We start from the raw sequence: 60948 nt of genomic DNA, 5'->3' as shown, positions 1-60948 counted from the left end.
TTTCAGAAGGTGCAGTGTAGCCATTAATATTCTTTGAAGGTGGGAGTGATGAAGATAATTTAAATTTTGTTCCCACCCTCTCAATTATTTTACTTGGCACGTTACAGACACTATATATTGGCTCACTCTTTCACCTAAGCATCCCCTCACTCTTTCAAGGGAATTGAGGTAAACAACACACCTTCACTCCCTTTGTACATAACGTCGTTCAACAGTTGGGTAATTTATTTCCTTCAACCTTTTGAATTGTTAAGATTAAGCATGAATGTCATAACTGTAACTTTGATGTGATGTCATACTAGTTTTCTATTTCTGATTATTCTATTATGAATTGATATTATCTTATCTATGAGATTTAATTTCTTATTCTCACCCCGTTTTTCTTAAGTTCATCTCCATTGTTTTAAAAAAATTAACAATAATACCCTTGATGATGTAAATTCATTTTGAAGAAATGTTTCAATCCCATCTAAATCGAACTCCATTGGTGAAACCCATGCTGGATGTGCATGCATGGCCATGGTGTCACGGGATGATGGTACGGGATGAGTGAAGTGTGTTTCGCCAATGGTGATGGCAAAACACACATGGTACGTGAATGTTTTGACTGACATGCACAGTGCTATATAGCTGATGGGAATGACAACATAAGGTGTTTCGCCAACAGGAATGGTGAAACCCTTACAGAACCCTAAATAACAGACCCTTTAAAGAAAATGTTTCAAAAAGGACCCCTTTTGAGAATAAGTTTGCAAAACAAACCCATGACATCATTTTGCCATCCTTTTTTCAAGAGGAAACCTTTTGGTTCGAAAAGTCCAAGGAGAAATAAGTAAGGTTGGGAAGCAGAAATGCCACTTGCTTTCATGCCTAGACGGTTATTTGAAAGAAAAGGAACAAGATTCATGGATTGTTCCTTCCATTAGAGGCATGTTAATTTGTAATATAAGCTTTACTTATTGGATAAATGCTTATTGCATAAGCTATTTCTACAATCAAAGGGTATATGTTTATTTATTTTTTGTTTGATGTTTCAAACTGTTAAAGTCTTATTAATTAATTTTATTAATGTTTGGTATTTTTTTAAATATGAATTTAAAAGACGATTTGTGGTAGGGAATTTATTGAAGAGATTGTTATTTATTGCGAATGACCTTTGCACGAATAACACCAAAAATAACAATGAATGACTGACCTTTTTTTCAAAAATAAAAAAATGGAATTCGACACAATACAGTATACACGGTTCGTGTGCTTATGACGAAAGCCATTCCATTACTTTAAATATTTTCTTTTGTTGAAATCATTAAATTCACAATATGGTAAAGTAGTTTTGTGGTGGGGAACTACTCCTTTGATGAGCGTTACAATGACTTTATTTCTGATATTTTTATCTATTATTTTTAAGATGTATTATCTAATTTTAAGGTTTGTTGATTTTTTAAATATGAAATTTTTTATATTAATATCTGATTTATTTTATATTACTATATAATCTAATTTACATTAATATCCATTTTAAATTACAATTAATGTAAAAAATATATACTCTTGCTTGAAAATTTACTTGTCTAAACTATCTTAAAAAATTGCTTACATTCTTTTTCTTTTTCTTAGTTATTACGTTTTTATAGAACACAATTGCTTAGCTTAGTGGAATTCGACACAATACAGTATACACGGTTCGTGTGCTTATGACGAAAGCCATTCCATTACTTTAAACATTTTCTTTTGTTGAAATCATTAAATTCACAATATGGTAAAGTAGTTTTGTGGTGGGGAACTACTCCTTTGATGAGCGTTACAATGACTTTATTTATGATATTTTTATCTATTATTTTTAAGATTTATTATCTAATTTTAAGGTTTGTTGATTTTTTAAATATGAAATTTTTCATATTAATATCTGATTTATTTTATATTACTATATAATCTAATTTACATTAATATCCATTTTAAATTACAATTAATGTAAAAAAATATATACTCTTGCTTGAAAATTTACTTGTCTAAACTGTCTTAAAAAATTGCTTACATTCTTTTTCTTTTTCTTAGTTATTACGTTTTTATAGAACACAATTGCTTAGCTTAGTTGTCCATTGTGAAACTTTTTGACCACTCCATTAAGTTCTTGGAAATAGTGCAACTAGTTATCACACGTCATAATGAGCGTTTGGATCCATGCACTCTAATAAATACACGCGTAATGGATGCGGAAAAGTGACATAACTTTCTTTAGCTATTGCATATGTTGTGTAGTCAAGACGCGTTGAGAGGAACTCTTGATCTAGGTTTTACTTTTTCCCCAAACAAATTGTTGAACTATTTTGTTTGTGATTGACTTTGATGTTGTTTCGTTTGTGATAAGAACAGGTTATGGTTTTGAGATTGAGTTATATGGTTTGTGATTTGGTCTACTCATAACAATATCAAGGACTAGAGGTAAATCATGACTCTCATCACTATAAGATATGCTAATTGATTTTTTTCCAACCTAATCTTAATCATTTGATGATATTAAAATGTTTTTCTTACAATGAGATGATCTTAAAGTAATAAATTAGGTTGAGAATTGTGGAGTTCTTGCTCTAAACTCAATATTGTAAAAAAAAAAACTTTTGATTTGTTAGGTTTGGCACATCTTATGTTAATTTTGTTCAAAGCTTTGTTGCAATCTTGTGTGATTAGATGTGATGTGTGGTATGGGTTTCCATGACTTTTGTGATTGAGATTTGGGTATGATTTTTTTTTTTTATATTCTTCTTAACTTTCCCAATTTACCCCTTTGGCTTCTTCATCCCCATTGCCAAGAATTACCTTTGGTGATGACATTTCATTTTTTTCACCTTTCCTCTTGCATTCTTCTTGTCTCTGAGAACCACACCCTAAACTTTTGGCAACCCCTCTCTCCTCCCTTATTCTTTTGTTATTTTTCCTTCTTTTTTTTTTCTCGCTATCCTACAACCATAAATGGCCACCATGGCGGCAACACCACCATGACCCACCAACCCATCACAGATCTCAACATAGAAAACATGGCCAAATTACAAATTTGGTAGATCAGTGGTACAAGCACACCACATAAGTGAGTTTGACACCACATTTTAACCTAAACCCTTAAGGCTTTAGTTTATGAGTGTCTTATTTTCACTTATATGGTGTTCAACTTTTTCATTCCACTACGATGTGGGACATCATCTTACACTTGTACTCTAACATCTTCCATGCTTTTTCTCTGGTTGAGATCTTGTGGTAAAACACCACAAGCTAAACAGGGAAAGACCTTCTTGAGTTCTTTCTTGTTTACTCCGCATAGGATGTTATCATCTTTCTTTGTATTGCTCTGCACAACCGTTGTCGCTAATACAAAGAGAGGAAGAACGGGAAAGAAGAGAGAAAGAGGGAACTAAAGGGGAAAAGAGTAGTACGAGAAAAAGGAGGAGAAGAAAAGAAAAAATGAAATAAAAGAAGAAAAAATTACAACCATTGATTATCAAATGAGGTAATCTAATGATTATAAAATACTTTCTCATGGTGAGAGACCTATTACACTCTCTCACGGTAGGGTGAGTCTACAATAAAATAATTCATTAAAAAATATAAACATTTTACACCTAATATAACCTGATTTAAAAAATGTTAAAAAGTTTGTTATTAATCTTTCTCGTTATAACAAGTAACAAACTCTCATAGTAGTTAATTACTAGTAGTATTTTTTTCTTACATTAATAATTAACAGTACTAAACAATGTACAAAAATTAACACTTTACTGTTTCAAGATTTATTAGACAACAATCTTAGTCCTAAAAAATGTTGCAATAGTAAAAAGAATGTCAATTTTTGGTGTCTCTTTAGTCTTTACATTCCAGCTTGAACATGGCAGTACCTTAGATGAAACTTTTTCATCGTGTTTTGCGAAAGTGGAAGCTAGTGGGGCCGAGTGTGGTTTCAAGGTGAGAGAAAAATGATATGACGCCATGGCCAACGGCCATAATACTTCTTCTTCTTCTTCTTCTTCTATTTTCATGTGCCTGCACTGTTATCCCTCTGCAGCATACTATTTTCATTCTCAATGTTTTTTTTTTCTTTTTTTCTTTTAATAACTCTAAACACACAGGGTTTTTCCGTTTCGTTAATTAATGTTGATAAATCATTGTTTACCATACCAGCAGCTATCTGAACAAACTCGTAGTGTACTACATACATTTTATTTATTTTTGTCACATTTTGCGGTATAATTGTATTTAATTTATTTATTTTGCAGTTTTTTTTTTTTGGTTTACTAAGAGGTAGCTGAACATACTCGTAGTATATACCAAAAGTTGCTTGTGATTACTGTAATGATTGTTGTTTAAAGACATGGTAGGGTTTTTGGTTTCGGTGATTGTTCTGTTTAGTTTAGTTATCGTGCTCGTGTGTAAGAAAACTTGTTCGGTAAACTATTGTGAACTTCCAACTTTTTTCTTCTTCATGATCTTACCAAAATTAAGAATATGTTTTCCTATAAGGTCTCGTGGTGGTGATTGTTCTAAGTATTTTGTTAGGGGGAAGAATCGAATTCACCACCGTTTCCTCCCGCCGTTCTCTTTTTACCATTTAACCAACCTTATAACTCCTGATGTGTGAAGAAATGAAGTTAGAAGAACGTGGTTTGAGTTTTGGATTATTATTTTTCTGAAAGTTATACTTATAATATATACCCTTTACAGTAGACTTTACCGTTTCTTCTCCTTTAAAGTTTCAGGTAGTCTGGGATCAAGCATCTTCATATCGTGATAGATACTGTTGTCTGTGACATGAATGCCGAGACTCTTGCTAGGTATGCCCATTCTCGGTGCATTGAGGGATTGACTAAAGAATGTAAAGACAACGCACAAGAAAATTCTCATTCTCATGTGAAAGATAAAAAAGGTGGAGAGGAAGTTGTGTGTTCCAATTGCGTGCGAGGTGGAGTACTTTTGTGAGTTTCTGGATTTCATCTCTGTCTGTAGGATTAGGCCTTTTTCACCGTCTTATATCTTTATTTATGGTCCTCTCCTCTCTTCTGCATTCATAAATGTTTTGCTACGTAGAACCTCATTTTCATGCTTTTTCCTCTGTAACTTCTGCTTCACTTTAATTCTTGCAAGCAACTTATGGTTATAATGGCCCAAATTGGTCAACTCCAGAGACTTCAGGTAAACATGCGAGTGCACAAATTTTATCAATGTCATGTTGTACTAAATTGTTCCTTCTCACAAGTTGCTTTTGTCTTAATTTAATTACACTATCGAATTTTATTGATTATTTATTAGATAAAGTCATTTTGTATTCTCTGTTTCCTTTCTTTACATGCTGCCAATGTGGTTCTGCATGCTCTGAACTGCATGTGGATATTTATAATTGTGCAATGTGCTTATATTAATGATTTTATTTGATATTTATAGTATATTTGTCATAATATGAAATGCTATCTTATATACTCATGGTGATAATATTGAATCTCTGCCTTTTGATATTTCTGTTATATTTTGGTCTTGACTATGTATTAGACACTTTTGGTCAAAATTAAGCACTTGCTAAAATCAACTAACGACCTTCATCTACTATACTTGGATATAATATTATTTGATAGTAGGAAGAGGAGGGCTGTTATTCAAGAAATTAATCATAGAACAATTTAAGTGAAGGACAGTTAAACAAATCCAGTATGACCAAAAATGCAACTCTATGTTGATTTTTTCCCATACCTGCCCCACTTTTCTATGGGGATAAGTTACTTCCAGTTTATAGTAACTGGAAGCTTTTGTGAGGTTTATTTCAACTTCAAATTTATGACATTTTGGCACTGGATATTTTTTTACGAAGGAGTAGTTTCTTATGAATTATAATACAGTTTGAAGGTTTTGGAAAAAAGTACGATGTTAAAGTTTGTGTCCTCGGATGGTTTTGTGGTTTTAAGGTGAATTTGATTGGAGAGAAATGCTCATAGTTTCAAGGATGTCTTTTCTCACTTACATTTGTTATGAGATATGGCTGTAGTTTTTGGCTTCTCTTTGGTTTTCTGGTCATTGTGATTTAAGAGGAGTTCTGTTACTATTATGCAAAGAGACTGGACAAAGCTGATGCAAATTTGAGCCTCTAATTCTGTTTTTTTTTTCTTTTTCTTTTTTTATGTTTAGGAGGATACCTTATTGTCTCACCAAACCCAGATGAATCTTACCCTGTCTCTCAATTACTATTTTCTTCTTTCATATTTCTAAATAAATAGTATAAGGTTAAACCAGAGCGACTTTGAACTTTATGGGGACAAAAATCAAAATTTGAAAATTTTCTAAAGATAACACATGCAACACCTGCCACATGGTAGCCATGTAGTTGTCATGTGTCATCCATGTGATACATTGCCACATTGTTGACTTGTGGATGCCACATGGCCATGTGTTAGGCACCTAATTACTTTGAGGGATTAATTTTTGTGTATTTAAAAAATTGAGGACTAAACCTATAGGTTTAAAATATAGGGATGAATTGACCAATTTTTCTGAGAATATATTAAACCTAAAAAGATATCAGCACCATAGCAAGCATTTCCAAAATTAATTCCTTTTTCTTTATAGCAAGTAATGGAAAATGTTTTTGTGTTTCTTTATTTGTTTAAAATGGACTCAGGCATTAGTAATTGAGACATTTTTTTGTTGTTGTTTGTTGCTTTTGTTTATTAATGTGAAACTATATTTTAGATCTTGCTCTGGAAAAGGATGTCAAAGGAGGTACCATCCCTCTTGTGTGGATCCTCCTCTCAATTACATTCCTTTGGGGTTTTGGCATTGTATCTGGTGCACTAAGAAAAAGATGGAGCTTGGTGTGCATTCCGTTTCTAAAGGAGTGAAATCCATTTTGGATTCTAGAGAAGTGGTTTCAAAAAATAAAGGTATGGTCTATAAAATCTCCCCCCCCCCCCCCCCCCCCCGCCCCCCCAATTTTGCTAATGAGTAAACCTCCCATCTTAGTCTATGAGATTGCAAGTGGTGGTCAATTTAGTCATTAACTTAAAAGAATCCTCACTCTAGCCCTTTGCTTTACAAGAAGTAATATATTTTAGTGCATGTTTGGATTAAAGTTTGTAAACTGAGTTTGCAAAATTATATCAAGTCTTGCTTCTCCAAAACTGAGTTTTAGGCAAAATTTTACTCTCAAACATACTATTGGGGGTAACCGTACATGACCCCAAATTGATTTGACTCCCAAACATACTTTTGAAACACTCCCACCGGGAATCCAAACATACGCTTAATCCTTTTCCATTTTCAATTTCAATATAAAAGACTAAACTTAATGATGTTTTGCAAAGTCAAGGACTAATGTAACTGACGCTTACAATTTCAAGGACTAAAATGGGAGTTTACTCCTATATGTTTCATCTACATTTCTTGTTCATGGAATGTATATTAGATAATAGATGAGGTAGTTTTTGATAATAAATAGCTGTTACTAGTGATGCAAAGGGAGTACTTTGTCACGTATCATGGTCTTGCTCATGCTCACAACCGCTGGATTCCAGAATCAAAATTGCTTCTCGAGGCTCCTAAGCTCTTGGCCAAGTTTAAGAGGAAACTGCAGGTTTAGTTACCCTTCATAGGCTTAGGACACGTAATGTTTTTTTGGTTTGTTAGTCTGTACTTTCTTAGGAAGTATCCATGAAAATAATTTCTTCTTTTGATGCCAAATTACCAGGTTACCACCAGGTGGAAAAGAGATTGGAGTATACCCCACCGTTTGCTGCTAAAAAGGGAAATTGTATTTTCAAAACAAAATGATCAACATTTTGATGGGCATGGTGACAATGGTTCAAATTGCCGTTATGAGTGGCTTGTCAAATGGAGGGGTCTTGGTTATGATAATGCTACTTGGGAGTTAGATGATGCTTCATTTTTGACGTCACCTGAAGGCAGGAAAGTCATAGATGATTACGAAAGTCGTCGCAAGAGAGCAGAGAGACTGTCAAAAAATCATTTTGAAGCTAATGAGGTGCTTCTTTTTGTTTAACTATATATAAAAATTTACTTTTATTGTATGATACAATGCCATTTATTACGAGTTTTAATTTTTAAGTTTTTAATATGAAGTTTCCTTATAGACCATTCTGGGGTGCTATCTATGATGTAACTAATGAACTAACTGTGATTTTCATACACTCCAAAAAAGGCAAAGAAAACAAATGATGGTGTGGAAAGCATAATGTCTTTTACTTCCTCACTTAATTTTAAGCTGAACTGGTTTTTCTGTATGCATTCAACTGAATGCTTTTTAATTCTCCATAAATGCACTTGTAGGTAGAATGGATCACATAGTTTTGTGACCTGTGAAGTGTGGAAACAGCATCAGTTTGGAGTAATTTTTACAATGTGCAAATTTCTTTTGCTTTGTTTAACTGAGGTTACTAGGGTAAATATTAAAAAAATTGATTGGTTACCATGGGATCAAAAGAAATATGAGGGTTCTTTTGCATGACAACCATGCTCATGGTCGAATGGTAGGGATGACAATGTGTTATATTGTAAAAAAGAGTTAAACTCATGAATGAGATGATACTTCTGATACTCAAAAGCAAAATCTCAATTGTTGTTGGGCTAAAAATGGCTCTTCACAGCCTTTATGAAACACGTCCTGGATATATACCTAAAGTATGTTTCTCTAATGAGCAGTTAATTTGCAGGAGAGAAAAGCTTCCTTTTCTGAATTATCAGTGTTGCCAACTGGAGATTCGCCAGGATTTTATAACCAGCATTTGACTTATGTGAACAAGCTTCGCATGTGTTGGCACAAAGGTCAGAGTGCTCTTATTGTAGATGATCAAATTGACCAGGTCATTTTTTTCTCCATATACTCTATCTTTGTTGTTATATAATTACTTCATTTCTTGGCTATTCAGTATTCATCCTTGTTTTCTGTATAAAATATGTAATTTCTCTCTTCTTTAGATATTCTGCTATTAAATAAAATTTGTGGTGTTTAAAGTACTTCATTTAAATAACATGAATCCAAAAAAGCTACCTGAGTCAATCTCTAGGGTCTGTTTGATTTGACAGTATGTTCTATTTTTTCACAAAATAATTGCATAAATGCTACTTGTTTTCTCTTTGTTCCTATTTTCGAAGATTTGTATAGGAAATGGTGAAAACTTTTTTGTGTATGACCATGATAATGGAAACATGATAAACAAACCTCTGCTGAAGAATCTTATAAGGACATGTGGTCTGTAGTTTGCATAAAATGTTGTATGCTTTCTTGGGTTTGAAGATACTCCCTACGTCCCTAATATAATTTATAATATATAGTTGACTAATTTATGCTTATTAAGAAAGTTGGTTAATTTAGTTATTAGCATTAAATTTCTATAATTATTATATTTTCCAAATTTATCCTTAACTTTATTGGGAACTTATTCTTCTTCTCCAATCTCCATAGGACAGAGAAAGAGGCAATTCAGAGTATTTTAGTAAAAAAATAATTAATGCACTAGACAATTGAAATGAAGTCTTGTAAAAAGGGATAATTTTTTTTCAAAACTATGTCTGATAAATAGAGACAGATGGAGTATTCTTTATGATCTGTGCACACAAATGTCATTGACATGCACAACGCGAGGGGCGGGGGTGAGGAAGAGAGATTCATGTTCACTAATCAACCAAATATTGTAGCTATTATTTGTTTTCGTGCATATTTATAGTAAAAGAAGTATCAGCAAATTGCAATATCAATGTGAAGACATGCTATAAGGAAAATATTGCTTTCATTTTCAAAATGTGAAATGCCTAAGAAGTATGGAGGTTGCAATAAATGTCAATTATTCTGCTTATGCATATCAGAATGCCTGAGCTATTGTTAAACTACCTTTGCAGGAGCGGGTTATGAAGGTGATTTTGTTTATATTATCTTTGAATTGTAATGTGAGGAGGCCTTTTCTCATCATCTCAACTTCTGCTGCCCTCTCTGTATGGGAAACAGAGTTCTTACGTTTGGCACCATCTGCCAATCTTGTAGTTTACAAGGGAGACAGAGATGCACGGAGTAGCATCAGGGCATTAGAGTTTTTTAATGAACATGGTGGAATATTATTTCAAATACTGTTATCATCTTCTCATATTATTGTTAAGGTATATTCTTATATCTAACAGCTTCATATGATAAGTGACTTCAGAAACAATTTCAGCTTTAATATATTCTACAATAAGTTTCAAAGTAGAATTATTAATTTTCTTTTTTCTGCTCATTATGTTTTAATATGATATGCAGGACTTGCATGAACTAAGATGCATTACATGGGAAGCAATAATAATTGATGAATGCCAGCAATCCAGACTTTCAGGACACTTGGACGATATCAAGATTCTAAAAGCTGAAATGAGACTCCTTCTTGTTAGTGGACAAATCAAGGTAAACTACTTGTGTTCAATATTGGTATTTTGATATTTTCCATTGTATTGACTTTTATATGATGATTTTCAGGAAGATCAAGCTGATTATATCAAACTGCTTTCATTACTCAAGTCCGGACAGCATGGATCAAGTATTGCTCAAGTGGAAACTTATTTCTCTGCTTCTTCTACCATTTCCAATTTGAAGAGTCAATTGGAAAAATATGTTGTATTCAAATGCAAATCTGGCTCCACTAGGTTTGTAGAGTATTGGGTTCCAGCCTGCCTTTCCCATTTGCAGCTTGAGCAGTATTGTTCAATGCTGCTTTCAAACTTAATGTTGTTATGCTCAGGCCAAAAGTCCGACTCAGTTGATGCCCTCCATGACCTTATTATCTCAATAAGGAAGGTAAACATGATAAGAAACAGAGTTTCAAATAAGCTGAAATCTCATTTATCATGCATTTTGGTAGTCAATTTTTAGTTCAACATTTCTTTCATCATACTACTTCAATTTTTATTAAATCTATAGTAGTACTACTAAGTGCAATGTCAATAAGACAGCATGATGATATGTGGTTGATTTTTACAGTGCTGTGACCACCCTTATCTCCTGAACCCGGAACTGCAAAGTTTTGTTACTAAAGGTCTACCTGATGAAGAGCGTTTAAATATTGGTATACAAGCAAGTGGAAAACTGCAACTCCTTGAAAAAATCCTTTTGGAAGCAAGAAGTCGTGGGTTAAGGGTGTTAATATTATTTCAGGTAGTCATCTATTGAAATCCCTTGTTTTTTTTTTTTAATTTGTTGTATTTCTTGTATTTTTGCGAGTTTATTCACTTGTTATATTGAGAGAGCTGTTAAGTGCTGATTAAGATATTGTACCATGTTTCCTCATTAATGTAATTCTGTACCTACCTGATAATATTTTGTTTATAGTGCAAAATTGTGGAGTGATTTGATAATATAGATATTGCTTGCTATTGCATTGTGTAAAAATTACATGTTTTTTGTTGTTTTAATTTAGTTAACTTGTCAAGTTATTATTATCATATACTTATTCTATAGATTTTAACATATAAAGTACCTATTTTTTATTTTTTTATTTTATATATGAACGTTTTTTATTGTTGTTGTTGTGGCTTGATGCTGGAAGTGCAATAGATCAGTTAGCAACCTGTCTTTTCACCAAAAGTAGGGAATAAGGTCAAATTTCTCTCCCTTACATAGCATCTAGAGTGAAAGAGAAGTATTTTTGGTCTTTGGCTGGAATATGTACAGTTCCACTTGTATTGCTGTGAGATTAATACCTTGGGTATTGTTGCGACTAGGATGCCCTTCTAACAATTGCCTTTTCTAGGGTATGAACTTTAGTCCTCTCCCTGGGTGAGTGACTTGCTTACAACTGCATCTAAACCTTGTTGGGGATAAAACTAGGGTTGATTGGAAGAGGAATTATCTTGCATGATAAATATCCCATAAAATTATTGTGTAATTTAATTGAGTGAGAATTGCCCTGCTAGCAATTTTCTTTATTCATTTTCCTTTTGTGTCATCATTGCCATAGGGTATGAATTAAATTTGATACACTAAAGAGCTTATTATGTGACTAAATTTCGGAATTTTGATTTTGGTGACTCCGGTAGTTTTGCTATTCCAAAAAATAAAATAAAAAATGGAATTGTCAATTCTTTTTCACAATTTTAATTGTCTTTCTTTCTGGGTGAATTATTATTATGTTAACATGAAAGAAAATTCAAAGCTCCAAGTTCTCTATTCTTTCATGCACATTCCTATAGCAGATACACTTATGACAGATCATCATGATTCTTTTTAATTGTTTTAGACACAGACATCACATTATGTATTATAGAGTTGCCACTCTCAATTATTAGGGTTAGTATTTGCTGATGTTATATAACTTATCCACAGATACAGACATTCACCCTTTTTACAAAATAAATATAAGGATAAGATAGGGAGAAAATAAGGAAGAATAAAATCAAATTAGACCTGAATAATCTGGTCTTCATCTTAACTACCTAAATCTTCTAGAATATTTATTTAAAATTTAAATTAAAAATAAAAGCAAATACAACTATAGACACCCCCCTCAAGCATAGATGTTGAACATGCCCAACTTGCTTATAGAGGATTCAATATTAGGTCTAATTAGTCCTTGGAATCAACACTGGAAGCTATGTAGAAAAGGTACCATCTGCTATTCTGATCTTATGATTTACACAAAGACTTTATGTGAAGAACAATTTTGAACAGTTTGTCATGCTTTAGAATCAATTATCCATGGAGCTTTAGAATTTTGTTTGGTATAATGAAGACTAGCAGAAAAAGAAATACCTTTTTGGGCTAGAGAAAAAGATGGATTAACTGACATTTTAGTTGAAGAGAACCTATACAAGTGCTCCAATTGTTCCTTAGTGAAAGAGAGTGACCCAGAGTTTCCCTTCTGCTCCATGTTTTCTCCATTTGAGGCTTGAACTGCTCGACCTTCTCCATATGTTTGCCTTTTCCAGTTGGTTAGCTTGTCAAGGAGTTTCCAATAGGGGAATCAAGTCAAATCAGATATGAATAATCTGATCTTGATCTTGATCTTTACTACCTAAATCTTCTACAACCCTAGTTTGAAATTTAAATTTAAAATAAATGCACACTCAATTGTCAACAATTTGATATATAATATGTAGTTCAGTTGGTCACTGTCGCTTCTTTTAGTTGTAGACTGTGATTGGAGTCTACTGTCTACCATTTGATGCTTGTTGGCGCAGCCCGACTTGTCAGGAATGATATTGGGAGTTTTGATAGAATCAGACCCCGCTAGCATTCTTTTAAGTTTGCCAAGAAAATAGGAATGCCTGGGCTGGCATATAAAATTTCTCATCCAGTTTTTATCTCTTGTTACTAAAATTTCAGAAAGTTCCTATAAAGTAGATTGTCAGATACTTTGTGATTATTGCTTTATCTTTGAAATGATATCTTGATAAGATTTCCATGAAATACACCAACTTGAAGCAGTGTCTCATACTTTGGCAATACAAGTACTTTGTTAGTAATGTTTCCATGTTGACTTATTACTGAATATGAAAATAATGTCTCTTCGTATATACGAATTTCGTGGCTATTTTTAGCTATTATTTTTGTTGCCTGTTAAGGATTTAGAAATATGAGAATTTTTTGCTGTTCTCATAAAAACTGTCATATTTTGGTTGTTAATTGGTTGTAACATGATTTATTTTAAGATTTCTTGAGGATTCAGCTAGTTCTCTTTCACTTAAAAAACTGCAGTCAACTTGTGGCTCTGGATCAATTGGAGATATTTTGGATGATGTTCTCTGTCAGAGATTTGGTAAGGATTGCTATGTACGATATGATAGAGGTTATACCCCAAAATCAAAGCAAGCTGCTTTAGACACATTTAATGATGGAGAAAGTGGAAAATTTGTCTTCTTGATGGAAAACCGTGCCTGTCTCTCTAGTGTTAAGCTTTCTTCAGTGGACACTGTTATATTGTTTGACAGTGATTTGGAACCACAAAATGACCTAAGAGGCTTACAAAGGATGTCTATCAGCTCACAGTTTAAACAGATTACTGTTTTCAGATTGTACTCATTTTTCACTGTTGAAGAAAAAATTTTAATGCTTGCAAAAGAGGGTATAGCTCTTGACAGCAATGTGCGATTGCTTAGCCAGAGTATTTGTCCCACCCTGCTAAAATGGGGGGCCTCCTATTTGTTCAATAAGCTTGATGATTTGCATGCCAGTGTTGTTTCTACTCCAGACACTGTAGATATGTCACTTCTATGTGATACAACCTCTGAATTATCATCCCAATTGGTTTGTGGTGCTGATGATACTGATTGTCATGGATGGTCATTCATATCAAGAATACAGCAGAATGGAGGGGAATATGCGAGGGATGTTTTATTGCCAGGAGAAAGAATAATGAAATCTGGCGGTGAGCCATGTGGTTTTTCCTGGAGTGATCTTGAAGGAAGGCATCCTAAATGGAAATTTTTGCCTGTTTCATCTCAGAGGATCAGGAACACAGTCAAACATTTTGATTACGGACTAAGAGAATCTGAATGTGAAAAATACACCTTTATAGAAAAGAGGACAGCGTCGAAGGATAATGTTGATCCCAAGAGGAGAAAAGTGTCCAAGGATAATGCTGATCCTGAGTGGAGCAAATGGACCATGAATAAAGTTGATCCCAAGAGGAGAAAGGTGTCCAATGATGTTGTTGATTCTAAAGGAAGGGAAGTGTCCAGGAATATTGTTGATTCCAAATATTGGAAAACAAGGTTGAAGAGCAAGAAGAATACAAGTGTTGTCAATAGAGCAAATAAATCAAATGGTACTGCTGATTGTTATCTTGCCACTTTTATAGTCTTCTATTTATTTCTTCAACTAACTATTTACTTGGAAAGCATTAGTTTTATTCATGGCATAAGAATTTTTTTTGGGGGTGGGGTGGGGTGTAGTGGAAATGATTTGAAAAGATACATGCTGCTGCTAATTCATTTTCATTCCCTTAGGTAATTCAAATGGTTTGTCTAATGTACTTGATTCTACAGGGCATCCCTTGACCAATGAAACTACGGGAAAAATTGCAACGAACATGCAATTTTCAGAGAAAAAGAACCCGCCTGACATACGAAATTTGCCAAAGCCAGATATATCAGGTCTTTGCGACATTCTACGTTTTTCGGTAGGGTCTCAATACATGCTTCAGTAACTTTTGCTTAAACATGTGTGTTTTTTTGTTAAAACTTTCATTGAAGCACCTTTAAGGGGAAGTCACGACTCCCCAAGTTGGTGCAAGTGCATTTCCTTGTAACTACTGGTTCAAACTTTCAACAATGATAATGCATTCAATCACCCCAAACCAGTCTTGTCTTATTCTCCTTTAAAATGTATTTATGAACTGGGCAAAATTCCCAAAACCTAGCCATTTTCCTAAGCAATGTGGGACATCCTAACACCCACCTTCATCCCTAGGACTGAATATTTGGAGCATAAAGTTTGTAGGATTGGATATTTGTGACGGCTCAAAATCAAGGCTTGATCAACTCTAATACTATATTAGAAATGAATTAGGTCTAACTTAACTCTAAAGTAACCCAAGTCTTATAAGGAGTAATTTAACCTTTTTCCTAGCTGTTGTGGGATATCTTAATAAATGCCATCTAAAAGATGAACCGCTACCTATGGGTATCTTGTTTTCAATACTTTTTGGTACACAGTACAGGTTTGTCTTTTTTCTTGAATTGGAACAAAATGGGAGCCAACTAATTTGTAAATGAATTACGAATTGGTTCTCATGAACCAATTTACAGTTCTTTGGGTAAACCTACAAATTATGTTTCATTGCTCTGCTATCACAACCATCTTATAACTCCAGTATCATCTTCATTGAAGTGAAATATAGTCACAATGAAATGTCAACTAAAACTCAACTTGGGCTCCATTTTACAACTTCCATACTTTTATTTTTCTCGAAACTGAAAATCTATTCCAAAATTCACCAATTCTCAAAAACAATTATTTGTACTGAAGTCCATACTTTAGGGTGGCTAGATTTGCTTTCTTTGTTGTTGGAGTAATTTTCTAGTGAGGGTCGATCAGATGTTGTAGATAGGCTGAATATGAAATTCTAATCATGTCGCTAAAGAAACAAACACAACAAGTATAGATAAGAACTTAAAGGAAACAAATGCAACAACTAATGTTGCAAACAAATTCATTAGATCATCATTGCCGAGCAAGGAAAACAAGAATAGTGATAGAGTGAAAAAAAAGAGACACTGGGAGGAGAATTATTTGGTGGTGAACAAGGACACAAAAGATAGGATAAATAAAGGACACAAAACAGGAGGGTCCCAGGTTTGGGGATCTATACAGTGGAGATACGGTACAAGTCATGTCATATGGTATTGTTCTGATACTATGTTGAAAAATATTGAGGGAGAGAAAGAAATGAAAAACATAGAGATGGAAGGAGAAGAAGATGATATTATTAATAATTCTCTAAAATAGTCCAATTCTAAACACAGACGTTATTCCTCATACAACAGCATTTACATCAATAATCTTGGTGAAGTACTAGTGTAGTACAGCTTGTATATGACCAGCCCAACAACACTGTGTACCAACATTTATAATTTGACATTACTACAATTGGATTTGTCTTGAGAAGTTTTCACACTTATGGAGCATGCATGCATATTTGTTTCGTTTGTGTAGTTTTATTAATAAAAGAAAGGATTTTATTTAAAGCAAAGAATTCAAAAGTAGAATTTATTATTATTATTATTATTATTATTCTGTACCATTAGTTGCTTGGAAACTGTTACCGTTAGTATCACTCTAGCATTGGATTATATTTTATTAAATTATCTTTGTATTGGCAACATGTTTTCATGCTTGAATTATAATAATATTATATAAGACTGCGATGACTATTTTTGGAACAAACAGATTGATTTGCATGATTGTTTGATTTCACGTGCAGAAAAAAGTCAAGGCTGTCGCCATGAGGATTCTTGAGCACATATTCAAACATTACAATGTTAATTGCCAAGAAGTTTCTACTGTACAGGCTTTTGAAATATCTGTGGTTAGTTTTTGCTCTAATTTTTTAAATCGAAAACATAAGTAGCTGGCCACATGTTTGTTTAGATTATGGATGAATCATTGTGCATCTTTTGAGAAAGAAAGGAGCTACTAGGATATATATATATATACATATACATAATTCTTCTGTCAATAATTTGAATTCTAGCTAGCTTGTCTGTATTGATTGGTTTAAGCTCCCCAGTTGGTTATAATGTTTGTCTGCCTCAAACAAGGTATGGCTAGCAACAGTCAGTTCTTGAGAAATTTTTGTCTAGTTTCCACATTTTATAGCCATACTTCTTTCCTGTTAAGGATTTGGAAAAGTGTTCGGAAAATTTGTGTGAATTATGAAAGTGTTGATTGCTAAATTAAGATAATTGATTGAGTGATCCAATGTTGTTCGTTGTTGGTGTTCTATTGACGGCTGGTTGATTGACAAAACATACTGATAATATCCCTCCTACACATAATCTGGTATAAATGGTGGTGTAAGTCGGGATCAATTGACATAATGCTTCATCCAAAACCCTTTTACTTTGTATCTAATTTGGTGTCCTCCTCACACACTTCCAAGCCCTTATTTTCTCTCTAATTTTTTTCACTATGGTATCCAAGAGGTACCATCCACCTTGAAACCTGGGGCATAGCTTCCTTAGAAGAAAAAATAAATTCCAGCAATCTCAAAATAAGCTGAGATTTTCTGTTGCATTTTCTCTTTTTCTGGCCTATCGTAGTGTATGGTTGGTCAAAAATCACATTGGAGTTTGAATTACCTTCCATACCATATATGTTGCAAAACGTGTTATGGGTTGTTCATTTTTTGCACACTCTTGTTTATGTGAGTTGCTCATTTTTTGGATAATAGTTGTTTTATACTTTTATGTAACAAATATTACTAGTCTTTAAGCATTATATCATAGTTGTGTGATGAAATCTGTATCTTCAGTGTTGGCTAGCAGCTTGTTTGTTGGAACATGAGATTGATATGAAAGATTCACTTGCTCTAGCAAAACTGTACTTGAACTTCGATTGCAAGGAAGAGGAAGCCACCGATGTTTACTCAGAACTGTGGAAGCATGTGAAGGATTTTTCTAATTGTGTACAAAATGGACTTTGCGTCGAGAAATGCAATAGAAGTGGTGCTTCAGACTCCAACATGCCTGAGCTGAATGATTTGGCAGAGGAGGAGAAGCAGAAGGATTTTCTGGGTACTTGTGTTTCAAAACTTGTGAAATCTGTCACAAATGAACTCAATCTTCAAATGAAATCTCCCACAACAGTGGTTTCACAAGACCTGAGTTGTACTCATGAAATTTGTTTATCTCCAAATACACCTGGTAGTTTTCCTGTGGAAGGAGATGCTATCTCCATGGAATCTGGCTCAGAAGATGACAGAGTGAACGCTATAACATTAATAACTGCAGAAGATTCATCCGTTGATCACGGGAGTAATGATGTCAACCCTGTTACTGGTTCTTTGGAAAGACAGAGCCCTATTAGAAGTACAGATATTACACAATCTGATGGCAATGTTTTTGAAGATCCTCAAATTTTAGTGAATAAAGTGGTTGCTATTGACAATGGTATGAATATGTCTACTCATTCTGCGCAGCTTGACAGTGTTGAGGCAGATGCTGGAACTTCTGCTAGTACTGCTGTTCCTGAGGTCAGACGGTGGTACAGTGTAATGAGTCCTGTATGTGATGAGTCAACTGCTCTGAAGTTTCCTGAGACTACCTTACCATATATGCAACCATCGGATTCAAATTTGTGGCCATTGCCTCAGGTTAGTAGCTTTTGTAAAAGAAGCCTTATGGTGCTTTTTTTAGTGTTTATTGATAATCTATGCATTGTTGCACGAAGCAGCAACCTCCGGTCGACTTCTGGTTGCTTTGTGAGCATGCCAACAAATTTGTAAGTCATTATGTACATCACTTGGGAGGTCAAGTTTTTAGATTCGATACTAGTTTCTAGCCAAACATTTTTAAGTACAATCCAGGCTATCCATTTTTTCTTTCATTTATACTTGTATTCCTATTGGATGATTATGGTGAGTTTGTGGTTTAGTTTAATTACATGTTTAACCTAATGGTCTTTACTTGAGTAAATGTGATAGATTTTTTAGTTATTATTTAGTAATGCAAAAGCGACTACTATCAGGTTCTTCCACATGTTAAAGGAAAGAGAATGTATCCCTAACTTAAATTGTTTAGAGAGATCCTTTTCTTCTAACAGCGACCACTTAGCAGCTCTGCATTAACATAGTTGTACACTTCCTTTAAACTATAATCCAATGTTGTCAAGACTCTAGATCAACTACAAGATCCTACTTGGGGATGGGAGGGGGTCACAAGATCGCAAAATGTAGGATTGTAATAAGGATCATATGGTCCTACCAAAAATGTAAAAATATATTTTAATACAAAAGTATGATATTGTAAGAGGAGATTGGGGGATGTAAAATCTATGGAAATATGAGAGAAAGATGAGAGAGATTTGATGAACTGAAATCTATATTATGATTGGACTGAGTACAAACAACTATATTTATACTGTTACTGAGCAGCTTGGTAAGCAAAGATTATAGTTAGAGTACAGCTAAGTCTAACTAAGAGTTAGTTACAACAAAGATTCTAACAGAAAGCTACCAGAAGACACTCACCTATACAGTAACAGGGGAAGACAACTGGAGAAGCATATTCACAACTGTAATGTTGAGGAAAATAAGATAGGGGAGGAGCTGGAATGAGTGTGTGTTCCCGGGGGGTGGTGGTGGTGTTATAATAGTGCTTTAGACTTTAGAGTGTGGAGGTGGCTTTGGCTAGGGGAGGAGTGTGCACTTCCCTATAGGGATCATTCCTATTTTGATCTTTAGTTTTCCTTAGTCTATTGTTTCTCAGATTTGACTGTATTTTCTAGTTTAGTAGATATTTTCTTTTTTATTCTAATATAAATATAATATAACTTTTTTTTTATAATTTTATTAGAATAAATAAAATAATATGATCATGGGATGTTTATTTGGAGTGCTTTGAAACTATTCTCATCATATGGGTTCACACCTGTTCCTTGTATTTTCCAGATGGCAATGTCTGCTATTCCATCTTTTCCGGAGAACAATGCGGCTAGTACAGTCATGCCTCTAGATGATATTTTTCGTCATAGTGGTGAGGATCATCGCTATATTCATGAGGCTGAAGTAATATTGGAAGCACCAAAGGACCTTAACTCTTCCTTTGTTTCACCTGTGATACCGCAACCCTTCACTAGTGTGCCCATGAATGAAAATGCGACAAATTCACCTCACGGCATTACTATTCCTGGATTTATGAACAGTGATTACTCTGAAGCTCACTCTGTGACATCTGAAGTGTCCCACCTTGCCTACACAGACCCACTACTGGGTGAAATGTCGATAATAGAAAACATGAATGAAGAAGCTTTCATAGATCTACTACCAATAGAAATGGAGAGAATTGAAAAGGAGAAAGAAGAAGCCTTCAAGATACATGAGCAAAAGGTACGAGCAGCAATCCGTTTCTTTCTTTCCCCACCCTTTTCTTACTATCATATTTGGATTCTGATCCCTTCTACTTTCAGCTTACTTTTTGTTTCTTTGTGAAACAGATATTGCAGCTCCAATCTGACTATGAAAAGGAGGTTGAAAAGTTAAGTGTAAAGTACAAGATGTTGCTTCAGAATGTTAATACTGAAGTAGCTCTAAAAAGAACGGAACTTGAGACACAATGTGAATTAGTGTTAAGGAACAAGGTATTAGCTCAAGTTTGGACCCATAATCTTGATAGTTGTGAAGGAGATGTTGTACAGTGCACAGAACAAGGTACGGATCACGAGTAAGGTTCATATGTTTGTTGAGCATGTTAATTATCCATTTATTGTACACTTATATGCTTATTCTATTTTAATGTCAGATTCTTATTATTTTGCACCCAACTTATGCTAAATTCTTCATTTATCACTGGTCTTTCTACCTTGATGATATATGTATATAAAAATTATATATTATAATTGATCAAGAGGTTGCAATCGGATGAAGACATTCTGGGTGATTGTTTCTAAACATTACATGTTGATTAGCAATGTCAATGTTTCATTGTTTACTTTTTTTCTATCTCTTTCTTCATTTTCATTTAATTATTCATGTTTACCTTGCTTTAGATTTCAAAGTCACAACTGTCCTCACTTCTCAGAAGTCAGAATTATGATCTTTATGTGTCAACATATTACAATGAGATTTAGGCACATGTTTAGGTTAATTACAACATATTTATTACAGCATATGTTTATCACTTGTTAAACATTGGTCTTTTAGCTTAAAGGGCATTATTATTAATGTGATGAATGTGCCTTTTGAATGCCTTCTATTATTTCTGTTTCATGCATATGCAACTCCTAAATCTTAATAGCTCTTCCAACTTAGTTGCTTTCTTCCCCTCTGCAGAGGCAATGCCTAGTTCTCATAAGACTGCTCAAGACTAAATTCACCGAACGTCCTCTCCTACGGTGATGATTAATCCTTGGACCACCATTCCAGAAATCAACCCCGTTAGAGCATGCTTTGATCCACATGATTCAGTTGTGCAACAATCATGATGGCTATGATTTACTAGCCCTGTCTCCACCGAGAGACTCTGCTGCTGCTTCATCTTATTCAGTACCTCTCATTCCAAATCAATGGAGTGGGATATCAGACCAGCATTTGCCACCCGGTTAAACTTTTTTTTTAAAGGCACTTGACTGATGTACTTATATACCAAATTCTGAACCATGGTGGTGAAATGAATGTAAATAGTTACCTTAAAGACAGTGAAAGAGAAAAACAAAATGAAAGATAGTGTAGTCTATAAGTGAACAAGATTGAAAAAAAAGTTTCTATTGTGTGCTCAAGTACATGATAAGAAATAAAAAGTAGATAGTTATTATTAGAAAATGATTTTATTATATTAAAAATATAAAAATATTTGAATGGATGCTTTATTTAAGTATTTTAAATTATTTAATATTTTCGCACTTTAAGCACACTAGAGGCAATATCAATCCGAGGCTTCGCACATTTAATTCCCCAATATTCATGTAGTGAGAACCCATACCATCATGCATATGCAGTAATTGTCAATGACAACTTCTTCATTCATATTTTTACCTCAAGATACTTGTTTTTTTTTTTTGTCAGCTCTCAAGTCTCAAGATACTTGTATGCAGCCTTGTGGTAAAACATAATTCAAAATAAAATGTTAGTAGTATATACAGACAGTAAAGATTCCCTATGTTAATGTTATATATGATTAATTTATTGAACTTTATAATAATTAAACTTATCATAAATTTTAATAGATTGGAAATGTAAAAACTTTTAGGGCCTGTTTTGAAAATGACATTACGCTCATTGCAACATTTATGATAAACGTGACTAAAAATAATTAATCTAAGATCTATTATGCTTACGAGGCAATCCCTCTCTCTTATTTTCTTGAAATTTTGTTTTTTTTTTTCAGTATCGCTCTTTTTTTTTAATAGTACACCAATTCTTTTTAGTTATTTAAAAATCATTACACTAACAACCCTTGATTAATTGAAAACATTTCACGGTGTGTTGAGGTTGCTCTTAATGTTAAAAAATAGGGAGTTATATGCAATCTCAAGAAACTTCAAGAGTGTCAATATAGTTTACTTTATTTTATCTTTTTAGTGTTTTAGATTGTTTTGAAATATGTTATTTTAGAAATATTAATTTTTTTCAGTAATTCTCATTTATTTTGTTTGAAGGGAATACTCACATTTATTAGTATCCAACCTAAATACTTAATTAAATTCACAATTATATTTTAACTTTCTGATAAAAATAATTTAGTTAAAGAAAGTCATTTTATTATAGTGATTTATTTAAATAATTTTCTTAAAATGACATATGAGAAAACATATATGCAAATATAGCAAAAAAAAGAATGTATACAAACATATAACACAATATAATTTAAATTAATAATTATTGTAACAATAAAAATAAGAATTACTTTCATAAAAAAATAAGAATTACCAACGATTTGATTGTCAATAAAGGCTGCTAAAATTGTTTTTCACTATGACGGATGTTTGGACTTTCTATAAATTCTATAAAAATATGTTTACCCATTCATCGATTATTGCAAATTGTTTTTTAAGAGAAAATAAGACCATATCATTTTATTCATAATTGAGAAAGAATACAAGCGAAAATATAATCAAAACATAAGAGCTAACATAAAATCTTGAACCCTAATTAACTTGAGAGTCACATAACTTACTTACCTCTTTATGGAACTCACCACCCTTGAGTTTGAAACAAGTAGAGAGTTTGCAAGGTCTACATCTATTTAATATGACATGGTAATCTGAGCAGCCAGCAGCCAGTTGAGGAAGTAACAAAGGTATCAACAACAGTGTTACAGTCAAGATTGTTAGTCATTACTGATGACCAAATCATCAGTAAATATAATATGGGAATCACACGATTACTACCTACTCTAGTTTTTCTATCAAAAAATATAATATGGGAATCACACGATTACGACCAAATCATCAGTAAACTATTCTCTCGTGTCATCTTGTGCATCCCATGACTTATACTTTCACCGCATGTAACTACCATGTGTATCACACGATTACTACCTACTCTAGTTTTTCTATCAAAAAACAAAAGTTTTTTTTTTTTACGGTAGACCGGGTAATTCAAGATTGTAGTGATTCCACTAATGCAAGCCAATGTATCATATATTTTGCCTTAGAATATGATATGTGGATAACTATTTACCATATCAAGGTATGCATATTTTGGTGATAGCTCATTGGGAGAATAACATCTAACAAACTTTGAAATTAAATTGATTGTGTTTGAGGTTTATTAGTAGTCGAAAACTACAATCTGGAATGACATGCGGGTAACTTTATTTACCATATCAAGATATGCATATTTTAGTGATTGCTCTTTGGCAGAGAATAATATCAAACAAACTTTGAAATTAAATTGATTGTGTTAGAGGTTAGTGGTCCAAAACTAAAATCTGGGTATTAGAATAATTGATTGTACCATCACCTACTTTTTTTTATCATCAGCAAAGATAGATAAATTCACTAAACAAAAGGATACCTCCTCTGAAGTCTGAACACTCATTCATTTCTCGGTTTCCATAGACACCTTGTCACCAAACACCAGACTAGCTTCCATGTCACCAAATCTAAAAAATAAATTAAAGGACTAAAAATATAATTTAAGCATCACAATAACATCAAGGATCCCAACGAAGTTGGCACCCACGACACTAGCCATCATTTGCAGCACATCTTAGTTCATTAGAAAAGAAGATAAAAAGAGAGAAAGCAACACCATAGGGAACGTCAACCAAAACCCACATGAGAGAAATTAGAGAACTTATTTTCCAGAAAACATCATTTACATAAAAAGCATGAATAATGGACAGATGGGAGATATATAAGAAAGAAAGTAATAAATGTGATGGCTAAAACAGGAGAGACAGAGAGAAAGATGGAAGTTGGATAAAAACTGAGTGTGAAAAAATGAGACTTAGTATATAATAGAACCAAAGCTTCTGCAAACAACTGAAATTTCATTAAAATATTAAAATTACAAGGTCCTATTTGACATTGAAGGAACATTTGTTAAATGATAGACAAACCAAATGATTATGGTTTTTCTTGCATAGGTACAAATAAAATATTTGTTAAGAGTTACAATAAATTTAAGAGATTGGAAGAGGAGCTCCATTCCACTCCCCAAGGCACTCCATAAGAGGATCAATAATTTTCCCTTGGCACATTGCTGTGAATAATTTGTCAAACTCTTCACCCGGTGACCTCACCTTTTCTCCAGTTAGCAACCCAGTCCCTAATTCCTCTCTCACAAACTTGTACAGTGGGTAAGATCTGCATTCTTGGATCTTGTTTGGAATTGCAGCTTTGCCACTCTCATAAGCAGCCCTTGCACCTTCAACCTCTTTTGGCAAGAGATTCTTCAACTCTTCCTCAAAGATTGCTATCTTTTGAAAGATGGACGAGTTCACATCCTTCTCACTCTCTGCATTTACCAATGCATGATCTACAAGCACTTGCCTAAGTTTTTGCATCAATGGGTATGTAGCACTGCAGGGGTCATCAATGTAGGAAAATATATACTCCCTATCAACCACTTTTAGCAGATCCTTCTCACAAAATCTTGAAGGATGGAGTTCTCCATTGACACCTGTGGTAAGAATCCTTTTGGAAACTTGGCTCACGGTGTTCTTGACCGAGTTTTTCAAATTCTCCTCTAAATGCCTCAAGTCAATTGCTTGGCAAAGTGCAATCAAGAATGTGGAAGACATGAGCTTAAGGATCTCGATGGCTTCATTTGTCTTTCTAGATGAGATCAAGCCCAAAGAGTTGACATCCTGGTTGTGTTGCTCAGCACTTTGGACATGGGTAGTTACTGGATTTGCAAGATATTGGAGTTCAGAGCAGTAAGAAGCCATGGCAATTTCAGCTCCCTTGAAACCATAGTCCAAGCTTGGATTTCTGCTAGCAGTGAGATTTGAAGGCAATCCATTGTTGTAAAAGTCATTGACAAGCTCAGAGAATTGAGCAAACATGAGTTTGCCAATAGATGCAAGTGCCAAACGTGTGTTGTCCATAGAGACTCCAATAGGGGTTCCTTGGAAATTGCCACCATGCAATGCCTTGTTCCTTGAAACATCAATCAAAGGGTTGTCATTCACAGAGTTGATCTCTCTCTCAATTGACTTGGTTGAGAAACGAATCACTTCAATAAGAGGACCAAGCCACTGTGGTGAAGTTCTAAGGGCATATCTATCTTGTTTTGGCTTTTGCAAGGGATCAATCTCATGCAACTTCTTAGCAGCTTTCATGTAGGAACTTCCATCCAAGATATGCTCCATAATAGCAGCAGCCTCAATTTGACCAGGATGGTGCTTTAGCTTGTGTGTCAAATGGTCAGTGAATTCAGGTTTCCCCTGCATCACTTCAGCAAAAATAGCTGATAGAACTTCAGACAACACAGCTAGTATATTAGCCTCAAAGAGTACCATAGAAGCTAATCCAGAACCAACAGCAGTGCCATTAACAAGGGCAAGACCTTCCTTGGGTTGCAATTCAAAGAACTCAGAGTTGATGCTAGCCAATTCAAAAGCTTCTTTTGCGTTAAGTACTTCTCCAGAAGGTCCAACAGCTTTGGAGTTGGGTCTGCCAGTTAGCAAGCCAGCAATGTAAGAAAGTGGAACAAGATCTCCAGAAGCTGTGATTGTACCACGAAGTGGCAAACATGGGGTAACGTTGTTGTTCAGGAGCTTGGTGATGGCTTCTAAGATTTCAAATCTAATGCCTGAGTACCCCTGAAGAAGAGTGTTGATTCTCACTAACATGGCTGCTCTGGTTGCAGTGTGTGGCAGGGTATGGCTTGATTCAGTTCCATTTCCAAATATTCCAGCGTTTAAGAATCTGAAAAGGAAGAATAAAAATCATGATTAGGAATTTTTGTTTAAATTTAATGGTAAACTTTGTCCATCTTGAACGAAGCATGTCGCATGAGTTTGTAATAATTATTGTAAAAAACATTCATACTGAACTGAAATACATGTAAATTCAGAACTAGAAAAGTGAGAATGTAAGAACTTATACTTTTAAATAATTTTTGTGGTATAGAAAATATATAATTTTAATAATATGCTTTTAGTATAAAGATTTTTTGGTTTATCACTTAATAATGTAGCAATAGCAAAAAAGTTTACACTAATAAAGTTGATATAAAAGTTATATATCTTTTTAGTTTTCCGAATAAACATCAATATTGTGTGATAACCACTTTCCAAACTCAGTTTAGTTAGGTGGAATTTCGTGAGAGCCGTCCAATTTAAAATAAAATAAAACATGGCATCTGTAGGAAGAACTTAAGTCAAACATGGTGAGTAGTTGGTGGGATGATATGCAGATGCATGCATGCAATCACATCAACCCTTCTTCTAGTTTAAATTATTATTATTATCGTCACAATTATCCTAACTCCTAAACCCGTAAGATGCTGATAAAATATGAATGTTTGTATGTCCGTTTGAAACCTTTCAAACGTCCGTTTAGTTACTGTTTTGACATCAAACTCGCATTTTGCGAAAAATATGATTGTTTTCCGGGAGTGTTAACTCAGTTCCCTCGACCGTTTCATATATTTAATTTTTATAAACTAATAATGTAAAAAATGATGCTAATATAATAAATCATAAAAAACAAATTTTTTAAAAAAAATGTTTATTGATATAATACTAGTTATTTATTGGCCACGTATAAAGAAAAAAAAATCATGAGTTAACTTTAGTGTTTCATTATTATACCAAGAAGTACGTTTGGATTTGTTTAGTTATTTAATAAAAAAACAATTGGTTATAAGTTATTTTAAATACAGAATAAGACAATTCAACGAAAAAATAAAATTCAATTATTGACAAATATTATTTTGTCGTTTATCAAGGTATCTTTAGCCAATAATTAGGAATAAAATCAATTCCATTTGAAATATTAATTAACAATGAAAAATTTATCCATCTCTCCTAATTTTCATACACACAACAAAAATAAGTTAATGATGAAAAATATTTTTTTTCTTTCTCACAAATATCAAAGTGACAAAAAATTTAATAACAATTTTTTATAATAAAAATACATATAATGTTCTTCACTAATATATATATATTTCTTGTAATTAATGACACGTCTAAAGAATTTGTTCAAGGTAAGAGCTTGTGGAAAAGCATGATTAGGTGGTAGGAGTAGTAATTTATGATGTGGTTAAATTTAGGTAACCCGTACAATAACCAGCAAGATAGCAACTAAGCAGCATCCGACACATGAATATGGAAATTAAAGAACGAAAGCCGTACGTGTTACGTGTACGTAGCAAATACTACATACGAATACGCAGTGTGTAAAGTGTAGTAGAGTAGAGTTAGTTAGTTAGTTACCTGATGAGTTCCTTCTGCAGAGCACCACCCTGTTTGGTTCGGCGGTGTGACGTGGCACCGAAGCCGGTGGTGACGCCGTAACTGTCAGTGCCGTTGTTCATGCTGTTCATCACCCACTCACTGCTCGCCTTTACTCCTTCTCTCGCTGACTCTGAGAGCTCCACCGCCACGCCGTGGTCGTGTCCGGCCACGGCGGCCACCTGAGCGATGGTGAGAGTCTCTCCGCCGAGCCGGACCACCGGCTTGCGGTACTCGGCCACCATGCGCTTCACCTCGTCCAGGTGACTCCCCTTCATCGCCTCCGCCGCCGCTCCCCAGTTCAAGGGATCACTACTTCCCTTGGCAGTGGACAAGCAAAATGAACCGTTTTGGTGGCCATTAGTTGCTTCCATCTTAATACAGAGAGAAATTAAAAAGGGAACAAATTTAGTAGCCTGAGGAGAAAACAAGTTTGGTTGGGCATTTATATAGAGATCGGGTTTGTGTGTTGTTGTCAATTGTCATGCAGTGGTGTTTGGTAGGCTCATGAGTCATTTTTATAAATATAGATATCTTTTAAAATTATTTATTGATATGAATCTGATTTCATGATTTCGGTCAAAATTACTTATTTAATCAATAGATTTAAGGGCGTATCATATTTTTCTTAAAATCTATCAAGTTAAATAGGTAATTTTGATCTATTAATAGTCAAAATAAATTTATGTTGATAAATTGTTTTAAAATATATTCATATTGATATTTTATTTATAAAAATGAGTCAGAATGATGAATTAGTCAATTAAGAGGAAAATGAGGTTGTTGAAATTAAATTAACTTGGGCCGTCGGATTGGCACTCGGAATTGGGGTGGTGAGATTTTGCCACGTGGAAGACAACATTGGAGTTTCTTGGTAGCTGGGTGGACCAAACAAAAAAATGAAGTGGGTTGGTGAGGACTGAGGAAGTAGACGTGGAAACGCTTGACATACATACTCATGGTTTACTTCAAAATGCATGGTCTGGTCACTAATCATTTTTAAATTTATTTGATCCTCATGTCACTTGCTAAGATCTCATGTCCAGGCCTTTTCTATCCCATTACTACTTCTCTTTTCCCTCCTATTTCCCACACCAAATCTTCTTTTACATACATTTATATTTTACCTACTAAATATAAATATCATTTCTAACAAAAATTTGAAAATATAATTTATATTACCATTAATTTGATTATTATTATTCAAAAAGTAACTTATATCCAAAATTAGTTACAATTTTTTTTTGTAAAAATTTAACACAACAAAAATGTGCTTCCATCTAACAAAATGAAGACATATTTCAGTTTGTGTTATGGTGCAAATCCAATACATAAAGGAAATGTGACTTTATTGATCAATGCACAATAAAATTATTATTTTTTATATATTTTGTCATACCCCTCTTACACATAATGAAAACATAATTTTATCGTATGTTTTTATCAACACAATCACATTTCTATCAAAGGTATTTATGGAAATCACAAAAACCAGACTAAGAATGGGGGCGTGAAGAGCAGAAAGCACGATGAGACTACTAAAGTCCAAATTTTGTTTACTTTTCGTTTGTAAACATATATGATTTTTTTAAATATATATGATTTTTTGGTTTATAAAATTTAACAACAGATAATTTTTTATTGGTAGACTTAAAATTTAAGTTTTAATTATTTTATTCTAAGTGAACTTGAAGAAAATATATATAATTATATAATGAGTAACAATTTTTTCAGTTCAAGTAATTTTACATTATAGTTTATTTAAATATATAAAATTTATTTTTTATGATAGTGCACCATCCTTTAAAATACATTCACAAAAAATTCCTTTAAATAATAATAATAATAATATCTTCATGTAAAAATCATATAGCCTGTCATGTTTGAAAATAGTTAACACATATCCTAGTTCAGGAGTACACTTAGAATTAATCCTATTAATTATGGGTGATGAATCATGAAGAAATGAGAAAATATATAGAAGCCCAAACACAATGCTTGTTTTGTATAAAGAATTGTGTACTTAAAATTAAAAGCTAGGAAAATTTTTGAGTTAATATCATGAGACAAGTATGGATCACATGGTGGAGCGAGCAGTACAACTTTGGTCTGATATGTGTGGCGACCAAGAGGACTCTAATGATCTGTCTTTTTATTTAGTGGCGGTTTGCACAAACTTTATATGTTTTTGACAGGAAATAACTGTAAGAAGTATTGTGTAAAAAATTTAAACCACTTTAAGGACTGACTATTATAGATTTTTTTTTCTCTTCGTAGCAATAAAAACTACAGATTATTTATAATAATTTATACATCTTATTAATTAATTGAGTTAGACCCATCAATAAATAATAACATTTTAATTAAGTAAAGTTTTTATATATATATATATATATAATAACGACCATGAGATTCAAAGTTTTATTGTTGTTATTTTAAAGAATTAAAACAGAGAGAAAAATGATGTCGTTATATAAAGTGATAAATTTAGAATTTCAACAATAAAGATAAAGAAAAAGAGGATAAGGAAGTATGAAAAGTAATGAATTATGTGGAAAAAAATTATATAAATTGTGTATAAATTATTATATGAATAATACAACTATTTTTGAGGTACATTAACAAGGAACATTTTAACACATATTTATTTGCATTGGAGTTTAAATTGAGGGATTAAAATTCTTCACTTATCATTTCACACATATAGCCCAAATGAAATTGAAATCAATCTATTATTTAAATTTTGTGAAACTCACTATTAAAAGGAGTAAATTATACTGATATTTTTAAATTTTTGGCAATTTTTCTCTGGATATTTTTTTTATCTTTTTACTAATTCTTTTAATTGTTCGAAAAACATTATTATTAATTTATGTATTACAATAATATCTTTAAAACAACATCACATCATATATTTTTATATTTTTATAAGAAGTGCTGTAAGCGTTAAAAAAAAACAATAGATTATGTATAATCTAAAGAAAAACTTCAGAAAAATATCATTATAATTTACTCTTATATTTTTAGGACTTTATAATTTACTCTATTAAAAAAATCATCATATGGATCTCTTTTTCTCTTGTTTTCCGTTGACGTCAAATAAAGGGACTTTAAGATAAGTACCTATCAGTATAAAAAAAAAAGAGCAACCACGTTTGAACGCTGACTACTGATCCAATGAGAGAGTAGAATAGAACAAGAAAATGTCCAATTTTATATTTGGTGAAGCACGTGCGCTGCTGGTAAGTTTCCATGTTATCCACTTAGCGTGCAACACAAATACACAAGCTAAGTAGGATTTGAATAGAGTAATATAAAAATTCGTCTTTACAATCACGTCTAACAAAATATTCAGACCTATTGTTATAACTGCATGAATATCAATTTGGTTTAATTACTTTTTTTTCCTTTTACTTATTATTTAAAGGCTTAATTAGGTTTTATGTTTTTAAATGTTTTAATTAGGTTTTTTATTTTTAAAATGTTCAATTATGTCTTTTATTTTTAAAATTAAATTTAATTTGGTTTCATTTTTCTTTTATCTGCTCCAAAAAAATTACAAAAACAGGCCTAAAATTAATTTTAAATGTGACCAAATTAAATTTATTTTAAGAAATAAGATATATAATTGATCTATTTTTAGAAAATACATGACCTAATTGAACATTTAAATAATAAAAAGATCAAATTAAATATAAAAAATAAATGAAAGAATTAACTAAACCTATCAATTATACACTCATCATGTCAACACCGGTTGTCACTACACTTTACTTAAATGTAAAATAAATAAATTAATAAAAAGATTTCTAACCTTTTAATTCTGTTTTTTCTCAAAAAAATATTTAAAGTCTATAATTTTTTTTATTGACCAACGTTGTTTAACTTTTTTGTCTTTACTTTTTATGCTTACCATTTATATTATATATAGGAACTGAAAGTAAAGACGGAAAAAAAAATTAAGAACTACAATTAGTCAAAATAAGTTCAAAGAAAAAAAACCAAAATTCTAAAAAGTTTAAAAACTAAAGAAATGATAAACCCTAATAAAAACATTCATTACAAATTTATTATAATTGAATTGAAAACTCATTCTTAAATCATCTAAACATAAATCAAACACTAATTAGTAATATAATGATTCTTAAATTTGGTCAAAAAATATATATAATATTTAAAAACTTAACTATGATTAAATGATTATAATGTGTAAGTGTGGATATAAAATAGGGTGGGTACTATAATTTTGCACATTGATCTCCAATTTTAGACTCATCCCATTGAGAGGATATTTACCTATCCTTGCAATACTCTTTATATGCTCCTACAGTTATAATCAAGGTTTCAAGAAAAAAAAAACACCAAAATTAAATTGTCTCTTTATTCATGAGAAGGTTCAAGCCAATTAGCATAAAAAAAAAACAAGGTCCTAAATCTGATATTTGTTCCTTCCTATCCAGTATCAACAACAATTAGCAAATGTTTTCATTTAAGGCATTGAGAAGGACCATTTTATATTATACCAATACAATTAATTAATTAGTTAATCAATAAAAAATGTTATTAAATCATTCGCAAGAGCTTATGTTATAAAAAATAATATCTTAAAATACAATACTAACATATAATTATCTATAAAAAAAAATAATGAAGAAAATGACTAAAGATATATTTTTATGATTTTTAATGAATAAAAATTTGTAAATTAAATTTTTATTTGTTCTTTCAATGATTTAAAATCATTAAAAATAAAAAATAAACAAATTTATAGAATATTTGCACTTTAGACTTTCTAAATCGGTTAAAATAACATTTTTCATCTGTTAAAAATATGTTACAGATTTAGGGGATATAGAATGTGAACACTTTTTAAATTGAATATTGAATCAATGTTAATAAAAGGTTTTTTAGATTGATTTTGTTAGTAATTAATCTAAACATACTTTTTCAATTGGTTATCAATTCAATTGTCATCCGACCCTACTTCTGTTTGGAAAAAAAAAGGAAGAATAAAAAGATACAAGATAAAGAAAAAGAAAAGTACAGAAAAAAGGGGAAAAAAAAAAAGAAAGAACAGAAAGAAAAAAAATAAAAAAGGGGAAGAAAGAAAACGTAAACAAGAAAAAAAAAAGAAAAGAAAGAATAAAAATAATAATAAAAAGGAAAAGAATGAGGAAAACAGAAGGAGAAAAAACATTATAAAAGGAAGAGGTTTAAACATTAAATTACACACACGATTAGAGACAAAAAACCTAAAAAGAACACAGAGAAAATAAGAAGCGGCAAGAATCCTGACGAGACGAAAGAAGTCAAAAGTTGGATCTGTAAGTATCCCTTATTTCTTCTATCTCATCTCTTCATTTCCCCTTTCTTCTCTCCTCCATTCTTCCTTCCCTCTCTTATCCTCTTTCCTTTTTTTTTTGCGTTTTTTCTTTCGGTCTGCTATTTGATTTGTTTCATCTTGTCAGTAAGTTTCTTGGCTGTCGAAGAGATCCTTAGAATTATTTTTGTCAATGTTTGTTGCACTTTTCTTTTTTAAAAAAGAAAAGAAGTTGAAACGAGCCTAGTTTCTTAAGCCTAAAACAATAAAAAATACTATTTACACCACCATCTTTACATATATGCCTTTTTCCATTTTTGGCTGGCTTGTTTGTTTTTCTCTCTCAAAATAATTGTACATAAAATAAATATCACTACTCACATCTTCATTTACATGCACACCCCCACTCCTTTTAGAAATAGCCTAAATAAAGTAAAACTGTTATTTACACCATCTTTTTCTCGATTTGGCTCTATTTTTCATTTTTGATTTATCATTGTTTGGTTAGTTTGTAATGTATTGTAAATATTTCATCACTTATTTATTTCCCCCCGTGTTTTGACCTCACACCCTTAATTACTAAATGTATTTCTTGTTTCTATTTTATCCCTTTCTATTCTCATTCAATTTATTTATCTGTGTTTCATTTATTTAATTGATTACTTAACACTACGTTAATCATTTCACAATTCATTAGTGCGCTCTTAGTACTCTTTAGTGCGTGCTTACATTTTGTGCATTCCATACTGGATCTCCGACTTGTTTGGTGGTGTTTTAATAGCATGTGGATAAATTTTGTGAATTGCATATTGGGTCTCGAACTTGCTTGACTTCACAAAGTTTACTGCAAACTTGAAATATTTTTCACACTCCATGCACTCCATACTAGGTCTTTGACTTGTGGTGTTTCAATAATGTGTGAGTAAAATTTTGTAAATTTCATGTTGGGTCTCTGACTTGCTTGACTTCACAAAGTTTACCAGAAAACTAAAATATTTTCTAAAAAGGTAAAAAATACTCAAACAAATCATCACTCAATTCTCTTTTTTTTCCACAAAAATTACACATTACTCGAGATGGTTTGAAAGTCCAATGCCTTAAGCAATTCTATATGCTATTTTCTTAAAATTTAATGTCGTTTTATGGTCCAATGCCTTAACGACTTTTTTTTCTCACAATTAAGACAAACCTTTAAAAAAAAGATAAAATAAATTCAACACACAAGTTGTATTCTACCCAAAGAACTATGTAAGTCTGATTTCTTCATTGCACCTGAGGATGTGAAGGAGCGATGACAAATCCCTTGTCGACCTAAAACACTAAAAAAACATAAAATTCTTTTTTTTCCTAAAAATAAAAATTTGCTTTCTTTTTCTAAATAAAAAAATATAATAAACATAACTCATGTTCTTAAGGGAAGATAAATAATTAAAAAAATCACTTTAAATTTAGCACATTCGATTAAAGGTTGTTGTCATCTTCCTGACATGTACGTTGAGTGATAACACCTTCTTCGTGCATAAACAACTTCTGAATCCTTTTCCTCAATCTGCATGACAATTATTTTTAACATTTATATTAAAATAATGAGAAAATTTTAATTAATAGATGATAAGCCGCACATTTGTATTATTAAAGAAAATGTAAACATAACCTTCCATCAGTGGATCCAGAAACCTTATGACGAGGAGGGATTGAATTTTTCTTTTCTTTATAATTGTTTGAGTGTCTAACTTTTAATAAATAATTTTTTTAAACTTTTTTATTAGTTTTACACATAAAATTGAAACTATTTTTTTTGTATTAAATGATAATGAAAACAATTATGTAGGATTAGACATTAAAAATAACAGTAAGGGTATCAAGAAAAATGAAAGAAAAGAACAAGATGGAGGCAAAACTTAATTTCTTACTAAGAAATCTTTTGATTTTATATTTAAATTGGAATAATTTCGTAGGTAAAATAATATTTAACAATGTCAAAGTATATTGTCTCTTTATTAGATTGATAATTTTAAGAGAAATTACTATAGTCTTTATTCAAAGAGGAGAACTAGGTGTAGATATTATGATGATTCAAAATCAGAAGAATTTAATTAATTCTTCTAGTAATTCTTCTAGGCTTAAGGAAAAAGAAAAATAACAAACTTAAAAAAAATATTTATTATAACAACAAACACATAATTAGTTTTATACAATTTTACACTAGTTATCACTTTAAACATTTTAAAAAATCAACAAATGTAATTAATTTTACACTAATTAATCTAAATCATTATTATAACAATAACATATAAAATTAATTTTATACATTAATTTAAAAATATATATATGTATATACATTAAAAAGTTATTAGAAAAGAGAACTCTGAGTCCATACTATCTCTTTCTAGATCCGTCTTGTCTCTACCTTTCATTCAAGTCATTGTCTCTTGATGAATGATATTAAAAAGATAATGATATAGTGTGAACTAAGGAGAGAATTGATCTTAAAATGACTTTAGTTATGTTAATGAAATTTTACTTTAATTTAATTAAAACTCATAATTAATTTGTTTATGAAATATATTTGCATTTTCAAAACTAGTTGTCAACAACAAAAATTTGCAACTTAATGTGTGTATGTGAATAACATGCATAACTAACATAAACAACATGAAACATAAGCATTATGCCTCATGACACTTCACTCGTATGACACTACACTGGTATATAGAACATGTGAATATGAAATTCCATTAAAATATTAAAATTACAAGGTCCTATTTGACATTGAAGGAACATTGAAATTAGGCTTTTCAAACTGATTTGTTAAATGATAGACAAACCAAATGATTATGGTTTCACTTGCATGGGTACAGAGAAAATATTTGTAAGAGTTACAATAAAATTAAGAGATTGGAAGAGGAGCTCCATTCCACTCCCCAAGGCACTCCATAAGAGGATCAATAATTTTCCCTTGGCACATTGCTGTGAATAATTTGTCAAACTCTTCACCTGGTGACCTCACCTTTTCTCCAGTTAGCAACCCAGTCCCTAATTCCTCTCTCACAAACTTGTACAGTGGGTAAGATCTGCATTCTTGGATCTTGTTTGGAATTGCAGCTTTGCCACTCTCATAAGCAGCCCTTGCACCTTCAACCTCTTTTGGCAAGAGATTCTTCAACTCTTCCTCAAAGATTGCTATCTTTTGAAAGATGGACGAGTTCACATCCTTCTCACTCTCTGCATTTACCAATGCATGATCTACAAGCACTTGCCTAAGTTTTTGCATCAATGGGTATGTAGCACTGCAGGGGTCATCAATGTAGGAAAATATATACTCCCTATCAACCACTTTTAGCAGATCCTTCTCACAAAATCTTGAAGGATGGAGTTCTCCATTGACACCTGTGGTAAGAATCCTTTTGGAAACTTGGCTCACGGTGTTCTTGACCGAGTTTTTCAAATTCTCCTCTAAATGCCTCAAGTCAATTGCTTGGCAAAGTGCAATCAAGAATGTGGAAGACATGAGCTTAAGGATCTCGATGGCTTCATTTGTCTTTCTAGATGAGATCAAGCCCAAAGAGTTGACATCCTGGTTGTGTTGCTCAGCACTTTGGACATGGGTAGTTACTGGATTTGCAAGATATTGGAGTTCAGAGCAGTAAGAAGCCATGGCAATTTCAGCTCCCTTGAAACCATAGTCCAAGCTTGGATTTCTGCTAGCAGTGAGATTTGAAGGCAATCCATTGTTGTAAAAGTCATTGACAAGCTCAGAGAATTGAGCAAACATGAGTTTGCCAATAGATGCAAGTGCCAAACGTGTGTTGTCCATAGAGACTCCAATAGGGGTTCCTTGGAAATTGCCACCATGCAATGCCTTGTTCCTTGAAACATCAATCAAAGGGTTGTCATTCACAGAGTTGATCTCTCTCTCAATTGACTTGGTTGAGAAACGAATCACTTCAATAAGAGGACCAAGCCACTGTGGTGAAGTTCTAAGGGCATATCTATCTTGTTTTGGCTTTTGCAAGGGATCAATCTCATGCAACTTCTTAGCAGCTTTCATGTAGGAACTTCCATCCAAGATATGCTCCATAATAGCAGCAGCCTCAATTTGACCAGGATGGTGCTTTAGCTTGTGTGTCAAATGGTCAGTGAATTCAGGTTTCCCCTGCATCACTTCAGCAAAAATAGCTGATAGAACTTCAGACAACACAGCTAGTATATTAGCCTCAAAGAGTACCATAGAAGCTAATCCAGAACCAACAGCAGTGCCATTAACAAGGGCAAGACCTTCCTTGGGTTGCAATTCAAAGAACTCAGAGTTGATGCTAGCCAATTCAAAAGCTTCTTTTGCGTTAAGTACTTCTCCAGAAGGTCCAACAGCTTTGGAGTTGGGTCTGCCAGTTAGCAAACCAGCAATGTAAGAAAGTGGAACAAGATCTCCAGAAGCTGTGATTGTACCACGAAGTGGCAAACATGGGGTAACGTTGTTGTTCAGGAGCTTGGTGATGGCTTCTAAGATTTCAAATCTAATGCCTGAGTACCCCTGAAGAAGAGTGTTGATTCTCACTAACATGGCTGCTCTGGTTGCAGTGTGTGGCAGGGTATGGCTTGATTCAGTTCCATTTCCAAATATTCCAGCGTTTAAGAATCTGAAGAAGAATAAATGAATCATTATTAAAAAAATTCTTTAGATTTAATGGTAAGCTAAATCGATGTTGATGAAAGAAAGTTGCATATATATTTGCAATGATTATTATAAAACACTAAAATAAAAATGAATTCAATTAATTTAAAATTATAACTAAAATTATATTTACAATTCATTAGTTAGCAAATCTTAATTGACGATGGATACTAAAATCAAATATAAAAATATTTTAAGTAATAAAATAAAAAAAGTAAATTTTAATTATTAACATCAAAATAAAATTATATTACAGATATAAAAACATATTTAAGTTTATATATTTATATAAAAGACAAATTTGATGTCACAATAACAAAAGATTTTACACTAATAACGTTGATAAAAAAGTTGTATTTTTCCTTTCTAAATATAAATCAATACTGTGTAATTACCACTTCCCAATCTTAGTTTAGTTAGTTATAAGGAATTTCGTAAGATAATGTTTGGGTGCATGAAAAATAGTAAAGAAATGATGGAAAAGTTCTAAATTTGATATGGATCCGACACTTTTATGCTTTAAAAATTTTCATATAATATAAAAAAATATAAATTAGTTGGAAAAAACCGTAAAATCTGCCTCCCTAATGTTACGTCATAAATTTTAATAACAATTTCTTCAAAAAAAAATACTTAATAATATTTCATCACGTTATTTTTTCTTGTATTAAATTGGCATAACTCCACCGATAAAAAAAATTGACATAACTAAGGAATTTATTCGGGTGACAATTGCAGAAAGGAGGATCTTAATCATGCAAAACTTTGAATAAACGCTGTAAATAAGGTGTCTAAACATGATTAGGTGGTGGCAGTTATTCATTATGCGACACATGAAAAATTGAACAGAAGGAAACGTAGGAAATGCATACGACTGATACGAATATGGTTAGTTACCTGATGAGTTCTTTCTGCAGAGCACCACCTTGCTTGGTTCGGCGGTGTGATGTGGCACCGAAGCCGGTGGTGACGCCGTAACTGTCAGTGCCGTTGTTCATGCTGTTCATCACCCACTCACTGCTCGCCTTCACTCCTTCTCTCGCAGACTCTGAGAGCTCCACCGCCACACCGAGGTCGTGTCCGGCTACGGCGGCCACCTGAGCGATGGTGAGCGTCTCTCCGCCGAGCCGGACCACCGGCTTGCGGTACTCGGCCACCATGCGCTTCACCTCGTCCAGGTGGCTCCCCTTCATCGCCTCTGCCGCCGCTCCCCAGTTTAACGGATCACTACTTCCCTTAGTAGTGGACAAGCAAAACGAACCGTTTTGGCTCCCATTGGTGATGGTAGTTGCTTCCATCTTAATACAAGAGAATGCAAGGAATAATTAAAAACAGAGCTAAGTTTTGTAGAGAGAGAGAGAGAAAGTTAATTAGTTTGTGGATTTCTTGAGGGGAAACAAGTTTGGTTGGGTATTTATATAGATGTCATGCAATGGTGTTTGGTAGGTAGCTCAATGAGGTTTGTTGAAATTTAACTATGACCGTCGGAATGGTACTTTCTCACTGATTGCGCCACGTGGTAGATGGATTGGGGTGGCGCCCAAGAGAGTGGACCAAACAAAACCCGATAGTTGGTGAGGAAATTGCCATTAGCAATTCTGATATGTCTGGTCCTTAACTTGCATGCATGGACACTAATAATCGTTTACTTCCAAATGCTCCGGTCAAAAATGATTTTTTTTTTAAAATGTATTTGGTCCTCACGTCACTAACTAAGCTTTCATCCCCAACCCTTTTGTATATATATGGTGATCTCATTAATTAATTATAAATAAAATTAAACAAGATATACCTAAGGAGTTTAACTCACTTGATAGATTGAGTAAGGTGGATGAGTATTTTTTTCAATAAAATTTTCTATTAACAAGTTACTTAACTTATAAATACTCAAATATACTAAAGAAATTTAAGTCAATTGTTTGAGTGAGATACATGGGTATTTTTTTAATGAAGTTTTCTATTAACAAATTGTTTAACTTATAAATATTCAAATTGTCTATTCAATATTCAATATCCACTTTCTTATATTTAATACAAATGTTAAGAAACTCAAAAAAATAAATAATTGTTTATATAAAAATTTATCTCCAATTTTAAGCAACCTAAAATCAAATATCACAACTAAAATAATATTTTATTACTAAATAACCCATGTAATAGCTAAGCAACTTTCGTGCTCTAAGTCTGTTAGTAATATATATAGTATGATTGGTCTATTCCATCTTGGTCACATATATAAAAGATAAGAGATAGTTCGTCTAAGCTTTTTGTTTTGGTGATAATGATATGCATAGACTATTGTTTATATGATATAATTTTTTTAAAGATTTGTCTTGCTTATAAGATAACTTTGCTCTATATTTCTTAAAAAAAAAAAACAATATCCAGTCTAAGCACGTGGGATGAGATTGAATGAGATTTTTATTTTTTACTTTTTAAAAAAGTAAAGGAATTTTTACATTAAATTAATGATGACACCAAGACAGGCACAAGAAACCAGATTGGTTGATAGCAATATACGTACAACAGGTTGTGAAATCTCTACCAAAAAAAAAAGACGGGTTATGAAATATACTTGAGATCGTGGCTTTAAGGAATCATAGTGGAGGTGCCCTTCGAAATCACAGTGGAGCTGTGCTTTTTTCCTATGCTGCAGATATCGGAGATGCTCAGTTTTGGCTGTGGAATTGTGGGCCATTTTATATGGCATTCGTGTAGCATGGAGTCGTGGCTTTAAGGAATTTATTGTTGAATTGGATTTACGATTTCGATTAATCTGTTGAATAATGGATGTAGCTGCCTTCTCACCCTTGCTTCCAAATTGTGCAGTGCATTAAGGAGTTTGGCCTCAATGGTGGTGTTTTCATATAGTCACATATCTTGAGAGAAGGTAATTAATCAAGTAGCATTTCTGGCTAATCATGGTTTAGTCTTGAATGGTCAATTACGAGATTTTCATTTTGTCTCTGACTTTTTATGTAATGCTATTTTAGTGAATGTAATCTCTATCGTGTTTCCTTGTGGTTTTTAATGCTAGCTTTTTAAAATAATTTTATATTGTCCCCAAATTTTAATGCTGAAGGGGCTGATAAATAATTAATCGAGGAAAGAAAAGTTTGAATTATGATTATTATTTTTCTATTTTAAAAATTACATTCTGTTTCTTTAAAAAATTAATGTGTTAAATTTATAGAATTTTCAATGTGAACAAATTTGTTAGTAGTGAGTAATTATGGATGAGCCTTCTTATATATCGATCAATTTTTTTTCTTCAACTTCTAAGATTATTGATTTCTAAGTTTGAATATCACATATTATTGATTTCTGGGCTGTCGTAAATGAAATGGTGTTTTAAACATCCATATTATTGAAAACACTTATGTTTCAAAAGCAGACAGTCGTCATATGTTAGTTTAGACGAATTTTAAGTTTAAACTAACAAAAGCTTGGGATAAATCGTTGTTGTCATAGATTATCCAGGTTTACCTCCCTGTGTAATTTTTGATAAAGGGAAAACATATTTTTGAATTCTAGGTAAATAGTTCATACATGGATCTATACCTCACCTACTCCAATATCATCTTTTTTACAATGTTTACACGTACTAAGCTTAGAATCTATGACTTTTCACCGTTAGGGTGACTTTAGTGGTTTCTTGAATATCATTAAGTTATTAATAAATTAAACTAATGAACTATTTTTGCAATAACTCAAAGTCTAAACTACCCTTTTCAAAAAAAAGTCTAAACTATTTTAATTAATCAATTACAAATGATATAGTTATTCATTTATCTAATCACATTAGGGTCAATTTGTTACGAATTAAAAAAGTAATTTGATATAAAAATCTAATAATTATTTTTTTTATAGATTTGAAAAAAAATATGTTAATTTATATTAATTACAATCATAAAGAAACATTTATTTTAAAAAATAAGATTGTGATATAATCATAGTTAAATTATGGTTGAACCAATAATAATTAAATTTATATTTTTAATAATATATGTTATTTTAAGTAATAAAATAATTAAATATATTTTTATAAGATAAATAATAATTGGTAAAATAATTTATACTCATGCGAAATATTTAAATATGTATTTTTTGTTTATCTTAAAATTATTTTTGATTAAATAAAAAAACTATTTTAAGGGAGTTTTTTTTTTTTTTGCATCAGTTTTAACTCAATTTATCCGATTTTTACCGCTTCCAAGATGTTGGAGTTCTGAGATATTTTCCTAACGATCTAAACAATAATAGTATCCTCACGTAAAATTTATGTGGTCTGTCTCTGTCATGTTTGAAAACAACTAATACGGTAATCCTGTTAATTATGGGTCACAAATCATGAACAAATGAGAAAATATATAGAAGTCCAAACATAAAGCTATCTAGCTTGTTTTGTAAAAAGAAAGTGGGAACTTAAAAATAAAGGGTGGGAACATTATTGAGGTAAAATTATAGGAGACAAGAGAAGAATGGATCACATGGTGGAGCAGGAGCACTACGAGTCTATGACCCTTCTTGCATCTTACCATGAAATTATGGGTGAACAGTACAACATGTGCCTGAACTCTAATGATGATCTGTGTTAATTTATTGGTAAGTATACCAATTCGTCTAATTAGTATTTTAAAACAGTAAGATTGAATGTTGAATTTATAGGAACTTTGACTATGTTTAGAGTTTATATATGTCCAAATTTAAATAATTAATGAATTAAATTTGATATTGGTTGAATGATGATACAAAATATAAAATTTGACATAAATAAAGATAAGTAAGCAGAGCGCATTAGAACACAAACACTCAGAGGTGGTGAGTTTTTGGTTGAAGCAGGATTACGGACGTGTTAGAACTCAGCCTACCGAAACTACTTTTGATGTAATATTAAAGATTTTTCGTTATTAAACATTATTTTGATTATTGCCTTCATCCATTAATCTACCGTAACCATGATCCCTCATGTGAAAAAACTTAAATTATCTAATTTCACTCCTAATCCCTTAAGAGCTACATCAAATAATTTGCTTTAAGAATAAAAATACATAAATAAGACTAGATAATATCATTTTATCCTTAGACATGGATTGCCTAAATGCTCTTTTCAAGTTCTTAGGAGATAAATATTTTTCAATGCATAAACCCTATAACACTACATGAACATGAGTGATCAAACCATAAACTTGATATTAAGCACAGAACAAAGATAATAATATTAAAATACCATTAAATAGATAGTTAGAATCATTACATCAAAAGTGTTTGATTGTTGAGTTCCCAACAATGAGTGTTTTAACCTCTTATTGTCATGAGAGACTTACTAATTAATACAAAAAGAAAACAAGAGGTATGAAAGAAAATAAAGGAAAAGGGTCCCCAAGTGAGTGAGTTCCTCCTCTTCTTCATGCCCTAGCTCCTCATTTTGGTCCCTCCCAGGATTGTCTGGCTTCTCCCCCTTTCCTCCTTTAAAACGCATTATAATCATGTATTTTGATATTGACTGTGCGCTAAGCCTACAAATGCACGCTAAACATGCAAAATCCAGTTGATATAAATGACCGTGCACTAAGCCGCCAAATGCGTGCTAAGTCTAGCTTCCAAGTTGACTCCTTATCCTGATCGTGCTGTTCCAAATTTTCCAATCCTCTCCTAAGCCTCCTGTTGTGTAATTCTACAAAAAAACACAACCAAAAACACAATAAATTAATTAACTTTAGTAGCTATTGGATAAAAATTAAATTCAGAAGAAGTTAAATTTCTAATGTTTTAACACAAAAGAAGCAATAAAATAAAAGAAAATTAGATAATTTCTTTGTGATATAAATATTCAAATTAGATATGTATAACAATTATCAATTTATCCTTTTAATTTTTTATTAGTGGCTGTCTTCACAATCTTTTTTTAATAGGAAGTTCATGCATGTAAACACTAGAAGATTAGAGATGACGGGTAAGTAATTAGTTTTCTCTAAAATAGCGACATTAAGATTCAAATTTTTATTAGAGAAATTATAATTATACAACAAAATATATAACTAACAGAAAGAGGAAAAAAAGGATAAATTTAAATTTAAAATATAACAAATGATAATATAAAATAAAGATAAACATAAAATATAATATTATATAAATTGTTATAACTATATCACTTTTTTTTATATAACACATTTCATTGGAGTTTAAATTAAGGGATTGAAATTCTTCAATTATCATATTTCACATTATAGCCCAAATGAAATTGAACCATCCATCTATTATCTATACATTTTGAGTCTCTGGATTAAAATAATAATAATGATCACATGCATTTTTTGTATCGTTTTTTTTTTTTCCTTTTCCTCAGTCTTTTACATAACCGCCATTTTCTGATGTGGCGTCAAACAAAGAGACTTCAAAATAAGTATTATCATGCCTTGGACTAAAAAAAAGCCACCCCGTTTGAACGCTGACCACTAATCCAATGAGAAAAAGTCCAAATTTATATTAGGTGAGGAAAGAAACAGGTGCAATAACTTGGTAGTGGTAGGGTTCAATGTTCTCTCATGTTCTGTACTTAGCTTGCAACACAGATACACAAGGTAGTTTCCACCTACCCCTTGCATGTTCTCCTACTCCTACAGCCGTATATAATTTATAATCTTCACTCAATGCATGTTGTGAAATATCCACGTACGTAAAAGGTTACGACATAAAATATTTAACAATATCATGATATTTTGTAGTATTTAATTTTAATTAGAGTACGTTAAATAAATAAAAAAAATCATCTAAAAATATATTGCTTAAATATCAGCCTATCCCAAAGCTACGATATTTGGATAGTTTGTATGAAATTCTATGTTTAAATCACGTTGTACTATCGTACAAAAAAAAAATACTATTATGAATGCATTCACAAAAAAAATTATTTGTTAATTGTTTAAATATATTATCCTTAATTAAAGTACTCTTATTTAAAGAATAAATGTGCTTAGTTATTCTTTTTAAATAATTATTTTTATCAATTTTCTTGGGAGATATTTTAAAGAATAAGTGATTAATTTATTCCTGCATTGGTCAAACATGTTTTTAACACAATTTTTTAATTGTTTTTAATTAATTGCATATATTTTTTTAACTATAGCTTTAATTTTTTATATTTTCATTTATTTTTTAAAGTATATTTTGATTAGTTATGCATTTTGATAATTCTCATTTTTTCTTAGATATTTTTAATTTACTTTTTACTCAAATTTGAAAATAATCCAGTATTCTATGGATTTTTAGATGCTTTTTATAGTATGTGTTTGGTTCCACTTCCATGGTCCATGTTCATCTATCTATATCTTTACGGCAAAATTTTCAATTTAACGCAAAAGTATGTATTTTAAGCTTTAGAGTTCATACACATTGCACGTGTCTCACGCTCAACCAAACACAGAAAAAGTCTTTCTTAATTTAGTCTTGTTCTCCCATCCATTAGCCATTATTGTCCGTCTACAGCTTTCCATAAAGCTTAGCTTTTTTATTTCTTCATCACAAGTTCTTAACTAATTTCCACAAAGACTTAAGTCACCAAATGAAGAAAGAAATATCAAGTATTATAATTGTCCCTTTTAATATAATATTGTTCTAATAAAATTTAAAATATTAGACGGAAGAATTTCCCATTAACAATTATGTTCTGTTTAAATTAATCAGAAACATTTATAACATGGTGTGATTAGTTCTATTAATATATTTTTTTTCTTCATACAAAGTTGAAATTCAAAATCTTCCCTCAAAGAAATCAAATATTATACCACTTGAAAGCACAAAGTTGGATGTTATCTATATTTGTATGTTTGCAATGTTTTGAGAAATTAGAGAAACCCGCTGAAGAACTGAGCTTTATTGACCCAAAAGCATGAACCAAGGTCATTACTTATTATTAAAGGCAGAAACAATTTTGGAGACATATATGTTCCCGCCCTAAAAAAATAAATAGAATTCTAAGTGTTCGAATATTTTCAATGAGAAAAACAAAACATATAATTAGCAGCTCTTGTGAGTAATATCGTCGAAGGAAGAAACCGTCTACTGAAGGATATTTCCATTCATTTCCCCCTGCCCTTCAGTCCTAAAAGGGCAAGAGTTAATGCATGAAAAACTCAAATAATACTTCTTTCAGGATGGAAAATTGACAATATATATTAAAAATTAAGGGGAGTAACTCTTAGTAATTAATAAAAAAATAAAAATAAAAATACATATTTATTATTTTGAAGTGTAAAGATACTAATATTCTTTCATTTAATGATTAAGATGATATTGCAGAAAGATTTTGACTTAGAGCCTGTTTGGGTGTAAACTTTTCTAGAAGCACTTCTAGAAGAAGAAAATAAGAAGAAAAAAATGAAATAAGATTCTTCATTAGTTAAAATGAATTTTCCATTAGTTAATTTGTAGATTTCATCTCATCTTTTAGAGAAGTTATATTGGTGAGCTTCTAAAAATTAATTCATGAAGAGCTTATTTTTGCTTATAGAAAAGCTCATCTCATCTTTTTTCTTCTTATTTTCTTCTTTTAGAAGTGTTTCTAAAGAAGTTTACCTAAACAGACCCTTATTCAATTTAAATTTGTCATACTAACTATCACTTTATAAGGATTAAGCAAATAATTTTATAAGAATTACAGTAGAAGTATATTAATAATATTATATTTTTAAATTTTCTTTTCAATTTTTCACTATCCTTAAGGTATCTGCAATCAAAACCCTTTTATTACGATAGTGTTAACATTTTATACACTTCCTTTAAAAAAAATGCTATATACACTTAAAACTTAACATTTAGACATAATTTATTAAGTATATCATTAATAAGGTACCAGAGATACCATATAGGTACAAAAGGATAGTTTCTAAGGTTATGAAGTATTTATAACAGCAAAAATAAATACTAAATAACCAAATCTAACCCGACATCCCCACACAAGAGCATAGCACTGCATATCCCCCAATATTGTAGTTTAAACTATATAGCAATATTACTATTCTATACCAGCTTATATCACCAAAAATACCAGGCTTTAATTCCTCCCAATAACTACAATAGATCATTGATAAGGCAGTTCTGCACAAGTTTGACCAGCAACGCAAAACCAAGCTATATATTAAAGAGCAGTAGAGCACTAACCACCAGATGCACCATATTAAATGATCAGAACATGGCTAGTTTTCCTTGCATGCCGACAAGTGCAAAACCCATCGAACACCTCAGACCACAATTCCCTGCAAAATACAAAAATCATCCCTTTACCGCTTCTAACATGCAGACAGTACGTTGTGTTTACTTGCCACTGAGCAAAACCAGGAACATCATAAGGTTCCAAATTTTTGAGTCAGAAACGCGACAAGTTCCACCCAATTGCTCCCCAAAGCACCAATCTAATCTCACAAGCATGCTTCCCTGAACATACACCCACCTGTTGCAACCAAATAGAGTATGCTATAGGGCAGTGCAACAAAATATGTTCAGTTGATTCCTGTTGGAGCTCACACAGTGGAAAAAGGTGCAATTGTAAAGTAATGCCACGAGCAACAAGATTTGCCCGAGAAGGAATGCAGTCAAGGAGCACTCTCCACATACAGAGCTTCACTTTGGGGTAACAGATATTTCCCATATCTTGGAAAGAACTGGACATAACTGGGACCTTTCACCTCCATTCTCCTAGTAACGCCTCATTGAAATATGACAAGTCCCTTACCCCCACCCAATCCACCATGATTCTTTTGCCAACAAATCTTTTTCCACTTTACCCTACAAATTTTCCTCCCTTGATCATCCCACCCCAAAAGAAAATTCTTTTGCAATCTATGTTAGCCATGACTCCTCTTGGCATTTTGAAAATAGACATATAAAAAGAGCTAGTGAGAAAATTACTGAATTTATTAAGCATACCCTCCTCGCAAGTGACAAAGTTTTGTGCCAAGAACTCAATCTTCTCCATAATAGCTTTTCAAGTCTCTTCCTTCTTAGGATTAGCACCAATAGGTATCCCAATATAAATAAATGGCAAAGTCATTAGTCTAAAATTCATGATTTGAGCATATCCTTCTAACACTCTTCCCTCAACACCTAATGCTCTAAAGAAACTTTTGTAACAGTTTACTTTGAGCTCCGAAGCAAGTTCAAAACATCTCAACATACTTTTAAGGGTGGTCTTTCCAAAAAACAATGTGTAATCCGCATATTAAAGCAAGTTTACCTCAATTTTTAACTTTCCCGCCAAATAAGATGCATATAATTTTTTCTCTATGACTTGCTTCATCATGCCACATAGTCCCTCAGCTTCAATATTAAAGAAGAAATGAACAAATTTACCCCCTTGCCTTAACCCTCTTTGAACTTTAAATTCCCCAATAGGACTCTCATTCACCAAAACCAAAATAGAACTTGACTCCAAGCAACACCTTATCCACCCCACCCATTCCTCACAAAATCCCATCCTCCGAAGCATATAAATCAAGATATCCCAATTAATGGAATCATAAGTCTTTTCATAATTCACTTTAAAAAATGGACATTTTTTCTTTTCTCTTTTTGCTTCATCAATAACCTCTTTGACAACCAACACACTATGAGTGAGATACCAATTTTTTAGGGAAGCACTTTGACTTTGATCAGTAATCTCGTTCATCACTCTCTTAAGTCTATTGGCAAGTAGTTTTGCCAATACATGCACCCAACAAGTGATATAGGATGGAATTCTCCCAATGATTGAGAGACTTCCACTTTAGGTACTAAAGCAATAAATGATACATTACACCCTCTTAGCAAGATACCATTAGAGGAAAATTTGGATACCATTAGAATTGCTACTTATCTTAAAGTTAATAAATATCTTTGCGTGTGTAAAATTTAGTTTTTTTGTTTTAAAATCACGAGACAATTTATCAGTTCACTACCTTTCTCATGGAAACTTATCCATATACAAAACTTAAATTCCATATCATCTTAAAGAAATCAAGCATGTATTACTTGAATTGATCACTCATTAATTATTCCATATCATACATTTTCCTCTCTTCTATCTCTTGCTCTCTTGGAGTGTCAGCAGCATGGAGTATCCATGAAACTTTTTTCATTTTATTTTGCTTCTATTATTTGGCTACTGTTTATTTTGCTGTTTAGTTGCTGGCTGGTTATTTTAGTATGGTTAAACCAGTGTTCTGATATAGTTAAACCAGATTTCAAATATGCTTAAACTAGTGTTTTGGCTGGTTGTGTGTAATAGCATTGTTAATTGGTTATTATTGTTCTAATATTAATAATATTCTTAATTGGTTACTACTGTTCTAATATTAATAACCCAGTTTTGATATGATCACTACTGCCAGTGCCTCGCATCTTTGGATATGTGAAAAAATCATATTCGTTATGGGTGGAAAAAAATTAAGTGAAAATAGCTATAATCTAATCATGAAAATAGACTATTTAAGATAAGAAATGATGTGTGTGCAGATCACTACTACGAAGAAAGAACATAGAAATCAGAAGTAGTAAGCACCAACCATTGATACAACTTTTTCTAAAGTCAATTTTTGTTGTTGAACCTCAAGGCATAAATTGAACCACCTAACATACCCACTGATGGGGAAACAAATTTCAATGCTCTAACATTTTATTCAAAATTAAGTCATGAATAGTAAGATTCTATTGCCCTAGTTTTTCATCAACTATGTAGATTGTCATTTTAGCCAAAAAAAAAAAAAACTATGTTTATATAATTATAATTACCCAACAGTTTTCAAACTCCAATCCAAAGTGGGTGCACAGTTGAGGGTTGATGATGAACAAACACAAACCCCAGAGTAACTAACAGTAATGAGCAATGGCTATCTGGGTTGGGCCTGTGGTGGAGGAGCGGGTGGCCCATGTTGTTGTGGCTGTTGTCGTCGACCCTTGGCCCGGCCCAACAGGTAACATGCCAAAGCCAATATCAAGATGAACAATATTAAGGGCAACGATATAACCACCACGAATCCCATTTCTCAACTTTACGCACGTTTTCTTGTCTTTTTATTTGTACCTACGACATGCCATCTTCATTCCTCAGAACATACAGTCACAACAACCAAACACATGGCTACATATTTATAACCATCTAATATTCGTGTGATCCCAATTTAATTTTCCAAACTAGAGAAATAGAAAAAACTGCACTTAACTGAAACACGATTGACCCATAGATTAATTTTATTCCAAAAATAAAAATTACTGACCACAAATAATTAACATATTATAAATATGATTATAGTTTATTGGAATTTCCCACATGTTGTTTGAGTATATAAATTGCAGGGGATATCTTAAGAGGGGGGGAAATTACAAATTGAAAAGGTGATGAATCGGAAGAAAGAAATTGTTAATTGCATACCTGTTACTGGTGATGTTAGTGAAGGAAGCACCGTCTGCAACACTGAATCTGAAGAGGGATTTGATTGGGTGTTGACACTTAATAATTAGGAAATAGCATTTAATTTTGGAAGAGAGATTGAAGGGGGAGAATAGGTGCGATCTGATTATGTGAATGATACTGGCGGAACAGCCATAAGAGAGAAACTAGTAACAAGTGACACGCTTTGGTTGTGAAACGTATGTCACGTGTCACAACATGGTCGGACTTTAGAAACGTATAAATTCAATCTTTCTCACGGTTTTAATGCACATCTTGTCCGAAATAATAATGCATCCTTGATCGTTGATACAGTGAACATGGTTTCGTTTTGGAATTTGAATGACCATTGATTAAGATTTAAGACAGCTCAACTCTTATTTTCATCATTCATAATTTCATGCAACGTGAGGCATAGAAGATTGAGTAAATCACACGAACTAGCTTTCTATTCCGCGCTATACGCAGGTTGTTGAAATTAACTTTAAATTTAAATAGTAGAAATTAAAAAAAACGTATAATGAAATAGGTGGTCACAGGCTGAATTCTATTAATATTAACAATCTCGTAACCTCACTTGAAAAGACTTCTCTCTTGATGTTAATAATTATTTCAAAACATTACTACTTCGGTTTCCTTGCCTTCTATGCTGAGGCTAGATTATTAACCAAAAACGAACAAAAAAGGTATGACTAATTTTCCATCTAACCATTTTTCATGTTGATTTTGCTGCACTTGAATATAGTACATTTTGCCCTACGTGTATGTAACATACGTGGATAAAATTTGCTACAATGTCAGCAGGGAATGGAATATGATACACGGAGAAGACAACATTCTTTGACAGCATGAGCTGCTAAAGAAAATAAATTACAAAACAGCCCAACTAACGCTGATTTTGTTAACGCAAAATGCTATTATTGGTTGTATGGTGCTAATGTGGGGATCTTGCGTGAACCTGTCCCTCCATTAGTGCCAACGGGCTTGTTAGATAACCTCCGCTTGTACCGTTTGAGAACAGACGCCAAATTTTCCTTCCCCATAGGGAAAGCCACATCGCCTGCGGCAGTTCCGGTACGTCCTTTCCTGCCAGAGATGGCAAGCTCCACTTCCTTGATAAGTTCAAGCAACGTTGATGCAGTTGTGCATTTGCCCTGGCCTGGTTTTGTAGTCGTTGGGGGTAGTATCCCATTTGAAAGATGGGGGCTTAACTTTTGCTGAACTTGAAGGCAGAAGCATGGAGCCAAGGGACTCCGAGGCTTAAGGAAAGCTGGATCAATGATGCCCTGCTCATAAAGAAAAATAAAATATATAAATGTCAAATGTACTGGAGAAAACTATAGGGGCAAGAGAAGACAAAAAATGAAGCCAATGTAGTGGGCCAGTAGAAATGTAGAATTGTCAGAGGAGCATGCAACAAACACCCTTAGTATATCATATGCAAAGATTAGGCTACACACTGAAGAGGGATGAATGCATAACACATTGGAGCAATTTCTCCAAGTGATTTATCAACAACAGATGAATATCACTATTTTGGGGCAGTGAAAAATTGTATAATACCACTTGAAAATAAAAGTGTATAAACTAAATGCTTCCCTTTCTGGATACAAGAAAGGGCCAGCACTTAAATGACTATCATCCACTTTTAATTGTAAATGAAGAAAGCAGCTGAATATAAATGTTCTGATAAGATAGCAAACATTTTAGATAATTTACCTGGAGGCGATTGAGAACATAGGTGTATTTCCCCCAAAGCTCCGGCCGGCTTTCTACAATTGAGAGGTTAAGAATACTGTGGATACACCATACTCCAAAGCTTATTATTAAATCTGTTTTCCATATACATCCCTGCCCGCAATTTGGAACCGAAGACACCGAAAAACCTGAAGAATATGCCCCATTACTCTTCATTGAAGAACCAAATTTCCTATCAGAAGGAAAATAATGAGCTTCATCCATATGAATGACCTGATTCATCTCCCTGGTTTCAATTTCATAAAACAACTTCTCCCTTGCAGCAACAGAATCTATCAGATCCTCATCGGCTCCACCATTCTGTCTAAACAACCAATCAGACCCATCCAGTTTCAAGAGCTTCACAATGCAAAGTCTAATAGACTGAAGAAGTTTCCCCTCTATATCCACAAATGAAGTAGTTTCTTGAGCAATTGCATTAGGCCTATTTCCAACAGCTTCCATTGCAACATTAGGAATTTTCTCAGCTACCCCAAACTGCTCATAAGGCAATCTAGACCGGAGGGATCCAGTATCAAAACCAGAACTCAACTGTGAAGAGAGTGCCTTGTTGTAAACTTCAGACAAAGGAAGTTCATTGAAGGCCAAATGACCTCCTGTTCTTGATCCAGAATTTAAATATAATGATTGGTCATAGCACGTCCTACTAGCAAAAGATCCATATCCAACAGAACCATCCCTTGGAGCATTTTTATCAGACACATAACCAGCCCTGTGGGGGATGGAGTATCCTGAAATGTCTGGCAAACTGTGGTACTTTTTAGTATTAACTGAATTGACTGTATTATCTGCAGATCCAGAAGAGCATAAGTCATAATAAAACCTCTCAGATTGTAATTGGGAATCTCTAGAGACAGCTACATTTGGGAACCCTGGGGGTTGGCCCACACCTGAGCCACTTTGCAACCTTTTCCCCAAAGCAAATGCAAGTGAATCCCTGTACTTTGTATTAACTATGGAAGGGGATTTCAGTGATGACAAGTCCACCTGACAATTTAAGTTAGCAGAATTTCTGTCTTTACCAAGCCGGCTAAGATAGGATGCAGTCTGATAACCATGTATGGTAGCTGGTTGATAATCCCAAGCTTCTGATGAATGTAGATTACGCACACTTGAATAGCGCCTCTCACCAGAATTGAGGAGATTGTGGCTAGAGTTCTGTACATATGCATCCAATAATTGGATGGGATTTGCCCACATTGAGGAAGAACTCCTTTGAAGGCCATAAGACTCTGAATTACTTTGCATCATAGGCTGCTTGGAAGAATCATATGAAGCAGAGTTCATTAATGCGTCAGAAGCTCTACCTCTGACAGATACTAAGTATTCAGAATAATCCTTTCCACATGCATCCACTTTTTGCAAGGAACTGGTGGGCCTTGAATCTACACCCACTCCCAGCAAAAGGTCAATTTTCCCAGCCTTTGCCTCCTGGGTTACTTGTCCATGCAAATCATATAGTTGTCCCCAGAATTCATTAAGAACAGTAGCTAGCTGACGCCTTGCTGCACGCCCTAAGCCTTCTATTCTTGAAAGACTTCCACAGCTATTCCCTCCTTCATCACTTTTGCCATTAAGACTCCTGAATGATGCAGGGCCATCTGATGTTGAAGATGGAACACTGGCTGATACCACTCCAGAAGGTTCTTCAGTTTCCCATGAATCATCGTCATCCCTTTCAGCGTTTGTTTCCATTGTTATGGTTTTGGTGTCTTCCAAACAAGAATCAGAAGTCTCATTAACTACAGCATATACTGCCTCTAACTCTGATGTGGAAGTCGATATAAGAGAATAATTATCCCTTACAGCATTCACATGGGGTTCAGGTTCCATTAAAGATTCAGGTAGATCAGGATGAAAACTTGGAAGTGATACATCTGAGTAGTCCAAGCTTTTTGCTACAGCTGGTGTGTGTTCCTCCACATGCTTAGATACATCTTCATGACACTTTTTTTCAGTTAAATACAATTCCTCCCCAACAACTGGAGGAGTTGGCAGAGTCTCTGGCATATCCCAGTTCCATGTCTGAGCATCTAATTGGACACTGGCAGATCTTAAAGGTGTGGCGGCTAACCAAAGCATCAAACATAACGATGTAATAGCAGCGGTAAGAAGAACTAAATATGAGACAGACACACCACTCCCAACATTCCATCTCAAATCACTTGCCCAGTCACTATTGCCGAATATCATTTCTACCACGAAGACAATATTCAAGCCAAGCATACCAATGAATATGATCGATGCCAAAAGTTCCAGAAACTGGGATATCTTGTGTACACCCATTATTGATCTAGATGTGGCAACTCGAAAAAGAGGGATCACAAAAGATGGAAGTTGCAGAGCTACCAAAACTTGTGTGGATAATAGTAGCTGATACATCCCCTCAGCTCCTGAACTCCAGACACAATAAAGGGCAGGCAAAACAGCAATCACTCTAATTGTAGCATAATGAAGCCAACCTGGAATATCCAATTTTAAGAAATTACGCACTACTACTTCTCCGCCTAAACTCCAAGTTAATGCTGTGGTTTGATTTGCAAGAAACAAAATGAGCAAAAACCCAAGCAGAGCTATTGGGCTACGTAAGACCTGCATAAGATTCCTAGGATTATTATATATTTTCAGACTTCGGATCATGAATGACAAATAGGATGTTGTAAGTATTCTGATGTAAATCAATTATAAAGGAAAAGGAGACCTGTTCCATGGGTGACAATGCATCCTGAAAAGTAAGCAGAACAGGATCTGTACTGTAGAACTCATTTGCTGAGGCGGTCATCAGCATATTATTTACCAAATAAAGACCACTGGAAACACATAATATGGCCAAAAAGTGGTTATGACACAAAGCATTCTTAGAAATGCTTGTCAATCCCTGATGCCACTGGAAAAAAAAAAAAGGAAAAAGAAATTTCAAATTGGCATAAAGTCAAAGCTGCACCCAATTTGACATAGAACATGATGTACAATCTTTTTCACCTAGGTGCACAAATGATGAAAGGTTTGTATGGGGAAGTGATGATTGGTCAGAGACAAACCTAAAATCATAAATACAACATTAAGAAAGCACTACTTTTATCAGGAGGCAATTGTATAGCTTAAACTTATAAGAAAACAACTGAGGAACTACACGTAAATTTTGTATACATGAATTAACAATATCAGTAAAAGAATATCACTTTGAGAATTTGTAATATACGTTTTTTTTTCCATTTAAAGTGTGCCATTACAATGTAATAGGTTCATTACAATGCAAGAATATAACTACCGATGAACATCCTTATACTAAGACAATTGATAAGCATGGATCAAAGTGTTTCATAGAAATATTTATAGAAAACACACAGAAATATACAGGCTCTCATTCAAGTTACATAGATTGGATGAAGCAATTGCCCCCAACAACCATATTAACAAAGAGAAACTATCAGTTACCAAAACTTCTGTTAGAATTGGGCTTGGCCTACCTATCTAGAAATAGGTAACACTAACAGGTACTACTCCAAATCCATTGTATATGCATAGAGGAAAATTAAAAACAAGAGGAAATAATACCTGTACAATAGAGGAATGAAGGTAAAAGTTGTGAGGTACAAGATTTGCTCCTAGAAGACTCATTAGCACAAATGCACTCTCCCCACTCAACCTTGTTGGTATTCCATTCATGGAAAATGGAATTTCCGGTTGATTGATAAGCAGTCCAAGTATAAAAGCAAGCAATACAAAACCAGCAACAAACGGTCCTAGGATTTTTGCCTTCTCAATGTCCTAGACAAAACAATTTGATAAGTAAAGTGTTGTTCAACAGAGATTTATGAATAAGCAAATGATGATACTTACAAGGAGAACTGAGAGAAGTATATGAAAAACAGCACCAGTAGCAGTTAAAAAGACACAAGCGAACAAGTCCCACCCAAAAATAAGATTTAATCCTTGTGCCATGCCCAAGATCTTGCAAAACAGATAAAATCATAGCATCAAGTCAAAACAAGTTTGATAATGAATGTAATAAATCATAAATGAACATGTGAAAATCAAATTCATTGCTGAAGAGTCAGCCAAATCTTTGAAGGTTAATCAAGAGTACTACCATGTTAAGGTCTAGCATTATCACTGAAAGTTCTGTTTGAACTCCAAGGAGCATGCATGTCCATGTATCATACTCATCACTGCAAATCTTTGGAAAAAGAAAGTAATGTTAGTCTATAAAAAAAAAACATGCAAATTATGATATTTCTTATTTTGAGTGAATTTTGATTTTTTGGTGGATGAATTTTTAGCAAAAGAAGGCAAAAGATTGTTTAATAATTTTCTTCTTGGTTTATTTCCTCTTGATAAGTGACTTCTTCTCAATAGTCTTCCTAATATGCAACAAGTTATTTAATAGGGAGTGAATGGCAGGGTGCTACATTAAAAAGACAACAAAACTGGTAAATTTTTTGAAACTCAAATTGAACAGTTTTTTTTTTCCTGAGGGGGGATAAAAAGCAGCCCAGAGTGCAGAAGCTTTTCAAATATTGCAATCTTACAAACTCAACAACAGTATAATTTATAAATCCCTGAGGTGCAAGAAAAATACCTGAGCTAGACTTTTTCCAGTAATCGCACCAATCCTTGCAGATATGTACTGACAGAAGATAGCAGCAAAATTGAAAATAAGCATGACAGCCATCAGATCAAACCCAAACCGTGCACCACCTTCAACAGTGGCTACCCACTTTCCAGGGTCAACATATCCTGTTGAAATCAGAAGCATAGGTGCAACAGCAGGAAGTGACTGACGAAGAAAGCAAGGAGGGTGGTTAGGACTCAATGTCCCTGCTTCCATTTTACTCTTCGATACCATACTAGCAACAATAAGGCTACTGGAAAAATATGATACTCAGGACAGGACAACCACTTTGAAGTAGCTAAAACCTAATGACTCATAGACAATTCCATAACTGCAACTTAACTATATTTCTATCAAAAGATTGTATTTATTTATTTATTACAATCATAGATATGTTAGCAGCTTCAAATATAAACTAAGCTGCTAAAATCACTTGCAACTTGCAAAAAGTTGAACATATAGCACATCCGATACTAACAAGACCGAGGTTTTCGATCAAGTCAAGGTATACGATCACAAAATCTTTTCACAACACACCACTATTAAAAATTCCATTCATCTCCTCAACATGACTGAAAATCAATCCAATTTGAGGCCAAACTTCATAAACAGCTCTGGCGATTCTCAATTTCAAAAAGGGTTCCCAAACACATCCATCATCATCACTTCCCACTCGAACTTCTCAAATCCTGCATCATCAAATTGACCAATGTAACAACATTAGCACCAAAGTAAAAACAGAACACTTTATATTCACACTTTCTTCGTTACAATTAATTAATTAAAAGTAGAAAGCGGTAACAAATAGCACGCAAGCAACCAAAAACCATAAGACAAGTAGCGAAACAGAACTCAGCTCCGGAATCCCAAGGAGAATAAGAAAGAGAGGTAAAAAAGCCTGAACCCTCACTGAATGGAAAAGTTCAAGAAGTAATGAAAACGTTGGCGTGGATCTGATGAAGCCTTAGGAAGGAACATTTAGCACGAAATTCAAGGACGATGATGATGACCGTACAGTTAGGGTTCTGAAGAAATGTTTACCTTCACTGCTTCTTCTCTCTTCTTCATCTGCCACTACCACTACTAAGTAGATCTCACACACTCAGATTAAGATTAACCACCATTCATACATTCAGATAAATAACAGTATATATATTTTTAAATTTTTATATTCATATTAAGAGAGAGGAGGTTCTGGGAAAGTAAACCGGGTATTATTATGTAAGGTATGGGTGAACACGAGGAGAGAGAAAGGATGAGAATCTTCAAAAGGAGGCTAGTAACTGTAACTCCTAAAAACGACACTTACTGTTTCATTTATTTATAGCTGCCTCTATCTCATTCGCACTTCTCTTCCAAAAGGGGGGGAAAATGTTTAAAATATATTCTTCTTCGCCATTTTCCAAAAATATTCATTATTCTCTCTAAAGTTTAGAGATAAGGGGAAATGGATAAATACAAGGATTACAATTTAACTGTCTCAGCCGAATTTATGAAATGTCCATTGAGTATTAAATGACATCTTATTTATATTTTCTGTATGTGTCGGCTATTTATCGTTATACTTTGTCCGTTATTAATATTTATTTACTAGAAAATCTAATTAGTCATTTTTAGAAGTTTTTCTTCTTCTTTATTAGGGACTTTACTTTAAAAAAAATCAGTCATTTCACTCACATCAAAATAATGTTTGTTGTTTATTCTATTAACAATTTTTACCATATTTGAAGGAAACCTTTCACAAGTAAAGAGCAATCCATCTCCATGCTTGGACATTCGTCCATCCAGGTAGATGTGTTAAATATATTAGTTTCCGCCTTTTTTTTATATAATTTGAGACTTTAAATCATTAAAGTATAATGAGTTGTCAATGTTGATCCAAAACACACTACATATTAGATACATTTTTTTTATGTTGAATTATGTTTTGAATACTCTTTTGAATGTTTGTGCGTAAGTGTATTTGTATATTAATGGTTTAAATAGGGTGGATATAGATTCTTTCCTAGCAATAAGATACAAAAGTCAAATTGGTAGTTGTAGTGCCAGAGAGGATACTCTGAATAGTAAATAGTCATGGTCAATATAAATTATTTTTGAATTGAGTTTTCATTTAGTAAAGTTGCAAATAAACATATAGAAAATAGATCCTGCAGATAATTTGATAATTTTTGTTTTGTTTCTGTTGTTGTTTTAATTAAGATTAAGTTAAATAAAGAACAATTTTACAAACGGTCTAGTTGAAACTTATAAAGTGACTACAGTCAACAGCAAAATGCTTCTGTGTCCACTACAGGCAAAGTAACTTGTGAACTGTGATGTTTATATGAGCGTGTGTTTTGGGATAGACTTTGAAGTTGCTCTTACTTGACTTAGCTAAAAGCAAAAGAATAACAAGACTTGAATGATGATTTAAAGAGAAACTGAGATTGAGAGAAAGGCTTGAACTTTGGGAAAGAAAGGGATGTGAGGTTAGGAGAAGAGGGCCTAAAATAGAATTCTTCCATTAAAAAAAACTTATGTGTCAATTAGTGCATTAATTGATATATATGAATATCGTAACCGATGAAATAAAATACAGAATGGGGATAAGATCTCATTGAATGCAATGCAATTCGTTCTTATCAAAAGGCTGAAAAGTGAGTTAAAAAACATAAATAGAAAAATGATGATGAAAGTGATTGAACCTGAAATAGTCGGGTGACTTTATCTTGACAATATAATATATTATTCTGAATCTTATTGTGGGATTTGAAAATTTTCGGTGAAAATCTTTTTGCGCGTAGATCCATCTGTAACCAATGTTACCAATTGTTTTAATAGGGATATAATTGGATAAATACAATAACAGACCAATGTATATTAAATCCATTCTTATTATATTATGTTAGATTCGATAGGCAAATAATTCATAAGACTATATTCAAAAGTTGTTAAGAGTTGGATATCCTTGTATCCTATATCCTCTTTTTTTTTTATAAAAGTATTTATTTTGATGATAAAAAAAACTATTCGTATAATTTATGACTATTATATAAATAATCATCATAAAACATTTTATTTAGATAAAAATAATAATTAAATTATTTTAATGACATCAATTAAAATAAAAAATATTTTTACTATTAATTTATTAAAATATTTTTACTGAATATAAAAGAAATAATAATATAATATTTTAAAAACTATTTTCATATTTTCTATTATAATAATATAGTGTGAAAAACCTATAGTAGTATAATTTACTAAAAAAAGATAAATATATATTTTGACCGGTTAAAAAAAGAAATATAAAAACATGAAAATTGAAGCAAGCTAACTTTATAAAATTTAATGGTATACAAATGTTAAATATTAGGTTGAATTATAATTTTGGTCTTTTTATAATTTTAAATTTGTGATTTTGGTATTTTATTTTTAAATTAAGACATTTAATCTTCTTATTTTCTTAAATAAGTATTTTTAATTGTTGACATAATACTTATGTAAAAAAATAATTAAATGAAGTGAAAAATTAAAAAAAAATCTTAATAGGTTTAAAAAATTTGTGTAAATAATTTACATATTAATTTATAAATTTTAATTATAATTTGGTAAAATAAAAATAAAAAAGGTAAACTATTCAAAATAAAAACATATAAAATAAAATTAAAAATATTTATATATTAAATATTTTTTAATTTATAAATTTTGATAATTAGAAAAAAAATTAATAACTCTTCACTAATAATACGTAAAAAATACTGTTAATATAGTTAATTAAATAAAGTATTAGTGGTTGATTGTCTTGATTATAAATAAATGTTCATGAGTTCAATTCCAATTAAGACACCTTTTTTTACTTTATTTTTTTTTCTCATATCTTTGGATGATCAATTAATGGAAGAATCAAATTTATTTATTCTGAAAAATAGAGGAACTAAATGTGATTTAAAAATAAAGGGACCAAAATTACAAATTTAAAATTATAGGGACCAAAATTACCATTTAACTTAAATATTAAATGTAATTTAAAAATCAAAATCATGTTTAAAAGCAATTTTTTTATCAATAAAAGTTATGTGAACCGGATCCTAAGAGCT

The 60948-nt window shown here is 32.5% G+C and overlaps 4 protein-coding genes across 11 annotated transcripts; 1 reads left to right on the top strand and 3 right to left on the bottom strand.

Moving 5' to 3' along the window:
* Positions 1 to 2375: 2375 nt before the first annotated feature.
* LOC114407087 (chromodomain-helicase-DNA-binding protein 8-like) lies at positions 2376 to 21989 on the top strand. Of its 7 annotated transcripts, none has more exons than XM_028370058.1 (17): positions 2376 to 2442; positions 4746 to 4961; positions 6724 to 6914; positions 7479 to 7603; positions 7718 to 8011; positions 8700 to 8849; positions 9886 to 10140; positions 10280 to 10420; positions 10493 to 10810; positions 10994 to 11167; positions 13706 to 14774; positions 14995 to 15128; positions 16932 to 17036; positions 17982 to 18821; positions 20118 to 20555; positions 20663 to 20876; positions 21498 to 21989. In XM_028370058.1, exons 2-17 carry the CDS (start codon positions 4798 to 4800, stop codon positions 21533 to 21535), a joined length of 4650 nt encoding a protein of 1549 aa, XP_028225859.1. In that variant the 5' UTR covers positions 2376 to 2442; positions 4746 to 4797; the 3' UTR covers positions 21536 to 21989. The 7 variants fall into 7 exon arrangements, with proteins under 7 accessions (XP_028225859.1, XP_028225855.1, XP_028225856.1 ...); XM_028370054.1 differs by having other exon boundaries at positions 2379 to 2442; positions 4740 to 4961; XM_028370055.1 differs by lacking the exon at positions 2376 to 2442 and adding an exon at positions 3857 to 3954 and having other exon boundaries at positions 4740 to 4961.
* A 2636-nt stretch (positions 21990 to 24625) lies between these two features.
* LOC114407086 (phenylalanine ammonia-lyase 1) lies at positions 24626 to 28486 on the bottom strand. Its single transcript, XM_028370051.1, has 2 exons — positions 28057 to 28486; positions 24626 to 26542 (listed from the first exon to the last, which is right to left on the bottom strand). The coding sequence occupies exons 1-2, from the start codon at positions 28446 to 28448 to the stop codon at positions 24793 to 24795; spliced, it is 2142 nt and encodes a 713-aa protein (XP_028225852.1). The 5' UTR covers positions 28449 to 28486; the 3' UTR covers positions 24626 to 24792.
* Positions 28487 to 36105: 7619 nt separating this feature from the next.
* On the bottom strand, positions 36106 to 39457 carry LOC114407085 (phenylalanine ammonia-lyase 1-like). The gene is made up of 2 exons (XM_028370050.1): positions 38967 to 39457; positions 36106 to 38034 (listed from the first exon to the last, which is right to left on the bottom strand). Exons 1-2 carry the CDS (start codon positions 39365 to 39367, stop codon positions 36285 to 36287), a joined length of 2151 nt encoding a protein of 716 aa, XP_028225851.1. The 5' UTR covers positions 39368 to 39457; the 3' UTR covers positions 36106 to 36284.
* Positions 39458 to 51182: 11725 nt separating this feature from the next.
* Positions 51183 to 58130, bottom strand: LOC114407084 (ethylene-insensitive protein 2-like). 2 transcript variants are annotated; one of them, XM_028370048.1, is made up of 8 exons: positions 57908 to 58130; positions 56834 to 57555; positions 56345 to 56431; positions 56095 to 56205; positions 55810 to 56022; positions 54953 to 55138; positions 52213 to 54843; positions 51183 to 51779 (listed from the first exon to the last, which is right to left on the bottom strand). In XM_028370048.1, exons 2-8 carry the CDS (start codon positions 57098 to 57100, stop codon positions 51411 to 51413), a joined length of 3864 nt encoding a protein of 1287 aa, XP_028225849.1. In that variant the 5' UTR covers positions 57101 to 57555; positions 57908 to 58130; the 3' UTR covers positions 51183 to 51410. The 2 variants fall into 2 exon arrangements, with proteins under 2 accessions (XP_028225849.1, XP_028225850.1); XM_028370049.1 differs by lacking the exon at positions 57908 to 58130 and adding an exon at positions 57777 to 57901.
* Positions 58131 to 60948: the final 2818 nt, after the last annotated feature.

Source organism: Glycine soja, chromosome 3 (genome assembly GCF_004193775.1).
Source record: "Glycine soja cultivar W05 chromosome 3, ASM419377v2, whole genome shotgun sequence".
NCBI classification, from domain to species: domain Eukaryota; kingdom Viridiplantae; phylum Streptophyta; class Magnoliopsida; order Fabales; family Fabaceae; genus Glycine; species Glycine soja.
Note: the sequence above shows the minus strand (reverse complement) of the source record. Positions and strands in the feature narration are given on the sequence as shown.

Bases quoted from the DNA above. Each gene is read 5' to 3' on its own strand.
- LOC114407085 (XM_028370050.1), bottom strand. From the start codon at position 39,367: ATGGAAGCAACTACCATCACCAATGGGAGCCAAAACGGTTCGTTTTGC. The intron at 38,035-38,966 runs GTAACTAACCAT...ATTCTTCTTCAG, and splicing joins CTGCAGAAAGAACTCATCAG to ATTCTTAAACGCTGGAATAT.
- LOC114407087 (XM_028370058.1), top strand. From the start codon at position 4,798: ATGAATGCCGAGACTCTTGCTAGGTATGCCCATTCTCGGTGCATTGAG. The intron at 8,012-8,699 runs GTGCTTCTTTTT...GTTAATTTGCAG, and splicing joins ATCATTTTGAAGCTAATGAG to GAGAGAAAAGCTTCCTTTTC. The intron at 17,037-17,981 runs GTTAGTTTTTGC...CTGTATCTTCAG, and splicing joins AGGCTTTTGAAATATCTGTG to TGTTGGCTAGCAGCTTGTTT.
- LOC114407086 (XM_028370051.1), bottom strand. From the start codon at position 28,448: ATGGAAGCAACTAATGGCCACCAAAACGGTTCATTTTGCTTGTCCACT. The intron at 26,543-28,056 runs GTAACTAACTAA...CTTCCTTTTCAG, and splicing joins CTGCAGAAGGAACTCATCAG to ATTCTTAAACGCTGGAATAT.
- LOC114407084 (XM_028370048.1), bottom strand. From the start codon at position 57,100: ATGGTATCGAAGAGTAAAATGGAAGCAGGGACATTGAGTCCTAACCAC. The intron at 55,139-55,809 runs GTATTATTTCCT...TTTTTTTTCCAG, and splicing joins TTCATTCCTCTATTGTACAG to TGGCATCAGGGATTGACAAG. The intron at 54,844-54,952 runs GTCTCCTTTTCC...AATCTTATGCAG, and splicing joins CATTGTCACCCATGGAACAG to GTCTTACGTAGCCCAATAGC.